We start from the raw sequence: 72,089 nt of genomic DNA on the forward strand, positions 1-72,089 counted from the left end.
AATGTTTATCGGTTGCAAAGCAATGAATTATAAAAATATGGGTTTCTAATGTGAAAGGGATAATACATATCACAAACTTTGGAAAAATCTCTTATTTTGCTAATCAGTCCGGATATCTTTAATCAGTCCGGATATCTTTCCGTTTATTACATACCCTTTTAATCTCACATTCCTAAATCTCACTCCTTGTCTCGAACTATTTTTGCATCTTGGTCTATTCAGTAATAGTTCATTTATAAAATGTTATTTATGGCTATACATTTGAAATTATTGCATGCAATGTTAAAAATGTCTAAAAGCGTTTAAAAATTTAAGAAAATAGTGACGTGGGTTTTGTGGGCATTTTACATTGTCTATCGATGAGAATGCAGTTAGTTGAGGTTGACAACAATATTTTGGACGGAATGATTGAGGATGAGTTTTCAGATGAAATTATTGCGCAGTGACAACAAACATGTCAGTTAGAGTAATTCCAATTACTTTGCCGCTGAAGTCTTGGATTGAAAGATTAAAAATACAGATACGGTAAGAAAGACCCAAGAAGAGATGTCAAGATACAAGACATTGTTCCCCCCCCCCCCCCCGCTCACTCGGAGACAGTTTTACCCTGTTTAATAGGGGGCCATCCATTTAGTACGTACGCAAAAATCTGGCTAAGCTTGACCCCTCTCCCTCGTACTTTTTTTTACACCCCCCAACCTGCGTACCTACGCTTAACGCACCCCCACCCCGATTTATATAGACCAGCCTAGATTTCATCCACGCAGAAACAATAAAGGTTATTAATGATATTAGCGTGTTTAAAAAAAAAAACAGATAGTCCACCGACGCTGAATGTCTGGCTGCATCAAAGAGATAAGCGGCTTAACTTTAAACAGTTTGTCTAGTGTCGGCTAAAATTCAAACGCCGACTGAACCGTTCAGTCAGACAGGCTACGTATTAGACAAATTATTATCGAGGTTTCACGGCCCTCCCCCGTTTCCTATGCGTAAGAACATTATCAGTAGACCTCCTATAATGCAAGCGTATGCATTTGGGTTACCCCCTCCCCTCCATGCGTACGTACTAAATGGACGGCCCCTAAGCCATTTATGTTCGTCCCTACCTGAACACTTTAATGAAACCGGATTGTTTATACAATGATCCACATGCTCCTAATATTTACAAACGGAGCTATAGAGAGATAATTTAGGGATAGTAACTATGGATACAGCAACTGATCTTAAAATGAGTCTGCTACCTGCCGCAAAGTGCTGAATACTTAGCACAAAGACCAAAAGGATTTAAGAAATCGAAGAACAACTTCTAAACCGTGCACCTCTTGATCTCGTTCCCAGTTGCAACACTGATGTCTCAGAGAAGGGATATTCCACAGTGTAATCCTTTAAATTATAAACATCAATATTCCACAATGTAATCACCTAAAATGCAAACAGCAGCCAAACATTAAACGTAGTCTGCAGACTATTGTTTATTTATTTCATTTTATTTTACAATATTTTTTTTTTTTGCTTTTGGAGCAAGTGTAAGTGGGGGAACTTTCACTTTCTCAATTAATATTACCGAGAATTGAAATTCGCTTAGTAAATCTGAGGATACCGTTGATAAACATTTGCAACAGAAAGGTAGATTTATCAAAAAAAGCAGCAGCTCTTTTGATTACGACTAAACCTGAGAAGAATTGTTGCAATGTTAAGATTTTTCATGACCGACCCACAAGCAAAATTTTTTTACAATGTTGCTAAGACTTTTCATGACCGACCCACAAGCAAAGAATTGTTACAATGTTGCTAAGACTTTTCATCACCGACCCACAAGCAAAGAATTGTTACAATGTTGCTTAGACTTTTCATCACCGACCCACAAGCAAAGAATTGTTACAATGTTGCTAAGACTTTTCATCACCGACCCACAAGCAAATGACTGTTACAATGTTCCTAAGACTTTTCATGACCGACCCACAAGCAAAGAATTGTATTTGCGTGTTTTTACATTTTAATTCTTGCGCCTTCTCATGCGGAAAATACAGAAAAGAAAACAGAACTATATCGTTAGAAATATTTGCCTATCCAGTCCAGATATTAGAAAGAGAATCTTCGTTTTGTTAACAATAAATTCTTAAACTATCACCTTAAAGTTAATTGCAAATGCACTTGTTTCTTGTAATGAAAACATAAAAATAGGGAGCCCTAAAGTACTGTAATTAGTGAGCTTTCTGTATAAAACTTAATATATTTAATTACTGTCAGTCTGTAAATTTTATTATGAAATACGCTTGGAAGTAGAATTTGTATTCAGTAAATAGTGTGTAGGAGAAAGGTTCACATTCTGGTCCAAAACCTCTGTTACACACGAGTCTTGAGGAAAAATCTACTCGCCTGTGACTGTGGTTTAAATCCTTCCATTTGCCACATGAACTTATTTAAAACAAAATTCAAAGTGAAAGAATCAATCACTATATCAACAATTCTCAGCTACACAGAATATTTGACAACAAATAATAGTTCTTGAAACATATTATGCTGAAACCTATTTGATTACTGTGGAAAGGCTGTTCTAATCACGAGTTGAAATAATTTTATTTTATTTATTTTCCTCACGATTTTAAAACTTCTACAACTTCGATTTTTAAAATCGAAGTTTATGGTTCAACTTTCTCAAATAGGCCTATTACTGGTGAACAATGTTATCTGTAGACTTTGCTTCTGATATTTGAATTCATTTCGTTAAAGGAAATTCACTTGCTTCTTCTTAGTAAAATTATAGATATTTATCAGGAAATTTATGAAAGTAATCCATATGTATTTACGGTTTTCGCTAGATGGATATAATGAAAAGCTGAAACTTTTAAATATTCGGTGTCAAACGTTCCGGAATGGATAAACAACAAGAAAACGAGGTCAATCATATCCTGGTTATATGTCTTTCTATATGTGGACAAACTGTTTGGAGAAAAACAAGGTTGATTTTACCATATGTGGATCAGGAACTTTTTTAAAAATCAAAGAAGTCAGTCTTGGATACATACTTAACCTCTGCGTGTCCATTTACCGCGGCTGCCACATGTTGGGCTGACTACGTTAGATCTGATGCACTAACCAGCTCTACCACGGACGATTGCATCATGAAAAAAATAAAGTTTGTACTATGGATCCAGTTGCTACAAACAGTGTTTCCATCTTACGCCGATTTAGTAAGTAACCCAGAGTAGAAGTATAACCGAACGTGAAATATGTTCATATAAACACAGAGCTGCCTTGAAAAGAACCCACAAAGCCCCACTATAGATGTATATCTTACCTGAATATTTGTCCACCAGCTAATTCGCCGAAAATGCAAATAGTTGCAATAAGAACAGTGGCTAATTTCAAGCAAGCCATTCCAGGATTCCTCTTGTTCTATAAGGACTATTTGACGGACACGATTCCTTCCCAAATAACCACTGATGAACGTGGTCAACTGCGATCTATTCGAGTTTGTTTGTTTTGTTTTTTAAGTGCTACACGACCTTGGACAGGGTTGACCGACCAGATGTGAAAATATAGGAAATGAACAAATTACTGCTGGGTAGATTAAAAGGTTACACGCCTCTAACCAAAGCGATCATGCGAATCAGTCGATCATAGTTTCTTTATAAAATTCTTATCCTGTATTGTTTTGGGTTAGCAAAAAGTGTACTTTTTAAAATATCGATAAAGACACAAACCCCTTTTCTTCGAAAAAATAATTTAATTTAAAAAATGCCGGTACTGTATCTTTTAAGGGGTGAATGAGATGTATGTATGTGCGTGTGTGAGTGCGGTAGCGGTCATGGACGCCCGTATATAGGAGCAAGGGGTTGGGACACTTGGCCTTCCTCGAACCCCGAGTTCACCTCTAAACATGTGTTTTAGTTTACATTCGTAAAACCTAATAGCTGACCACTACATGTTTGCGCCTCCCTCCCCCCCCCCAAAAAAAAATAAATATGCGAGAAGAGCTGCAACACTCTGAATCTATAAAATAAGGCAGCCCACTTCCTCGTGGTAATGCCCCATCATCTTTTTCTCCCTTCCTCGTGGTAATGCCCCATCATCTTGTTATCCCTTCCTCGTGGTAACACACCATCACAGTTGTAAACCCCTTCCTCAAGGTTATCCCAATCAGTTGTTTACCCGCTCTGATCTAGTCTCCCATTTTCCTCTGTCAATGGGCTGGATGATCGCTTTGTGCATCTGCGAGCTAGAATTCATGCTCAGATGCTGGAAAGTTCAAAAGTTATGTGCCCGCTCATTAATGGCTGCTTGCATTCAACGTAAACAGTCCACATTAAAAGTAATATGTCGGTACTGACATAAACAGTAATCGCCAAACAAGTACTGTCAAATACAGAAATTGTCTAGCAAAAATTACCATACACACTACTTACTGATCAGTACTCATCTAGCAAGAATTGTCATATACACTGCAACTCAAATAAGAACTGTCATACACAGTACTCATCTAGGAAAAAAATTTCATACACACTACAACTCAGATAAGTACTTCATACACAGTACTCATCTAGCAAGAATTAGCATTCACACTACTGATCAACCAAGTACTGTCATACTAGCAAGAAATGTCATAAACACTACTATCAAATAAATACTGTCATACACAGTATTCATCTAGCAAGAATTAGCATCCACACTATTGATCAGGCAAATACTGTCATACTAGCAAGAATTGAAAAAAAAACACTACAACTCAGATACTGTTATACACAGTCCTCATCTAGCAAAAATTAGCATCCACATTATTGATCAAACATGCACTGTCATATTAGCAAGAATTGTCATACACAATACAACTCAAATAAGTACTGTCATATTCAGTACTCCTACAGTCGTATACATTCAAATCCATATTTAAAGATCTGTATATTTGTTCCCTTGTTCCTATCCGTTGATAAGAAAGTCTTGATGTGTTAGTAAACTATATACAATCTCGATAAAACAGGAATCATTGGGATGAAGTGTCGAATAACCGTGGTCCAAAGCCAAAGGCACGGGCTATAATCTGCTACGCACCTCTATCCCTGGATGCGGTGTCTGCTGAACTTTCTCGATTTTCACGAGTACGCATAAACAAATAATACGTCATCAACAACACAATGTAACAATCTCCTACAGACAATAGAAAATGCCCGTTTTTACGACCAATACGCTTTGACTGTCTCATTCAAGCATCTTGCAGGGTCACAATGATGATGAGAATGATGAGTGTGTGTGTGTGTGTGTGTGTGTGTAGTGAATGGGGACGATTCAGGGTCTATGGGACTTATCATTAAAAACACCCCTGGGACCATATAGGGTCTATGTAAATTTAACATGGAGAAAACCTCTGGGACGATATAGGGTCTATGGGAATTAGCATTACAGACCTTCTTGGGACTGTATAGGGTCTATGTAAATTTAACATTAACACCCCTAGGTCTGTATAGGGTCTATGTAAATTTAACATGGAGAAAAATCGTGGGACTGTATAGGGACAATGGGAATTAACATGGGGGAATAGTTCGTGGGACTGTCTGGGGACAAGGGGAATTTAACATGGGGAATAGATCGTGGGACTGTCTAGGGACAATGGGAAATTTAACATGGGGAATAGATCGTGGGACTGTCTAGGGACAATGGGAAATTTAACATTACGGAAACCCCTAGGGGATATGGCCTCAAGGGAATTTAACATATGGAAATTGAACATGGTGGGTCTGTATAGCGTCAAGGGGAATTGAACATGGTGGGATTGTCTAGGGACAATGATGGTAGAGGGTCAAACACAACAGAGACAGAGACATACATACACTAGTACAAGCGTGAGATTTATATATAAAGCATTACCAAGACCTGAAATCTTGCTGGGATGTTCAAAAATTTGCATAATTGTAATGATGCTATAAATAGCTATAATCAAGGAAATGCTCAACGACAAAATGGATGTGACTAAAAGTAACGCTAAAATGACGAAATTGTCCCAGCATTTAAAGGAAAATAAACATATCCCCGAAAATTAAGTAACAATGGTTTAGACTAAAATGGATAAAATTAGTAACTACTTACAATATCAGCTTGTGTGACGATCGTGGATAAACACCCATGTATCTATTTATAGCTATAATCAGCTAAAATTCATATGAAATCCCACTATCTATTTATACTACAACTTGTGGGTTATTCCTTTGGAAAACCCCACTATCTTTTTATAGCCTCAGCTTGAGTGACGTTTCTGTTTATGATCTCTAGTACATATGTATAGCTATAACCTGTGGAAATCCCCAAGTCCATATTTATAGTCTTAAAATTTCCAGCGTCAGTGACGTCGCTGTACTGAACACTAGGGGATAAATGTCAACAGTGTTGCAAGTGGCTGACCTGAATACGCGCTACTGTAGGTAGGTAGATTGAATGTATTTGATAGGGGTAAATGGAGTTTTATAGGGACAAACAGAGACCAATACACACACACACACACACACACACACACACGCACACGCACACCACAGAGGGAAGAAGAAAAAACAAACCCAAAATATACTATTCACACAGGGAAGAGGAAAAAACCCCAAAAATATACTATCCAGACGTTCTTACACACACACACACAACGTCGCTAACGCATACAAACCCCAAATATACTATGCACACAAACGTACGCGAACGCATACAAACCCCAAATATACTATCCACACAACGTCGCTAACGCGTACAAACCCCAAAGAATCTATCCACACAACGTCGCTAACGCATACAAACCCCAAATATACTATCCACACAAACGTACGCGAACGCATACAAACCCCAAATATACTATCCACACAATGTCGCTAACGCATAAAAGCTCAAAATATACTATCCACACGGAAGGGAGGGAAAATTAAACCAAATATACTATCCATGCAAACGTACCCGAACGCATACAATTCCCCAATATACTACCCACACAACGTCGCTAACGCGGACAAACCCCAAATATACCATCTACACTCGGGAGGAAGAAGAAAAAAACAACCAAATATACGATTTACATAACGTACGCGAATACACACACACACACACACACACACAGGGAAGAGGAAAAAAACAAACCCCAAATAAACTATCCACACAGAAGGGAGATAATACTAACCCCAAATATACTATCTACACATGGAAGAGGAAGAATACAAATCCCATACCTACTATCCACACGGAGGTGAGATGTAAAAAAAATAAACCCCATATCTACAATCTACGCAGAGGGAAGAAGAAATAAATAACCCAATATACACTATCCTCAAAGAGGGAAGAGGAAAAAAGCCATAATATACTAACCACACAGAGGGAAGAAGAAAAGCATTATACACGATCCACACGGAGTGAAGAAATAACCCTTTATATATGCTATCAACATAGAATGAAGAAAATAACCCATTATATTCCATTAACACAGAGTGAAGAAGAAAAAGTTTTTTGAAAGCACCTAAACCCTCACCTGCAATGACCAACTCTGCCAAGCACCTACACCCCACTCCACCCCCAACACTACAAAACCCATTTAACCCGTTATTTTATGGCATCAGTGTGTGATTTAGGAAACATCAAGACACAAAATGATGGATGAATAGACTGACTATTGTTTACCGACTTGCATGCCTAAAGAGCGTGCGTGAAGGAAAACATCCTTTCATTTCAATTCTAACTAAAACATGTTCCAGAGGGATAGAGATAGGTGAAAGAGCACAATTTCATAAAGTGTGAGTAAAAAACAAAACACGTCATCCTTATTATAGAATGTCAAGACTAAGAGACACTTACGTTTTCTTTCTGGTCTATTCTCTTTTAGAAGGTAGTGTGAAATTTCACATCAGGGCCAACGCATCGGCTCACATTGTCAATTTTTCCATTTCCATGTCTTTACTGGCACAAGTTCTTCATCATCTTCAATTTCTTCTTCTTCTGAATCCCTCTTCTCTGTTTCGTTTTGTTTCTGTTTCTTCTCTTTACTCGTAGGGTACTCTGAATCCCAGTGTCCTTTCTCCCGACAGCGATATTAGGCATATTGACTTTTGTTTCTCTTTCTTAGACGAAGCAGGTATTCTGGAGACAAATACCCATTTACCTTTGCAGATATAGCAAACTTCATCAGCACTTACACACTTTCGTATGACTCTCATCAAATCAACGACCAAAAGAGTAAGTTTTGTTGCCACTTTCGCCTGTGAATTATCCTTTCGTATGACTTTTAGCAAATATTTGACCAGCAGGTCGATCTGTGCTGACTCTTCCATCTTCTTGATCGTTTGAGAGTGGAATGAATACTCTGACGCTAAGACACTCTCCCTATGTACAGGGACCTGCTGCGTATGAAGCCTAGTCAAATGTAATTTTGCAATAAGATGAAACGATTTCATTGATAAAGTAAAAGGCAATGACGTGCCGTGTCGCCTCACACAAGAGCTGAAGTGTTAGCTCAAATCCGTGTCAGCGATTTCGAAGACGACATAACTGAGCTTTCATCAATGTTCTCCACATATGCCACAAAACCACGAGTCCTGCTTCACGCCAAAAGAAATTTCGTTCAGTCCGTAAAATATAGTATCACATCTGAGAAACGCAAAAACGAACTTCCAGAAAACTGAGAACGACGACTTACACCTACAACGTAAATGTATGAGTTCAAGTAGTGCGTAAAACTTAGTCAAATTAAATTTTTATAGTCAAGACGAAACGATCTCTTTTCGAACAAGAAAGCAGACACCAAGCGACCATGGCGATCCGTGTCACACAACACTTTTCAAAATGTATATTATCAGAGGTTTGTTCTAGCGATCTGCACGGTTAAATTAAATGTTGATGTATTTTGCAATAAGACGGACACAATTTCCATGGGATCGCCCATGGTACGATTGTTCGTGCATTAGTTTAATTTTTAAAAATACTTTTTTATATAAATCGCCTATAGGATAGACTCAGTAAAGCATGGCCATTCTCGTCACTGTCTGAATAGCTACTCAAGTCAATTCGAAGCGAACGCGGTAAGAAAATAAGTATAGCCAATGAAATGGCTTACAACGGGTGATGCATTGTTTTGTTCTAGGACTGTGTGGCATAATAATCCCTATGTTCTTGCGTTGTTACCATTACAGTGCAGACAGACTGAAATGTGAACTTACAAGCCCTCTTTGTGTGTGTTGTACCATTTCTTCTTACCACATCAAAATACTGAGCGTCACAGTATTGGTTCGCGTTTTCAAGCTGACCATTTTTTTATATCTCACTTAAACATTTTAACATAAACACTCGGTTTGTATGAAGTAAAGAACCGAAAGTACGGTGAAACTCAAGGATGATGACCCAATCTGTCTGTCTATTGTATTTACTTAAGAAGAAATATGACCTCTAAAACACAAAGAGATACGGCAAGCATGATTAGATTAAACACAACGATATTTTCCTTCACGCCCGTGTAATTTAGAGTTTCAATCGTCTTTAAAGACAAACTTGGTCTCCTTTATTAGGGCTTGAAATAATAAAAAAAACTGAAAAATCTTAAGCACTTTGCTATAGATAATTTCATCAACAGACTAAACAACATAAATACCGTTACAACAATAAAAAGCCTTAAATCTTCTATCAAAAAGAAATGCATCAAAAAAATTAAAGATTAACGATAACTAACCAATGAAACCGAATTTAAGAAAGGCAATGACATGTGAAGAAATGCCTCTCACTTTGGAAAGGTAGGCGAATGTACTCTGTCATGCACCATCAACTTGAAAAAAAATTATAAACAGAGAGAAACCTGAATTCAAAATTCAGTTGTTTTTTTTTTCTTCAAAATTGTTTCGTTTCTTTTTTCTTCTTTTGGAACAAATCTAAGCACTAATATAGAGTGGAAAAGGGAAAATGCACATACAAGCTTTGATATTTCTGAAAAAATGACGGGATATTCCTAACGTTCATAACGACCTATATAGGCTTGGACTTGTCTGTGACTTATCCACAAAACAAGATGTACATATTTCTGGTCAAGCTGCAAGTGTGTGCGTGTTTTTGAAAATTGTAAAAATTGGATATACAATTTTCTCGTGACACTTATAAAGTGAAGAGTCTGTGCAAGTGTCAAAAGCCAAAGTCATATAAGTTTTGTATTTTGTACGGCTTGTAAAGATTTCCACTTTAGAAAATGTGAAGTATCACAAGTTTTTATCACAAACAGAAGTGGAACATAGGGGTTTGCAAGAAAGAAAATAACCCAGACAGTTGGTGTCATCAAGAGTGCTAGAGACGGTACCCGAACTTGCTTGCTTGCTTACTTGAATTAAAGTGATTTTCGCTCTAATGGAGCATGTACCACTGGTTTAATAACGCACCGCTTGATTTTTAATTACTTCTGGGGAAGGAAAGAGAGCCTCATCCCCCAGGCTTTTATGTACTCACAGACTATTTTTAAATTTAGCCACTTAGGTGTAGGACTAACTAGTCCTTAACAACCTGACTGAAAGGCTTTAAACATGAGTGGGAATTGTCTCACCACACACTCATTTTTCTGTCCGAGCGTGGTAAAGGAGGAAAAAGGTGCTCAGCAAGACAGACGTGGATGTTAAGTACTCACCAAAACGCTAGTCCGTATTTATTTCAAATCATGTCCCGTTTTTGCTAATGGACAATAAAAAGTACCAATAATGTGTTAACCACCTGTGCAATTAGTTCAAATCTAACGAGTCTGTTAAATTTCCTACTTCCTAACATATCTGTCTAATATTAGTACTTAGTGTACATACAAATAGCCATACTGATCTTATTTAAATTATGATGTCAAAGCGACATATAACAGTTTGGTCACTGTTAGGTTTAAAAAGTTAAGTTTGTTGCGGTGTTCCAATAGGTCAAGTTTGTTTCGAGAATAGTTTAGTCAAGGAGGGATACCAAGCCAAATATGGTTCCCTGTTTAATAATAAGCAATCTTTTGGAGCCCCAAAAAATCTGTTTTTTCTGTTAAAAGGTAACACGTCTCTCTTTTGCTTTCACGTTCTTTCCCGCACTCCTAGTCTCATGATTCTTGATATCAGGAAATGCGTAGCCATGATGGGCGGTAATGTAAGCAGCTGCTTCTACCAGTTGACTGAGGGGGTATCCAGTGTAGGCTTGTCTGTAGAATTAGGGAAGAAGTCTGACCCCTAATCCCCATTGAGAAGATCTTGGTTTAAAGGTGTCTAGAGATTTGTAGGCAACGTATTGTATGGCTCTAATAAACTGCCCTGCTTTGTTGACGTCATACAATGCTTGATCTAGCCCCATTTCGGTGTACTTTTCAACGAGGTCCAGCGTCCCCCTCCTCCTCCTCAACCGCCTCAATTTCCTCTTTTGGTTCTGATACTAATTCTTCAGTTGAGGTAGATAGTTTCAAATCCGGTGCTATGGTGTCTGTCGCTGTCATTGTTTTTGTGGTTGTTCTTTCAGCTGAGACTGCCTGTAGTATCGGAGTGAGAAAAGAACGTAGTGCCTCCGATAATTACATTTGAGTTTGCCATACCGTTTGTCTAACATAATTGGCCCTTTGTTTTGCCACCACTCTTTCCGGGGCGGGTTGTGTGTTAGGTATAGTCGGCTGTTGACTAGATGTTATTTGTGTTCTCGAGGTGGGTGGAGTGCTAACTGGCTAGGTCTGTATTTCTTGCTCCCGCTGCTGTTGCGTATATTTCTTCCGTCCACACCAAGTTCTGGGCCTAATTCTTTTAATTTCGTTGTACCCGAACTTACATTATCCATATCATCACCAACAAAAAGAAACGCACAGACCTAAAAGAAACACTCACTCACTTTTTACAGAACATTACTATTTTTAAAATTTTGATAAGCGACGGAAACGAACAACTTAGAGTCACACTTTCTAACCAAGACAAAGAAATCATGTGCTGATAGACTCACTTCTGTATTTTTTCCTCTAACTGAGTAACATGTCATAGGCAATGGAATGTTATTTCTTTTCGAGAGTATGGGGTAGCCCTGAATTTTTTTTTTATTTTTTTGGGAACTTGCAGCTATGGCGATCGCTTAGGTTATAAGATGGCGGCCTCCTCTGACGACGGGCTTTCTCACAGGATAAGGTCTGCTTCTTCGGAAAGAGAAGAAGAACTCTTTGGTGTCGATACAACTGTTGACAAAGCCTCTGTCAGGTTCATGCTGCTGCTGCTGTTGCTGCTCTCTCTGCTGTTTATGAAGTCTGTACTTCTCCGTCCATTCTTCTTTCTCCTTCTTGAATTCCTCCTTGAAGAGCTCTTCTTTCAGGTCTTCAGTGACTTTCAACATTATGATATTGTCTATCTCTTCAGGTCTAGGTATCAGACTTGTCATGACCCTATGCAAATTCACATAGGCTTCGTTCAACTTGGCTAATCTTGAGCACATCTTCGTAGGAAGATGAGTCGACAATGGATGGGCAGACTGGAGACTTCCCCGTTTTTATTTTCAAAGCGCGGACGTGAAGGAAATCATTACTACACGGTTTTTGAGTCGAACCGTTCAAATAGTGTTATGGGAGGGATAGAGAGAAGTCAAAGAGCATGAATCAGGATACCTATAGTTAAACAAACCACAAAGGCATTTTTTTCTTCAAAACACAACATTTTTATTCCAAATTACTTAACACTAACAAACAACTCTAACATTTTTTAACAATAATCCAACAATATAACATCAAACATTTTTTTCTAATCACAATTTTTTTTTCTTCAAATCACACATTATTTTGGACAGGTCTCACAACGTTGTGAATGAAATTGTGATTTTCACTGTTGGAAGTCATTAGGCCATTGATGGACACTACGTTTCCTAGTTAGAGACAAAAGATAAGCATACTGGTCACAAAACCATCGATCTACTTTCTCATCGTTTCTAGAAGAATGACGATCAAAATAAGTCACTATATGTTCTAAAGAATACCCCAGACTACGATGATGCAGAAAATACACACAATATTGTCCACACACCAAGGAATATGTGCCTTGTTATTTCACATTATTGAATCGTGTGGTCTGAGCATTTCTTCTCATAAAGTCAATGATATCGTCTTCCAAAGGGGGCAATCCGTAGGAATCGAAATATTCCACACATCCTTCTTGAGAAAAGTAGACGGCTACCCAGTGGGTTCCTGGGAGATGACTGTCGTCCGTGTTGATCACATAAGCTTGATGGTCTTGAGGTTTGCAATGAGGGAGTTCATCTTTAGCACAGACGACAGGATTCCAAGAAGCAGTGTACGAAGTGTGGTTCAAAAGGTAATAAAGTTCCCAGGTATCCATTTGTGTGTTGTTTTTTTCTTCACAGGTAATAATAAGTCATCAATTCGATCCTGACTTTTTGCTTGAAAATGTCTGAAAAGTAACCGTTTCTTCGCCTTGTCTCCCAACTCTGATCCAAGAGAGATTCGATGCGATGGATCTCTTGAGTTGTTAATGGAGGACAATAATGTTCACGCAAGCCTTTATACCACTGTTGTAACACGTCTTCTTCCGAGATGAGACTCCAAGCTTCGTCCAGATATTCGTCCAATTTTTCTTCTTGACTCAGCATCAGGCATTTATCGTGTTGAATTTGACTGGGATGATCGTTTTGACATCCATAGCAATCTTTCTTGATCAATTCCTTAATTTTTTTCTGTCAAGACTATAGCATAACAGGAAACTAAATGTGATTCTTGTTCTGGCTATCTAGACTTCATCATGATGACTTCTTCGTCTTTGTCTTGGGGTTCTCCTTCCTCAGGATCTTCACATTCCATGTCCAAAGAATCCCTACTATATAAACATTGATAAAAGTCTTCCATGACTTCTAATAGTGTAGAATGACTTCTCTCAAACTGTTGGTTTATATCGTATTGTCAAATTCAGCATATAGGATGACGTTCACCGTATTATCTGCGCGTAGATTTTCTGCAAACTTAAAATCCACACGCATCTGGCCGGATTTTATAGGGTGAAAATGTCCCTCGTCGCTGTCTTGACTTACAATTCGTTAGAGAACCGTTTTCGAAAATGGAGAGTTTCACTGTAACTTTCCGTTTGGAGAATGGAATATTTTGTCCCAGATCTTCTTTTATAGCAACGTTGACAGTGTCTTAATACGACTTACTGACGGGCAAATAGTGAGGATGTACAAATTCACGGTGTACGTGATAGGTGTTTGCACCTTCCTGGTCATTGTTTGTGGTATTATCCACTTTGAAAGGAATGACACGCAGTAACGGCACAGAGGTGTGTCCCACCAGGTTGTACTCCACCACATCGGAATACACAGAGATCAAATTAAGTCCTTGGTTCAGTTCTACCGGGTTTCCAAAAGCTCTGTAAAAATCCATATTACTGTTGATCTTGGGGCTGAAATTGTTTCCGACCATTTCTGCATGTCCACCCAAAATTTCAAACAAACTACCATTGAACCTGAGGGACAATGTGTCCGTATCTTGAAATTTGATCATGAGACGATGAGCCACTTTATGGTACTCAATCTTCACACTTTTTTTGGCTCTGTTCAGTGCTTTGCCAAAGGCTAAGTTGAACCTGTCCACAATAGTGTCCACCAAATGTTCACCACTAAAATAATAACCTGAAGGAATTTCCAAGGTGTAGATAATGAAGGCTGGATTGCTGGCTGGTCTTGTGTCCCCTAAAAACCCGATTTTATTGATTTCTTCCTCCAATTGGGCATTCAGGATTTCCACCTCGAAAGTGTTTTGCTTTTCGGTGATGTTTTTGATTTGTGTTGGGTGAATGATTTCCACTAAAGCCACTTCCCAATGGGCTTCGTGATCTAACTGGATGGTCTGAGGTAATTTGACCGTGTAACAGCACAACGTGTTCTTGGGAAACACCTCCATGGAACTGTCACTGGGTAAAGTTAAGTAAAATTGGTTGTTATTGCTCATAATTCCAGAGCTTTGTGGCTCTGCGAGGTGTTACTGGAAGTCAGAGGAGTGTCTCCGCCCAAAATGGGGTTATCGTTGAAGTGGTGACTGGCACTGACCCTGGACACAAGGTTCCCGTTGTTCCCGTTTGAGGAGAATTTCAGGGAGGGATTGGGAATCAGGTAACCGATGCAACTGCTCAATACAGTGGTCCACAATTGTTTGTCTCCTTGTTGCAAACTCAAATTGGCGATGGCTGCACCGATGACACAATACACCACGAAGGTTTGGCAGAAAAAGACGATTTGCGTTTTAGGCACACGTTCTCCACAACACACCCACAAGGGTTGTTTTCGTAAATCTTGCAGAGAAGAATTGGGTGAAGGAGTGATCGCAGTAGCTGAATCTGTGTGAAAGGGAATGATGGTCACTTCTTTTTATAGTCGATGACGTGCGAAGCGTCGATCCAAGAATGAAAACTGGGCGGATATCCTTTCCAACGTACTTTGACTTCTTTGACACGTCGTTTGCCCACTTTACGGTTTCTGCGTTTGACAATGCCTTTGATGTCGTACACGCCGTCTTTTTTGGTGACACGACTTGATTTGAAATAAGTACGGACTAGCGTTTTGGTGAGTACTTAACATCCACGTCTGTCTTGCTGAGCACCTTTTTCCTCCTTTACCACGCTCGGACAGAAAAATGAGTGTGTGGTGAGACAATTCCCACTCATGTTTAAAGCCTTTCAGTCAGGTTGTTAAGGACTAGTTAGTCCTACACCTAAGTGGCTAAATTTAAAAATAGTCTGTGAGTACATAAAAGCCTGGGGGATGAGGCTCTCTTTCCTTCCCCAGGAGTAATTAAAAATCAAGCGGTGCGTTATTAAACCAGTGGTACATGCTCCATTAGAGCGAAAATCACTTTAATTCAAGTAAGCAAGCAAGCAAGTTCGGGTACCGTCTCTAGCACTCTTGATGACACCAACTGTCTGGGTTATTTTCTTTCTTGCAAACCCCTATGTTCCACTTCTGTTTGTGATAAAAACTTGTGATACTTCACATTTTCTAAAGTGGAAATCTTTACAAGCCGTACAAAATACAAAACTTATATGACTTTGGCTTTTGACACTTGCACAGACTCTTCACTTTATAAGTGTCACGAGAAAATTGTATATCCAATTTTTACCATTTTCAAAAACACGCACACACTTGCAGCTTGACCAGAAATATGTACATCTTGTTTTGTGGATAAGTCACAGACAAGTCCAAGCATATATAGGTCGTTATGAACGTTAGGAATATCCCGTCATTTTTTCAGAAATATCAAAGCTTGTATGTGCATTTTCCCTTTTCCACTCTATATTAGTGCTTAGATTTGTTCCAAAAGAAGAAAAAAGAAACGAAACAATTTTGAAGAAAAAAAAAACAACTGAATTTTGAATTCAGGTTTCTCTCTGTTTATAATTTTTTTTCAAGTTGATGGTGCATGACAGAGTACATTCGCCTACCTTTCCAAAGTGAGAGGCATTTCTTCACATGTCATTGCCTTTCTTAAATTCGGTTTCATTGGTTAGTTATCGTTAATCTTTAATTTTTTTGATGCATTTCTTTTTGATAGAAGATTTAAGGCTTTTTATTGTTGTAACGGTATTTATGTTGTTTAGTCTGTTGATGAAATTATCTATAGCAAAGTGCTTAAGATTTTTCAGTTTTTTTATTATTTCAAGCCCTAATAAAGGAGACCAAGTTTGTCTTTAAAGACGATTGAAACTCTAAATTACACGGGCGTGAAGGAAAATATCGTTGTGTTTAATCTAATCATGCTTGCCGTATCTCTTTGTGTTTTAGAGGTCATATTTCTTCTTAAGTAAATACAATAGACAGACAGATTGGGTCATCATCCTTGAGTTTCACCGTACTTTCGGTTCTTTACTTCATACAAACCGAGTGTTTATGTTAAAATGTTTAAGTGAGATATAAAAAAATGGTCAGCTTGAAAACGCGAACCAATACTGTGACGCTCAGTATTTTGATGTGGTAAGAAGAAATGGTACAACACACACAAAGAGGGCTTGTAAGTTCACATTTCAGTCTGTCTGCACTGTAATGGTAACAACGCAAGAACATAGGGATTATTATGCCACACAGTCCTAGAACAAAACAATGCATCACCCGTTGTAAGCCATTTCATTGGCTATACTTATTTTCTTACCGCGTTCGCTTCGAATTGACTTGAGTAGCTATTCAGACAGTGACGAGAATGGCCATGCTTTACTGAGTCTATCCTATAGGCGATTTATATAAAAAAGTATTTTTAAAAATTAAACTAATGCACGAACAATCGTACCATGGGCGATCCCATGGAAATTGTGTCCGTCTTATTGCAAAATACATCAACATTTAATTTAACCGTGCAGATCGCTAGAACAAACCTCTGATAATATACATTTTGAAAAGTGTTGTGTGACACGGATCGCCATGGTCGCTTGGTGTCTGCTTTCTTGTTCGAAAAGAGATCGTTTCGTCTTGACTATAAAAATTTAATTTGACTAAGTTTTACGCACTACTTGAACTCATACATTTACGTTGTAGGTGTAAGTCGTCGTTCTCAGTTTTCTGGAAGTTCGTTTTTGCGTTTCTCAGATGTGATACTATATTTTACGGACTGAACGAAATTTCTTTTGGCGTGAAGCAGGACTCGTGGTTTTGTGGCATATGTGGAGAACATTGATGAAAGCTCAGTTATGTCGTCTTCGAAATCGCTGACACGGATTTGAGCTAACACTTCAGCTCTTGTGTGAGGCGACACGGCACGTCATTGCCTTTTACTTTATCAATGAAATCGTTTCATCTTATTGCAAAATTACATTTGACTAGGCTTCATACGCAGCAGGTCCCTGTACATAGGGAGAGTGTCTTAGCGTCAGAGTATTCATTCCACTCTCAAACGATCAAGAAGATGGAAGAGTCAGCACAGATCGACCTGCTGGTCAAATATTTGCTAAAAGTCATACGAAAGGATAATTCACAGGCGAAAGTGGCAACAAAACTTACTCTTTTGGTCGTTGATTTGATGAGAGTCATACGAAAGTGTGTAAGTGCTGATGAAGTTTGCTATATCTGCAAAGGTAAATGGGTATTTGTCTCCAGAATACCTGCTTCGTCTAAGAAAGAGAAACAAAAGTCAATATGCCTAATATCGCTGTCGGGAGAAAGGACACTGGGATTCAGAGTACCCTACGAGTAAAGAGAAGAAACAGAAACAAAACGAAACAGAGAAGAGGGATTCAGAAGAAGAAGAAATTGAAGATGATGAAGAACTTGTGCCAGTAAAGACATGGAAATGGAAAAATTGACAATGTGAGCCGATGCGTTGGCCCTGATGTGAAATTTCACACTACCTTCTAAAAGAGAATAGACCAGAAAGAAAACGTAAGTGTCTCTTAGTCTTGACATTCTATAATAAGGATGACGTGTTTTGTTTTTTACTCACACTTTATGAAATTGTGCTCTTTCACCTATCTCTATCCCTCTGGAACATGTTTTAGTTAGAATTGAAATGAAAGGATGTTTTCCTTCACGCACGCTCTTTAGGCATGCAAGTCGGTAAACAATAGTCAGTCTATTCATCCATCATTTTGTGTCTTGATGTTTCCTAAATCACACACTGATGCCATAAAATAACGGGTTAAATGGGTTTTGTAGTGTTGGGGGTGGAGTGGGGTGTAGGTGCTTGGCAGAGTTGGTCATTGCAGGTGAGGGTTTAGGTGCTTTCAAAAAACTTTTTCTTCTTCACTCTGTGTTAATGGAATATAATGGGTTATTTTCTTCATTCTATGTTGATAGCATATATAAAGGGTTATTTCTTCACTCCGTGTGGATCGTGTATAATGCTTTTCTTCTTCCCTCTGTGTGGTTAGTATATTATGGCTTTTTTCCTCTTCCCTCTTTGAGGATAGTGTATATTGGGTTATTTATTTCTTCTTCCCTCTGCGTAGATTGTAGATATGGGGTTTATTTTTTTTACATCTCACCTCCGTGTGGATAGTAGGTATGGGATTTGTATTCTTCCTCTTCCATGTGTAGATAGTATATTTGGGGTTAGTATTATTTCCCTTCTGTGTGGATAGTATATTTGGGGTTTGTTTTTTTCCTCTTCCCTGTGTGTGTGTGTGTGTGTGTGTGTGTGTGTGTGTATTCGCGTACGTTATGTAAATCGTATATTTGGTTGTTTTTTTCTTCTTCCTCCCGAGTGTAGATGGTATATTTGGGGTTTGTCCGCGTTAGCGACGTTGTGTGGATAGTATATTTGGGAATTGTATGCGTTCGGGTACGTTTGCATGGATAGTATATTTGGTTTTATTTTCCCTCCCTTCCGTGTGGATAGTATATTTTGAGTTTTTATGCGTTAGCGACGTTGTGTGGATAGTATATTTGGAGTTTGTATGCGTTCGCGTACGTTTGTGTGGATAGTATATTTGGGGTTTGTATGCGTTAGCGACGTTGTGTGGATAGATTCTTTGGGGTTTGTACGCGTTAGCGACGTTGTGTGGATAGTATATTTGGGGTTTGTATGCGTTCGCGTACGTTTGTGTGGATAGTATATTTGGGGTTTGTATGCGTTAGCGTACGTTTGTATGGATACTATATTTTAATTTTGGTTTATTCTTCGATCTGTTGTGTGTGTGTGTGTGTGTAAGAACGTCTGGATAGTATATTTGTTGGTTTTTTTCCTCTTCCCTCTGTAAATAGTATATTTTGGGTTTATTTTTTCTTCTTCCCTCTGTGGTGTGTGCGCGCGCGGGTGTGTGCGCGTGTGTGTGTGTGTGTGTGTATTGGTCTCTGTTTGTCCCTATAAAACTCCATTTATCCCTATCAAATACGTTCAACCTACCTACCTGCAGTAGCGCGTATTCAGGTCAGCCACTTGCGACACTGTTGACATTTATCCCCTAGTGTTCAGTACAGTGACGTCACTGACGCTGGAAATTTTAAGACTATAAATATGGACTTGGGGATTTCCACAGGTTGTAGCTATACATATGTACTAGAGTTCATAAACAGGAACGTCACTCAAGCTGAGGCTATAAAAAGATAGTGGGGTTTTCCAAAGGAATAACCCACAAGTTGTAGTATAAATAGATAGTGGGATTTCATATGAATTTTAGCTGATTATAGCTATAAATAGATACATGGGTGTTTATCCACGATCGTCACACAAGCTGATATTGTAAGTAGTTACTAATTTTATCCATTTTAGTCTAAACCATTGTTACTTAATTTTCGGGGATATGTTTATTTTCCTTTAAATGCTGGGACAATTTCGTCATTTTAGCGTTACTTTTAGTCACATCCATTTTGTCGTTGAGCATTTCCTTGATTATAGCTATTTATAGCATCATTACAATTATGCAAATTTTTTAACACCCCAGCAAGATTTCAGGTCTTGGTAATGCTTTATATATAAATCTCACGCTTGTACTAGTGTATGTATGTCTCTGTCTCTGTTGTGTTTGACCCTCTACCATCATTGTCCCTAGACAATCCCACCATGTTCAATTCCCCTTGACGCTGTACAGACCCACCATGTTCAATTTCCATATGTTAAATTCCCTTGAGGCCATATCCCCCTGGGGTTTCCGTAATGTTAAATTTCCCATTGTCCCGGGACAGTCCCACGATCTATTCCCCATGTTAAATTCCCCTTGTCCCCAGACAGTCCCACGATTTTTCTCCATGTTAAATTTACATAGACCCTATACAGACCTAGGGGTGTTAATGTTAAATTTACATAGACCCTATACAGTCCCAAGAAGGTCTGTAATGCTAATTCCCATAGACCCTATATCGTCCCAGAGGTTTTCTCCATGTTAAATTTACATAGACCCTATATGGTCCCAGGGGTGTTTTTAATGATAAGTCCCATAGACCCTGAATCGTCCCCATTCACTACTTGTGTGTGTGTGATTTGGATTTTTAACGTAGCTTTAACAATTTTTCAGTCATATCGCTACGATGTCTGCAGTGTGACAGTTTACATTGATGTCTAGAACTGGGGCATCATGCTGCAGACATGTAGCATGATGTCCCACCCAATCACATTATCCTGACACCAGGCCGACCAGATGTCCCGCCCAGCCACATTATCCTGACACCAGGCCGACCAGTCCTAACAGTAACCTCTTAATTCTAATGACCATGTGAGGGGGCTGTTAGTACCATTTTTGTCATTCTTTGGTATGACTCGATCGAGGATGGAACCCATGACCTCCCGCATCGGAGGCGGACGCTCTAACCACTAGGCCACTGTAGGTATGGTAGTTCCAAAGTAATCCAGAAGAACAGAAGCGAATCACTATGAATCGAACATGAGAACATGTAGGGGTAGTTCAATTTCCATGAACAAGGATGTTTTGCAAGGGAATTGTCGTCGCTCCGGAACAGTCCCTGTCACCCAAATGAAGATTTTGGGCCTTTTATGCTGTTTAAGACGGTGCAAATGGAGGCGATGGAGTTAAAAGGGAGGTACATTTTGACACTCGAATAACCACCAACATATACCTTTATTCACATATGACCAAATTGATAATAATACAGCAAAACATATAAAAAGAGTTTTAATTTTGAGTAATGAATTTATTTTTTCCTAAATAAAGAAAGACTGCGCTATATATATATATATATATATATATATATATATATATATATATATATATATATATATATATATATATATAATGTATTTTAAAGATTCAGCGGCTATTGTGCAATATCCAGACGCGACTTGGTCTAAGGAAATGCTATCCACCTTATTTTCTCATTTCATGTGTCCAGGTGGCAGAATTGTCTAGGGCACTCGCTTTACAGATCCCTGAACATTCTCTTCTGTCCACGTGGGTTCGAGTCTCGAGTTCAGCCAATGTGGGTATGTGAGAAAGCTTGCCAATAGCTTTCTGGGGTTCGGTGGTTCATCCTGGATCCTTTCTTCGCCAAATATACTGGCAGCCATTTATAGCCTATCATTTGCTGGCAAATGGTGTTAAACCCATAACAATAACAACAACAACATGTTTTGATGTTTGATTTCCAATGTTTTCTTCTGGTTTACGTTGGAACTACCTTATTTAGTTATGCTGATCTGTTGGATAAATGAGTAGCATTCATTATTTAGGCTCAGGTATGATTTTAAAGAATATTTTTAATGGCGTTGAAAAAATTACGAATTTTTATTTTGCAGCCCTGCAATTCTCGAAAATTGATTGCCATGCTTTTTTTTTAATTAAACATCTCTGTTTAAGCTTTTTTTAAATGGTTATTTTTTTTTCTATGATATATTGGCATTTGTCTATCTACAGTGTTAGAGATTCAACTAGATGGGGTCGAGTCCAGCGACAAATTCAATCCAAACAACAACATTAATTTATAGGGAAGATTAATCCATTTTGGTATATCTAGCTAACCGTTACACTTCACTGGTTTATGTCATATAAAATATACCTTGGTTGTAATTCCAGTCATCTCTGAGTGTAAACTTAAACTATCAAAATTCATTTCCACAATTGCATGTACTAAAACCTACTACTATCTAATTATTTAGAGAGCAATGCGTAACTTACAGTGCGTTAGAGAAAGTAAACAATGTGAACATTTACCTCAGTCTTACACACACAAATTTGAGTGTACTAATATCATGCACAAACGAATCTGGAACAAAGACTGCACTCCACGCAAACATCCGCGACACCATGATCAATGACTGCTCTACCTGTTTTTTAGCATTATACAATATGTAATACCTTTTGCACAGTCAAATCTCCTTCGATTCAAACTGAAAAGAATGAATTGATCGAATGACTGAAAACATTTTCTATATTTACATATTAGTCAGTCTTTTTTATCCCCATCTTCATATTTGTCTTTCTATCCATCTATCCTGCCACCCTACCATTTCTGTGATTAGTAAACATAGCCATGTTTGTACATGTATGTACTAGCGTCATTTTGCAATATATCTCATTTCATTGGTCACGGGAAACGAAACAAGGAATATCACACAGGCGTGATACGTTATCAACAACAGGCTCTTCGCGGTAACAGAGAAGTAATATTAACAAGCAAGATAACGCGTAGCTTACATTTTGTGCTTTTGCACTTATGTTATTGACAGCGAAATATATATTAATTAGATACTATTACTAGGATTTTCCGAAGATGTGAATTCCGAAGAAACGTACACAACATATATACACTACAACATGGAACCCAGTAAGTATTTTGCTTACACACTGCATTACCTGACGCGTATATATCGGATGACGTATACTCTTATCAGCCTGAAATACTAAAAGGACAAGGCAAACTTTAATGGTCTCGTTGTTATCACGAACTTTTGCAAACACTTTGGTTTTAATGGATCTTACTCACCCACCACTCACACCAGCCCACTCCACTCCGTCTATCCCCCTTTCCACTTGGCCTTCTTTATGGGTTTTCTTATGTAGATTGAGTTACCTCAAAATATACGTGGATAAAAAGAAAGAAAAAACCAAAATACGAAATTTTACTGCTCCTACAGCACTATACAAAGAATTATATGGATGTCCACCAGCATGTAGTCGCAGATCTATACAAAGGAACTCAATATCACCAAAATATTTGGATGGGATAAGAAACACTGAGTTGCGCCCCTTTCAAATAAACATGTTTGACCAGTAGTAGGTATATTTTGGAAATTCTTTGAAAAGAGTTGCGGTGACTTTTATCGTACCTATATCAGTACACATCTAACCGTCACTGACTACATTTAGCAACACTAATAAAATGATAACAGCAAGGTATTTGGGAAAGGGCAGGTGCGGGGAGGGTGGTCTGGAAAGTACACGAGTTCTTTTTTTACCGAACGCATCAATATTTATGCAAATGTAACAAATCTGCATGTGTACCAAAACTGTGATGGAGAAAACGTGTTCCTTATGTTCAGTTTACCCAATAAGCAAAATATTATGAAACGGTCACGTTTAAAAATAACATATGCACCAAATGTTTTTCAGTACACATCGAGGTAGTAATTATTTTCATGACGGTTGTTAAAGCTCTCCCTGTACTACCCATGGAAATGCACCATTCAAACAAGAAATCTTACGAGTCTCTGCGGCTAATCCGGTCCACAAACAATACGGAAAGCTTGGATCAGACCAGAGCGCCACCTATAGTCAACTGTTATAATTCTACATGTGTGTTGAATGAAGAATTTTGTAACGAAACTACAAAGAAATGTGAAAAATGTCGCTATGAACATGGTGGATGTACTGCTAATTGGGATTGCTTTGAAGTTTGCATAGGTAAGATAAATACAGAAGTTAAGTGAGTTAATAATTAACGTTCTTTTTGAGACACGATTTTATATCCATTTATGCTTTTCATAGTATACTACATTTTCTCGGACTAGGAACATTTTCTCAAAATGAATTAGAAAAGTAAAGAAAGATCAAAGTTAAGTTAGACTTGGGCTGGAAATGTCTTTGTACCTACTGTAAAATTCTCGCTAGATTTTCCATAAAATTAGGAAGTTTTCTTCTTCAAGTTAGGGCTTATCATGTATATTACTTAATCCTCTGGGGGAAATATACTGGCCTTTCTTATAGGAAACAAAAATGAAGGTGACGTGTCTTCGAATTTGAGATTTCTTTTAAGAGTTTTCTCGTAATTTGGGTAACAGTGATGGGTTCTGTTTAGTCCTTTTTATGTCTAGAGCAATGATAAAAAATGAAATATTATATGGAGTAAGAAAAACATGAATCAAAGAATGAACAAAAGTAAAATTTGCATTTTAACTTAATGTTAGAAAACTGTTAGCATTTATTTAAAGTAAACCTAAATTGAGTACATGCATTCTTGATGCTATTTTTTCGAGAAAAAAAGTGTTTTTTTTTTAGTGTTTCCTTATTTTAAAAAATATACTTTTTTTAACAGAATTAAAGGCACAAGAAATTTGCAGCGGATCAGAAGGTTTGATACTTTTTCTCATTTTTTTGTGAATGTACTAAACCGTGACTCATGTTTTGGTGACGATGTTCCTACCTCTGTCCGTCCTTGCGATGTCACCTTTGTGCAATATTTTGGTTCGATGTTGTGGCGCAACAGATGGTATCATCATTTTTGCTCAGACATTACTAATTGCGACATAATATAATGAATGGGTATTTTCCTTGGCTACAGCTACGTGATATAATTATTGGGTATGTCCTAGACTAGTGGCTACCACTGCAGTGTATAATTATTGGGTATGTCCTAGTCTAGTGGCTACCATGGCATTGTATAAATATTGGGTATGTCCTAGTCTATTAGCTACCATGGCATTGTATAAATATTGGATATGTCCTAGTCTAGTGACTACCACTGCATTGTATAATTATTGGGTATGTCTTAGTCTAGTGGCTACCACTACATTGTATAATTATTGGGTATGTCCTAGTCTATTAGCTACCACTGCATTGTATAAATATTGGGTATGTCTTAGTCTATTAGCTACCACTGCATTGTATAAATATTGGGTATGTCCTATTCTAGTGGCTACAACTGCATTGTATAAATATTGGGTATGTCCTAGTCTATTAGCTACCACTGCATTGTATAAATATTGGGTATGTCCTAGTCTAGTGGCTACAACTGCATTGTATAAATATTGGGTATGTCCTAGTGTAGTGGCTACCACTAAATTTTATAATTATTGGGTATGTCCTAGTCTAGTGGCTACCACTGCCTTGTATAATTATTTAGTATGTCCTAGCGTAGTGGCTACCACTGCATTGTATAATTATTGGGTATGTCTTAGTCTAGTGGCTACCACTGCATTGTATAATTATTGGGTGTGTCTTAGTCTAGTGGCTACCACTGCATTGTATAATTATTGGGTGTGTCCTAGTCTAGTGGCTACCACTGCCTTGTATAATTATTTAGTATGTCCTAGCGTAGTGGCTACCACTGCATTGTATAATTATTGGGTATGTCTTAGTCTAGTGGCTACCACTGCATTGTATAATTATTGGGTATGTCTTAGTCTAGTGGCTACCACTGCATTGTATAATTATTGATTATGTCTTAGTCTAGTGGCTACCACTGCATTGTAAAATTATTGGGTTTGTCTTAGTCAAGTGGCTACCACTGCATTGTATAATTATTGGGTATGTCTTAGTCTAGTGGCTACCACTGCATTGTATAATTATTGGGTATGTCTTAGTCTAGTGGCTACCACTACATTGTATAATTATTGTGCATGTCCTTGGCTACTGTTGCATTGTATAATTATTATGTATGTCCTTGGTTACTGTTGCATTATATAATTATTGTGTGTGTCCTAGGCTACTGTTGCATTATATAATTATTGCGCATGTCCTTAGTCACTGTTGCATTATATAATTATTGCGCATGTCCTTGGCTACATCTACTGAATAATACAAAGTGGCATTGTTTTGAGCCGAAATTTATGTACAAAACTAATATATGATTGTAGTGTACGGCAATGTTTAAGTTTATCCTTATATCCAGAGACAGTATGTTTAAATGTTATTCTACACTTGTCCGTATGACTTCTCACAAGCTGACAGATGCATATTGCATACATGTATACATTATATGTCATGCATGTACCTGTTGAACAAAACCGCTTGGTAGCCTAAGTGGTTACAGCGTCCGCCTCAGATGCTGGAGGTCGCGGGTTCGAACCCCAGTCGAGTCATACTAAAGACTTATAAAACTGGTACTATCAGCGACCTCGCTTGGCGCTGAGCATTAAGAGGTTACTGTTAAGTCTGGTTGGCCTAGTGTCAGGATAATGTGACTGGGTGGGGCATGATGCTACATGTCTGAGGCATGATGCCCCCGTGCTGGACATCACTATAAACTGCCACACAACATATATCATAGCGATCTGAGTAACAAAATGGTATAGTTGCGTTAGAAATCAAAATCACTCACACTCATACATGCTGATCACTATGGTTATGTAAATATATTCATTGTGCATCTTTGTGAGTGTACGTGCGAGTGTACCTTAGTGTGTTGTAACACATAACCTGCTACTACTTTATTATTGTTGTTGTTGTTGTTGTTGTTGTTTGAGGAAGCAAGAGTCTTAAAGCTCCCGGATGAATGCAATACAAGATTTAATCAAAATGTTTTGCTATTGCGGGTATTGGTGCCCATTAATTTATGGTGAAAGAGATTTGATTTCTCTAAATTTCTATGGTGCACAATAGCATTGCCAAAAAACAAGTTGATTTCTCTAAATTTATGTGGCATACAATAACCTTGCCAACAAGAGATTTGACTTCTCTAAATTTCTGTGGTATACAGTAACCTTGTCAATAAGACATTTGATTGCATTAAATTTCTATAGTAGACAATAACCTTATCTGTAATAGATCTGATTCCTCTAAATTTCTATGAGAGACGATCACCTTACCTGTAAGGGCGTTGATTTCTCTAAATGTATATGGGAGACAATGACCTTACCTATAAGAGCTTTGATTTCTCTAAATGTCTATGGGAGACAATGACATTACCTGTAAGGGCTTTGATTTCTCTAAATTTCTATATGAGACAATGACCTTACCTGTAAGAGCTTTGATTTTTCTAAATTTATATGGGTGACAATGTCCTTACTTGTAAGGCCTTTGATTTCTCTAAATGTCTATGGGTGACAATGACCTTTCATGTAAGGGCTTTGATTTCTCTAAATGTCTATGGGAGACAATGACCTTACCTGTAAGGGCTTTGATTTTTCTAAATTTCTATGGGTGACAATGTCTTTACTTGTAAAGGTTTTGATTTCTCTGAATTACTATGGGAGACAATGACTCTTGTCTATAGGAGTAAACAAGGATGGCAATTTTATTGGAAAGCTGGCTACACTCTTGGATTTTTGTTGCTTTTTCAAATGGGTTCATATAGCGCATTTATTGTTGCTATCATTGTTGCTATCATTGATGACTGGACGATCAAAATTTGCGGAATGTCCAATAACACTGGTTCGGTTGACATATTGATGAACAGTCCAACATAATAAAGTCATATCTTCAATATATTGCGAGGCAGTTGCTAGATCATATAAATTGAATATCTGTGTTATAGGATCGAGAACATAATTTAATTTACAACAAAAAAAGTACAATTTAAGTTGATATGTTTCGTTGGATATATTACGTAAACATTTTCTTACTTTGCCAAAAACTGAATTCAGTTGCCTAGAACCTCAACATTTCATTATTCTATTTAGACAATCAATATTCTCATATTTTCGTCCATTAGGCTCTGGGGAAACTACAGGATCTCCTTGGTGGTCATATCTCATTCTTGGGATCTTTATTATCAGCGTTGGCTTCAATATTTTCTTCGTGATAAAAAAACTGCAAAGTCGTAATAGACATGAGATGGTGAAGAGAAAAAAATCTGATAATGAATCGTTGAATAAAGAGGAGACTTCAACCATGTTACCCGAAGCACGTCCAGACGACAATATTGAAACCAGCGCTCAGCCAAAGCCATCCGACCAAACGCCTGCTAACCCCTCGGTGGATCAAACACCGGATCCGGAAATGGAATCTCAGAGAGGCCCAATCCTTCAAGAGACTGGACGACACTAGATAATATACCATTAGTGAAGTTCTATCACCCAAAAACTCCGAAAATAAGTTTCATCTGTTTAGTTATCGCCACCATACGGTGTATGTTGAGCAAATATAGTTTCAGAGATGTGTAAGGCCTTTTCTAAATTAAATGCAATTTGTAAGCATGTATTTTAGGTTTGTATGGTTATCTTTGTCAATCGTTATTGTGTTATGATAATTTTTTGTAAAATTAAAATAAGTAATATGCAATTTTATATACATATAGTGCAAACATGAAAGCAGCAAATATCTGGGCATCTTCCTATACCCCATTTTCTAGTTATGGGACTTACACTAAAGGCAATTTCCAATACCCCATTTCCTGTATTAGATATTCCACTGAAGGCATTTTCCAGTACCCCATTACCTGTAATAGGTATTCCATTGAAGACACTTTCCAATACCTCGTTTCTGTGTTATAGGTATTCCAGTGACGTCATTTCCAAATACCCTGTTTCTGTGTCAGATGTATTCCAATGAAGACATTTTCCAATAACCCGTTTCTGTGTTATAGGTATTTCATTGAAGACGTTTTCCAATACCCATTTTCTGTGTTATGGGTATTCCAATGAAGACATTTTCCAATAACCAGTTTCTGTGTTATAGGTATTACATTGAAGACATTTTCCAATACCCTTTTTCTGTGTTATGGGTATTCAAATGAATACACTTTCCAATACCCCGTTTCCCAGTAATATATATTTCCATAAGGGACTTTTCCTTTCTCATTGAGGATTAGACAGTATAATTTATCTAATTTTTTTCAAACGCCTTGCTTATCACAATTGTTTCCTTTGTATATGTTTTGCTATTACATACATTTTCTGTAAAATATTTTAAAAAAATTGTGCATGGATTGAAAGCAGGAAATATAATCACAATCCATTGTTATTCAATATATACAGCAGTACGCAACAAAAACTAAAGTGACGAGCAAGCATGGGTTTTGGACTTTTCAGCACAAATTAAAGCAAACACAGAAGTTGAAAAATTGCTAGACCACACGGTAGTCGAAATATTACGTACGATATATGTGTTACATAACCATTTTATACAATGTATCTACTAAATATTACTTTTGCAGAATGTTTCTATTACATATTAATTTTGTACAATGAATGTATTTCATATACATTTTGTACAACATATGTCTTAAATAATTATTTTGTACAATGTGCGTATTACATAATCATTTTGTAATCAGCTAACTATTTTCATACATTTATGTTCATTTATCATGTTACATTTAACATCTTTAAAATAGGAAACTGCACATACCCATCCTCAACTCATCTCCGCTAACCAAAGGTTTGTCAATTCATGTTTTCGATTCGTATGTGAAGTAAACGTATCAACTACATTGATCTAACGACATCTTCAACACTTTACGAAGATAATTTTTAAATTTTTTTAAATAAAACTTGCAGTTATAGTTGTTTAACTGTTTATCTTTGACTCTATGATAATTGTGAGTTCTTTGTATTCATATGGTACGTTGACAGTGATTTATATATATATATATATATATATATATATATATATATATATATATATATATATATATATACAAATGCCCTTGTCGAGTTTTAAACTGACATTGTCTGTTGATCTATCTTTCTCACCCATGCTACAGAGAAATCTACCTATCTTGCTAACCTTACTTTTCTTGTCTCAGTTGAGTCATCTCAGACCTGTCGTCTCAGTCAAGGTGTCCACGCGCTCAGAACTACTTTAAAAAAAGAAACCATTGTCTTCTGCTGTGCCTGACGTAGTTGTACTAAATCAAACAACAACAGCAATAAATATATAACAAAAACATAGTAACTTAAGTTAAATCCATCTTTGAGAACACACCATACAAAACAATTCGAGAGAGACAAAGACAAACGCATATGATGTCGAGCTTTTTTGGTATTATGCTCGTTCGTTCCACACAGCATGGTAAATTTTATCCTATATGCAGGCCTAGCTCAATACATTTTTAAATCAGCGTCATGAAATGTAGCTAAATACTTCGTGTGAAACAAATTATATACTGTTAGCTACATTTAATGACGCTGACCTGAAAATAACTGTGCTACAGATAGGATACAATTCTCAATGCTGTGTGAAATGAACAATATAATAGGAAACACTGCTCCATGTATATAGACTATAGACCTATACACTTCATAGCCTCCCAACTCTCTTAACAACTAGGAAAACTTGGTAACAGCCAGAAAAGTGTTATATAAAACATGCTTTTTTCTAATTTTGTTAAGTATCTCTATTGTGCCCCGGTTGAATTAAAAATATACCTACAATATTTAATGACAAATAATACACTTACCAGCCAGAAGGAATCATTTATCCGTCAGCACATTAATCCATAAGCAAATTTCACTGTAGCACTTGCCATATTTCCAGGACAGAAAAATAAATGTTCAAAGAATCCGTGAACTCGAAAGTTTAGCACATGGTTATCCGCTATAGTCCGTTTTTGGAGGGTCTATTATACACGGGGGTAATTTTACAATCAATATTAAGGACAATACAAGTATGTTACACACAGTTTCACCTCCTCCAAAGAAAAGAATAGTTATATACGATAGTGACACAGATCTCTCATTACCCTTGACTAATCTAAAGAAAGATTTTACACTTCGTTACAGCTTGTACTAAGTATAACTACAGTACAGTAGAGCTGAGTAGCCAATATCGTTTTATTATTTGCAATATAACTTTTCAAAATTGGAACTGATGAAAATAAAACAGTTTCTTGTAATAAATATTAATTATTTATTGTCAATTTCATATAACGTCCATATATTAAATGTGATAATACCTCATTATTGTGCGACGTTTTATGTTGTTACTTTTCTTTGCTCACGCGTATAAACTGTGTACTTCGGACGTAACGGGCACACCACAGCCTCATTGACATATTTATATTATTGCGCCTCATGTAAACATTGGACGTGAACACTAGTGAAGAATTCTTTTTACTTTAAAGGAAAATATTGGGTGAGAAAAATAATCTACTTTGGGGTTTGGACCGAGACAAGGAAATCCCAGTCATAGGTTTATATTATATGGTGAGACAAATAATATAAACCATTGACTGGGATTTCTTTGTCTCGACCCAAACCCCAAAGTAGAATCTATCTATCTATCTATCTATCTATCTATCTATCTATCTATCTATCTGTCTGTCTGTCTGTCTGTCTGTCGGTCTATCTCTCTGTCTCTCTGTCCACCCACCCACCCATCCACACATCCATCCATCCATCCACCCATCCATCCTCCATCCATTCATGCATTCCGTATTTTCAATAGTTGTTTTATGTGTTCGTACAAGCCTATACTGCCATTCCAAATAGTTATGCACGTAAGTCAGTTGGGTTAGACATGAGTTTCTTAATGAGTTATCTTTTTCTGAAACTCTTCGCAAATGCGTCCTTTACGTCAAAACGATGGTGAGCAAAGACCGAAACGATGAGGCTCAGCTCAAATATTTAATAATTTCTTCAAAGTAAGAGAAATTTAAATTCTTTTTTAATGTCGAATGTAATGAAAGCAAACTTATTTGGGACCACTTTGCATGCTAGTTCATGATTTAAAACTGTTTATATAAGGTAAAAGAGTGACAAGAAAACGATGATCTCTGAGAGAAATAAAAGTCTTCAAATTTTATTACCTGCCGCTCCGTGGCCCTCTCAACAAAGAGGAAATGTTTTTAAAAATGCATAAAAAGCTAGAAGAACTAATTAGGGTGATTAAAGCGGTTTTACGATTTTTTAAATAACATTTACTTGTTTACGTTCCAACTCGTGGAGTCCCTTTTTAGATAATTTTTTGGGTCGACTTTGATAAAATGCACTTGGCGTCCGTAAATATGGTATACTATTGAAAAGTATTACTAGTTTTACAAATGTTATGTCAAATTACAAGCTAGAGTAATACAATGGGAATATAAATACTATGCTCCATCGATTTCTCTCCCCATCTGAATGATTTAGAAAAATATCTTGTTAGAAAATCAGTGTATTAGTGTAAATTTGCCATTTTCTGACTTCTCTGTGTCTTTTTGCCTCTATGGGAGGTACAATACTATCTTTAAGGCAATATTTAAATATATAGTTACCCATGAATCCGTATGTACGTTTGTTAAAGCGTAGGACACTTCTGCTAACAAACTTCCTCTGGAAGCAGATTGTAAAGACAAAACACTTTTTGATGAAAGAAGTTGTAGTCGTTGTGATACAAATGACATCGGGGGCGAAATTTTTTATTTTTATTTATTTGCCCTAACTTTTAAAAAATGAAGGCTTTTAAGTTGGTAAATCCTTTTTATTTATTCAAACCTTGTATTGCAAAATAACAGAATTATTTCCCACCAATAATTAAGTTCAGTTCTATGAAATCTTGCCAAATTTATTACTATAAAAAGGGCTACATGCTATCTGTTGTATGCCATTAGTTGAATTGGACATTTCTCATACCTCATAATGAGGTGTTATTTATTCTCCTTCTTAACTTTGTACACTGAATCTTAGTTATCATATCCGTCCCTCTCTTGTATCGTTTTAAATTCATTCCTATATATTATATATGTTATCTAAATGTTCTCACATTTTCTCTGAATGTTCAATTATCGTACTCCGATCGTAAACGCTGACCAGTGGCGTTATGAATTTTAAAATAGGTTTGTGATATCATGTATTTCAAAATTAGTTTGTGATATCATGCGTTTCAAAATTAGTTTGTGATGTCATGCGTTTCACCATAGGCTTGTGATGTCATGCGTTTTACTATAGGTTTGTGACTTAATGTGTTTCACCATAGCTTTGTGATGTCATGCATTTCACCATAGGCTTGTGGTGTCATGCGTTTAACCATAGATTTGTGACGTCATGCGTTTTGGCATAGGTTTTCGACGTCATGCGTTTTACAATAGATTTGTGGTGTTTTCGTTTCACTGTAGGTTTGTGATGCCACTATATAAAATTGTATTATTTGTGGTACTCAAGCATACAACTTGTGTATGGCCCAGGAGTTACTTTCATTAATACAAATTTTGTTCTATTCTGGTCCGTTCCTTGTAAAATTTCATTCGTTGCCTTGAGACATCTCAGTATAGCTTCTGTAGTTCTCGCATGCGACAGGCAATAGGTGGAGATATAGGTGCATTGGAATTAAATTAGGTCAAGTGTTGGATTTATTAACTGTCACGGTCTGTAGGCTTGCACAAAAACACAACATGTTCGCTGATCCATTAATTATAAAGTAATACGCTGTAAACTGGTCGTATGAAGTTTAGAGTAGCATCCTTATTAGTTACAGTCTGTAGACGGTCACACAAATATAACATTTTAACTGATAAATTAAATACGAACAAAAATGCTTTTATTCCCCTCCCCTGCTATAGAGGAAGATGATCCTTCTGGTCTCGGGCTTGGACTAGTGTACTAACAATGGACATAGACATTGGAAAAGAGATTTAAATGCCCTCCCGCTTTTTCTGTCACTGTTAACTGATCGGAACTGTTTAGCTTTCTTCCAGAATTGATTTCTTCAGTGCCTTCCTGTTTGCACACACTCGTTCCCTTCCATTTATTAACTCATCGCTCCTCAGTATTCTTTTACCATAGTTATTACTCACAGGGTATTTTCAATGCAGTCCCAAAATGATTTTAACAAGTTAGGCTCATATGTCCGTCTGTTTGTTTTCCTTATAGTGATGAAGGGACGCAACATTTTATTTAGTTTGCGGGGATGTATTCTACTAATGACCCTGAATTCAAGTAGCAGACGGGTAAGTTTTATTGCATGAGAAGTAAGTCTTAAAAAATCCAATATTGTTAGACTACAACATTTATCTCCCTTACATCAAATTTGAGTCTTCAGCGTATGAATCGATGCTTTAGGTGCTCAACATATTATATCCATGCCAGAGATAATTGCAGAATGTACTATACAGAAGAGAGAGAGAGGCCTTTGTAAACTAATAATCGTATATATATATATATATATATATATATATATATATATATATATATATATATATATATATATAATTCAGGGTCATTACTAGAATACATCCCCGCAAACTAAATAAAGACAAGATGGCCGCTATCGCTTAACCGGCTTGAAGCAGCTGTTCCGTATTTTAGTGCCGTTTTCATGATATTTGTGCTTGTTGCCTGTTTTCATCTTCGTTATTGTGTTCATTATGTATTGGCTGTTAAATTCGTATGTGTTTCTTCATCTCCTTGTTTTGGAAATGAGAACAATTAGACTTTTTCTCAGCTGTCTTGCTCCACTGTTTTTGAACAAACCGCCATCACGTGATACTCACCAGTCAACCCCTTTATGCTACGATGGACCCTCATTAATTGCTTTAAATGATCACATCTTGGCTCTCCACACTACATTGTGCTCTAGACTAAACGAACTGGGACTACAGTCATCATTACCTAAATGTAAACAGAAGCGAAAAATTAACGTTGTTTCAAAACTGGCCATCGTAGAACAGGAAGAAGAATTCCAGTTATCTCCCTTATTTCAGCTCAACAATTTAAAACAAATTCGACCGTTAATTTAGATAACCTAATTCAAATCCCTATTAATTCGTCAACCTTTGTGTCAACTATCAAAGAAATACCTCTGCGCATTGCCCTTATTCAATGCCCAGTCAGTAGGACCACCGCAAAAGCGCACAGAAATAGTTAATTTTATCAACGACCAGAATATTGACGTATTTTTCCTGATGGAAACATGGCTAAAAACATCAGGCGATGAGCCCAAGTGTGCGGATCTAACACCCACTGGTTACTCCATCAAGTCGTTCTCCCGTAATTCTTGCGGAGGTGGAATTTCTGTCATCAAAAAGAACTCCATAATACAACGTCTTAACCACACCACAACATTCAGTTTCGACCACACATCGTTTGAACTAGTCCAAACCACACTCACACTGGAGCAAAGGTCAGTCCATTTTTTCTGCCTATACCGCCCTCCTCCTAGTAGAAAAAACAAGATGGCTGAATCTCTCTTTATGGAGCAGTTTCCGAATCTCCTGGACTATGGAAATTCGATAGGTGGCAACCTGATTATTCTTGGAGATTTCAACTTTCACTTTGAATGTCCCGGAAACTCAGATACATCAAAACTCATAGATTCCATTAATGTTTTCAACCTCAAACAGTCAGTTAACCAACCTCCCCATAAACATGGTCCCATTTTAGACTGGGTTCTTCACAGACCTGATGATAACATTCTACGGTCCTCCCTAGTATCCAATGACCTTGTATCAGATCACCTCTGCATTATATGACATCTTGACTTATCAGTCCCTAACCCTCCACCTTTATCTGTTACTAAGAGAAACCTCCGTATGATAAATAGAACCAAACTAATGCACGACATCCAAACTAACCTAACAACTTGCTTACCTCCTACCGCAGAACAACTCGATAACTGCCTGCGTTCATTGCTTGACAAACATGCCCCAGCTACCAAATACAGAGTATCAATTCAAAACTGTTCTCTTTGGTATAGCAGTGTTAGGGACCAGCTTCGCACTGCTAAAAGAAACCGCCGTAAAGCTGATAGGCTCTGGCTTTCCACCAGACTCACTATTCATAAGCAAATCTATGAAGCCGCTTAGAAGAATGTCACACATATAGTCCATGCAGCGAAATCAGCCAACTATACTACTAAGATCATGGAAAGTTCCAGCTGCAAAGAGCTCTTCGAGATTACTAACAAGCTAATGTCAAGGAATAAATATACCCCACTTCCAACTACCTTCTCTCCAGTCGACCTTCCCAACATGTTTGCAAATTTCTTCCGTGACAAAGTACAAACCATTAGAGATAAGCTTGACACTACAATTTCAATTGACTCGTCGTCACCATACAGTTGGGATACAGAATTTGAGCGGCAACCATTATCAGCATTTGAACCTGTCTCTATTTATTTCGTACGTACAATCCTGATGAAGAGTGCACCAAAGTAATGTGAACTTGATCAAATTCCAACATCACTGCTGCTTGAGTACTTAGATCTAGTATTGCCATCACTTAACTGACGTTATTAATATCTCTCTCTCATCCGCGGAATTCCCATCATTTTTCAAAACTGCCATTGCAAAGCCTCTGCTGAATAAACCAACACTAGACCATAACGATTTAAAGAACTACCGCCCAGTTTCTAATCTCCCATTCATATAAAAAATCTTACAAAAGGTTGTTCTATCCCAGCTTGAATCTCATCTAAATTCAAACAGTCTTTTTAGCAATGTACAGTCTGCATATCGCCCTTTCCACAGTACTGAAACTACTCTTCTAAAAGTAGTTAATGACATTATCTCTGCGTTGGATAGCGGAAAGATTACAGTCCTCATCCTCATTGATTTGTCTGCAGCATTTGACACAATATACCATGATATATTACTCCACCGTCTCCAGCATGTATTTGGCATTCACGATACAGCCTTACTGTTGTTCAAGTCCTACTTGGTCAACAGGACACAAATTGTATCTGCAAATGGAATATACTCCAGCCCAGTTGATCTATGTTGTGGTGTTCCACAGGGGTCTGTTCTTGGACTTGTTCTCTTCATTCTGTACACTCAGTCGCTCTCAAGTGTCATAGATCATCATCCAGCGTTTCACCAATTGTACGCTGATGACACCCAAATATACAAATCTAGCCACCCAATTGAAGTTGATGCTACCATCCAAGGTGTAGAGAGGTGCATTTCTGATGTGAAATCATGGATGACATGTAACAAGCTGCAGATGAATGGTGGCCATTCTGATCACAAACAAAGACTTTCTCATTCACATCCTTTACCTCAAACAATAAATATCAGCAACACCAACATTAAATTAACACAATCAGTACGAAACCTAGGTGTTACTTTGGACAGTACTCTCACATTGCACCAACATGTCATGAACATATGCAAGGCTGCATATCTTGAGCTGAGACGCATCAGCTCTAGTCGCAAATATCTTTCAGTTGATGCCACTAAAACACTTGTGTGTTAATTAGTACTTTCAAGACTGGACTATTGTAACTCAGTTCTGTCTGGTTCATCTCAATATCTGCTCCAGAAACTTCAAAAAGTTCAAAACACAGCTGCTCGGATCACAGAGTACCACCATCATAGCACTTCCCCGCTGATCTGTACCCTACACTGGCTATCCATTCGATCCAGAATCAAACACAAAATTTGTTCTCTGTGCTACGTTTCACTGTCGGACTCTAGTCCAACATACCTATCCGACCTCACTCATGTATACACACCAGCAAGATACTTACGCTCCTTTTCTGACAATCGTATACTCATTATTCCCACTATGAAAACAAAGTCATATGGACAGCGTTCTTTTGCATACCAGGGCCCAGCAACGTGGAATGAATTGCCCAATGAACTTAAACACAAAGACACAATGATCACATTCAAGAGGGCTCTCAAAATTCACTTATTTCAACTGCAAGAACAAACTTAAAGACCTAATAATGTTTCCTACCTTAAATATTCTCAGCATGTTTTTTTTAATTACTTTCTAATTTCATGGTGTTTCTTTTTGTAATCATACCATTATATGTTTTTATTATCTTATAGGTGTTATCTAATGTTGTAAAGCGCTTAGAGCTTCTAAAGATTAGGCGCTATACAAAGTCCTCATTATTATTATTATTATTATTATATATAAATGCAACAAACTGACATCGAACAGTGCGAAACTAGCATCTAATTAGCCCGAGCGCTTGCAACTCTTTAATGACTCTTTTTCAATGGCAAATACAAAACATAGACAGAACAAACAAATAAATGAGAAAATCGGTTATTTTTTCGAACTTTACATGGATGTTTCCACAGGAATTAAACCTTTTAAATTTATTGTTTTAATGAGTTTGTTTCAGCTTGTTGCTGATACTGGAAGATAAATGTATTGACCTAGAAATTGATGAGCCATAACGACATCTGTTATTTTATGTAGATTTAGGTGAGCGCAAATTATATCACGGATATTGTATTATTATAGTAGTCATAGACTATTAAGCAGCACATACAAGCAAACAAATGAAACAGAAAAACGGTTATGTTCGCAAAACTTTACATGACTGTTTCTACAGGAATTAAACCTTTAACATTATTATGTTTCAACTAGTTTATTTCAACTTGTTGCTGATACTGGAAAATATGTATGTGTGTGTGTGTGTGTTTGTGCAAAAATGTGTAATTCGAGTCACTAAATAATGTCATAAGATTGCTAAGAATTAACAACAAGAGTTAAGTTTTAATCCCCTCCTACCCCCACGTAATCTACCTTCCCAAAAACTCATTGATAATCTCTCTCTCTCTCTCTCTCTCTCTCTCTCTCTCTCTCTATATATATATATATATATATATATATATATATATATATATATATATATATATATATATATATGTATGTGTATATATATATATATATATATATATATATATATATATATATATATATATATATATATATATATATATATATGTATGTGTATATATATATATATATATATATATATATATATATATATATATATATATATATATATATATATATATATATATATATATATATTAGTATTTTTGATACGATTCTTAATTACAAAGACCTAAAATGTTTTGTAAGGTCAATTTCTTCGACGCCTCCATGAGGAGGAATTCTGTTAAACATAAAATGTAATTGTCCGAGATGCCAAAACTTCTGATCCGTGTTTCATTCAGATGAAACTAATTTACACAGTGTCCACTGCTGTCATAGAAATATACTTATTTTTACTTATTATATTCTTGAAAACAGGACATTTATGAATCAAGGGGTATCAGATTGTTCGCTGCCAATTCTGATTCCTCTTTGATATCCCCTTTTAGGATTAATTTTAGTCTTGTATGAATTCACTTTCATAACAGACTCGAAGGAACATGTTTTAAGAAATAAGTAAAAATAAGCAATAAGGATGTTTGAAAAAAACGAGAAATGATAGGTAATAAATAAATAAGTGTTTAGCTAGTTTGTGACCAGAACAATTGGAGAAAGAAAGGTACGAAGGTAATAAATACATACATAACTTCCCTAATTTCATCAGAATCATGCCTTCCTGTTTTGGGGTAATTATATTAATACATGGAGAATAGTGCATGTTTACAGTCAAAACAATTACCTGAACATCAACGAATTCCACGCGGTTGAGGTAATTTTGGATAGCTTATACAATTCGACAGCCATAATTTCCAAGTTTATTCTTTAGGTCAGAAGTCACACGGAATTGGACAACCTATATTCAGAAGCTCTTTCTGCTATTAAATGCTGAAACAAGGACAAATTCAGATATGTTTTGCAAACTATGTTTACTGCGAAATGAGACTGAATTCTATATTTTCTACATTTATACTATTTCTAACAAGTGTTGAAAGACATCTTTGCTTTCTTCTGCAGTGATATTTCCTGGTTACTATTGGTAACTAATAACTTTCAGTTTTGACGATAGAAGATCAAATAATTGAATAAAATGATGGTAAATCATTCTTGATTAAATGCCTTTATTGAAATAGCTTGCTCGAATATACATCCAATAACAATGACGTTTAGTGTTTACTCTTCAAAGACAGATTTAAAAAAAAAATCGTGCGTAATTAGTTTGTTGCCAAAATTACCATCGTTTCTTCAGGTAGTATCCTGGCCGTAGTGAAATTAATTGTTTTAGTTTTTATATAGATTCCTTTGTACCCCATGTATCTAAAAGTGACTAAAAGCACCACGTGTACGTACGACAGAATTTGCGTTCTTTTTATATGTTACATTAATTTCCTTACAAATTCTTGCAAAGAATGACTCTAGAATTTGGAGAATAACACAATTTATTGATATGATTGGAGAGAAATCGGGACCTGAAGCGCGAAATAAAAAAAAAAGAGAATTATGTATGCGTGTGTGCGTGTCACCGGGTTGAGAAGGGGCATCGATGGGCACGATAGGTGCGTGAAAATTCTGCTGCTTTTGATCCGAATTCTGAATCATATCACTGCATGAGGTCTCATTAGTTCCAAATTACGATTTCGATCATTTCTTTAGGTCCTGTTTTAGTTCCAAATTCTGTTTGCAATCAGTCTCGAAGGTTACGTGAAATCTTTCATAAAAAATGGAAACCTATATCTTTAAGTACGTTAATTTAAATATGTTTTTATTTATTAAATCCCCGTGCATTCGATGTTAATATAACGATTTTGAAGAGAATGTGCAAATCATACATGTCAATGTGAAAAAAACTGTTAAAAAACCCAAACAACATTGGGTATGTAATTTTATTACTGGTCTAGGCATTGCTTAGACATATTGAAAGCTACTGATCTGAAGAGAAAAAAGGAGCACCCACCACGACGTTAATTTTAAAATCTAATCCTTAATGCATACTTCATACTTAATTAGATCTGACCGGTAATTCATACAACTCGGAGTCTGAGTCCGATATCAGAGTTTTGACTATCATTCAAATTAAACTCTACCTTGGAAGAAAAAAAACGTCATTTGCGATTGGTCGAAACAAATGTTCGTACTATAAATCAAGCTCTGGAGTTTTATGATTTACAGATCTGGTGCCTTTCAGTTTTAGAGGTAAGCGGGGCATGCCAGATAATGATTTTTTTTATATATAAAAAGTCGTTTTTATAATTATTCCTTAACTATGTGTTACTGTTTGGGGTCAGTAAATTGTTTCACAATGTTAGCAGTATATTTAAATATAGAATCTCTTGACAGTTCCAGCACTCAGTAAATGTCGACTTCATAGTCTTGTTCTTCCTAGAAATACCAACTAAAAACATGTTTTTCTTAAGACCTTCATTTCACTGAGAACTGAAAACAAATTCATTTAAACTCGACTTCAGTTGATTTAAGGCTTAGTACTTGGAACTATCAGTTACCAAAGACGTTTTGGGGATTTCCAGATTTTTAATTTATCTGTCGCCTAGAGTACCTTGTAACCGTACTTGCATGTACATCATTTAACTGGCACTAGAAAGCAAGTAAGATCCTGATTGTTAGGTTAATTATTACCCCAAGACATTGATACATTTTTCGCGGGTTGCGTTAAGGTAGTAACTACCATACACCTATCATGCTGCATGCTTTCAGATCACAAAATGGCGGAGAGAAAGGACGTTGAGTGAACGAGCCCATCAATTACATCAGCATATGTATTTAGATCATGTATATCAACATCTGCAAGTGTTTATCATTGAAATGACGCAAGCAACACAAGATGCAAAACGGCTAGCACGTAGATTGTGTATACAGATAAAAAGAATCGATGCTGACACATTATATGAGGCACATCACACACTAAAGCTGTTCTTTCTTTCAAAACACACATTCAAACGCACATGTCTCTCAGTCTGTCTGTCTATCTAGCTAATCTATCTACTATCTCTCTATCTATCTATCTATCTTCCCGTCCGTCCGTCCGTCCGTCAATCCATCCATCCACCCACCCATCCATCCATCCACTCTGTGTATATATATATATATATATATATATATATATATATATATATATATATATATATATATATATATATATATATATGATTATTAAAAATAACATGGCTTTTAAAGTTTTAAAGTGTTGTTATAAGGCAATTTGATATACCAATACTATTGGTTTATCAAATTGTGATCTACCCATTGCGCAATAAACGTATATATAAACATTCTTGCAACTGTGTGTTCTTGATTCTAGATCAGTAATGAATTTCCACTCATTAATCAGCAGTAACGTATGACACTAACAATTAAAATTATTGATAATCCCCGTTTTCAAATGTATTTAATATGGCACACAATTACATCGCAATCCTTTCTGCTTTCAGCTCCCCCTCCCCTCACATGCATTCGTGCATTAGAGACAAAATATGCAGGAATCTGGAGTGAGAGAGAATTTTTTTGGGACTGGATGAAAACAATGAAACTGAACTTATACCAAGTAATATACAGGAATATGGTTCGTCGTAACGGTTTGTGTAGACTTTCCTTGAAATTTATTTACAGTGTTTATGTAATGAATTGTACAAAGTTGCAACAGCCTGTCAATAATATACGGAAAATTTCTCGGTTACAAGACACACATACTGTAATGTGTTTTCTTATTGTTGTTGTTGCTGTTGTTTCTTAAACCTAAAATAACATTCTAAAAATCGATTAATAATTAAACACGAAAATGTCCAAAGGCTACCCCCCCCCCCCCGCGGACCATCGTAGCAAGATACGAGCGAAATCCATGAAATGACATGCGTAAAGGATTTTTGCTTGTGAAATATATTTAATGTTTTAATTACCTCTTGTTGGTTCATCATTTTGCTTAGTTTCTACGCCTTATTTATTTCCATGCGGCGTTAGGTGAATGACTGAACGTTCAGTGTTTGCAGTGCTCTACTTTCTTCATTAAAATCATCTTTCATATTTAAATCATAAGGGCATCTTATACTGATTTAATCAATGTGAATAAAGATGTAAAGATGGAAACTAAAAGAGAACACAACCAACTTATCAATATGCAAAGGTGATTATGAATAGCCACAAAAGTCACAGAAGTACATTTTGTAGCGGACAAACTCGGCAGGGGATGTGAGTTCATTCACTTGGTCAATACACTGTTGCCTATAGTTAATCTTAACTCCGTTCAAAGGGCAAACATGTGCATTTTGACGTGATATAAATAAAATATATTTATAGTTTGTACGATGTATCCATAATTTAATGCTTGTTGAGTAAATTTTTCATTAAAGGAAACACGACATGCCTCATTTCCTTTTAATAAAAAATGTATACATCTCGTGGTGTATTATTGATACAACGTACATACTATACTACATACGTGTGTGTGTGTGTGTGTGTGTGTGTACACACATAAGGTAGTGATCAGACACGGATTGTGGGTTATTAAAGAACTGACCTGGGAGTGGTGTTATTAAATACAATACCTGCAAAGAGACGTCTTTTCCAATTATGCAACGCATTCCATCCATTTATCTCGACCTCATTAACCTCACCAACACATGGAGTACGGATGAGAATTGTAGACGTCATCACAACTACCTGAGCTTAGGTTTTGAATTGTTTTTTCTTCTTTCCTTTTTTTAAGGTGTAAGACGGAATGCAAGACAGGACACATGCTATTATTTCAAGTACACATAATTATAAATTTTAGCACTTGTACCAACGTCCCACCCCCACCCACCTGCAAAAAATATACAGCTTGATTCTGATCTTTAGTTTAGGCGACGTTCATTAAAGCTGTAAAGAGTTAATTGGTCTATTTTTCAATATTCCACTTGTCCGTCTTTCAATCAATATGGTTTCATACCTTCTTGCAAACAATTACATGTACCATGCTGTATACTACTTTCCGTGATGCAAATATGTAAGTGAAAGCTAACATTTACCGTAGGTTAAAATAAGGAGATGTTATTAAGGGGACAAAAGTTTCTAGGAACAAGGGGAATTTAACATGCGGGGATGGGGGAGAGAGTCAGTAGTGTTGATAAGTAGAGTTTCTCAGCCTAAATCATGTTTTGTATTAGGACGACAGCATGATTCCTACCCCCTACTCCTCCCCCCGTGTTAGTCCTAACAAATACGAAAGCAATTTTGTTTGGGCAACAGCGTCGATTTCATTATCAATTACTTAACTCGAGGACCTATCAAGGAAATCGTCATCGTCTTCAGACTAGATAGTGTTGGCTCAGAAACATCCACTTATCATGACTACTGCGATTTTTACATGAAATCGCAAGCAATTTATATTTAATTTTCACACAAAATTTTACTATACCTAACATTCACGCAAAATTTTACACAACCACTTGTCGAGATATTTTTAACGTCTCAGCTTTTGCTATTATATAACTCTCATCATCATGACAGAAAAAGTACCAGATAATCTTACAATTGACGAGAGAGGCAGGTTCTAGCATCTTGGTACAATTTTGCATGTGAGACTATTGATTTATCGACATAACACCTTTTTTTTAAGTTCATCATCAACTGTAATCTTTGTGCATTTGTAGTGTGATATTGGATTGTAAAGATTATCAATAACATCAGAAAGTGAGTCTGTAATCAAATTAATCTTACTAAAATAATCTGAATCCCCCTTGCGAACAAGAGACAACTTTATCTTATTTCTGTTCTTGAAATACGTGCTGTACTTTACATTGTCATATGCCTTCCTCAGACAAGAATTCCTTTCATCTTTATAGTAGTGTCCTCTACTGTAACATCTTTTGTATTACGTATTTCACACAACATTTATTGAGTATCTTTCTTCGTGTATCAAAAATCTATTCGGTATCATATCAACAAGCAAATCGTCTTTGACTCGCAGTTCCTGTATCGGATGTGACATAATAATTTTTTCACGACGAAGATAAGCTCGAAGTTGAATAAGAATTTTGTTGTAGGTAGCTATTCCTATTTTACACGAGGTATTTTTGTTCTCATATTTTGGTCCGATCGTTTTGTTCACCGCTGAAAATATAATACCTGCCCCTGATACTATCAACAATAATGGATGTGCTGTTCTGCCCTCTGACGCAGTCACTGATGTTGTTAGTAGCATTGGATTTATCAATAATATATCAATCTTTTATCGTTGTTCATCACAGTCACTAGCAGGACAGTATTTGCTAATTATATCAAGGTTTCTGATCGCGTATTTCAGTTGAGGAACTCTCAGTTTTGCAACTCTAGCAAAATTATTGCTATTCGCATTTAAACCAGGTGAACGAAAAGCTAATACTTTTCATTCGAGCAATTATATTTATCACACTTCCTTCCTCAACACTTTCTGGGTCTAACTGATCAACATCAGCTACTTCGATGTCCGTTTTCGCGTTAAGTATAAAATTATAAAACTTTTGCGACTCTGATCGATAGAAAATCAATAGATATTATATATTACAATCACATAAATCGTCAAGTGTATATATCTGAAACATTGACAAACCTGGTTATTACCTTTAGCTTCTGAAATATAAATCCGGAAATACGAGTACATGTATGTGGTTACTGCCGGATCAAGTGTAATTTGCCGATAAATATTAACATTAGTACGCTATGTTATATACAGCGTAGCCCATGTTGTATTATTGTTAGATCCTTCTAATCTCTAGTTATAAATTTCTCCGGTATTATAATCGCTTCGACTTCGTAATTGAAATTTCCAAATCGCAACAGGTTCTGGACACTTTATTTTAATTCAAAGTTACTTATTCTCCGTCTTTAACCCAATATAACCCTTCAGATGAAGGGCTGTGGAACGCAAACACATAACCTGGATTATTCTCCGAATAATAACTTGATGCAGATGCAGCAAAATCCCAGACGATTAAAAGAAGCATCAGCGAGATGTGGAATGTGACCGACACTATTTTAACTCGTTTTGTTCTATCACCTATCGCAAACGATAGGGCAACACTATCCACGTACTGTTTATTGACAAAATCAAATGCAGAAACAGACACACAAGTAGACGTTATTTTGTTGGCAGCCACATCGATCGCACCTGCAACTAAGCCTCCAAATTTTAAAAAAAGATAATTGACATTATCCTCAACAATAATTGTACTTGCTGATGCTGCTCTTATCTCAGCGTCCACGTACATTTTCTTTTTGTAAGATCAAATGGGGCGACTGGATTATAAGTCGTTGTTATTTTATTCGAGACCATATTTAACGTACCTGTCATCGTATCACCGGATTTTAACACAAAGTTGTCCTTGAAAAACTTAACATTTGTTATAAAATCGTTATTAGTCAAAATTGTGATATCAAGTTGAGTATTAAATATTAATTTTCCTTTCATGTCGATTGGGCCAGTCATAATTTCACCAGTTATTGACAACTTGTTGTTATCGACCGCGCTAAGTAGTGCATAACTGACTGCTTGTGATTATTCATGTTAGAAGGAGGATATTAACTTTGCAGATTTATTATTTTTCTTTCGCACATATTGACATTTCCGGTCATCTTTCCATCTGTTAATTATAACTTAATATTACTGACCGCGCGAAGATGAGCAAAGCTTACATCTTGCGAGTTATCGGCGTTGATAGGTGGATATGTTGTTTTAAGGTCTAGCACTCGCTGACCTGACATACGTAAGTTACCTATCATTGTATCTCCATATATTTGTAGATAGTTTGTTAAGTCTGCACTATCCGTAGTTATTTTTGTTTCTTCTTCTGTTGAGCTTTCGATGAACGTACCAACTTTGTGCAATAGCTCTTTCTTATTATTACTGCGAGATACATTTCTGAATAACTGGTATAGAATGAACATAACCAACTTTGACATGGAGTGCTAAATCAAACATCAACATAACCACGACCTACCGGACCCTAATTATCTGATAATAGGATGAACTGGATCAGGCGAAACTAATCTATTTATGAATCTGTTACTTAACGACCTCTTCAACTTCGATCGAGTTTATATCTACACGATCAATCCACAGCAAAATAAATACCAACTGCTTTGCGAGTACAATGATAAGCTAAATAAAATGAACTTGGCGCAAGCGATGATACAATCTGAAGCTATAATTGCAGTTGCCGAGCTAAAATAATTGTGTTTGATGATCCGCTCAGTAATACCGAGATGGATAAGATAAAATCCTATTTTTCATTATCGCGAAATAGAAAATGTAATGCAGTCTATCTGGCACAAGGATTTTATAACGTCGATCGATTTATCAGACGAAATACATGTTGTTTTATACTATTTGCTGGACTCGACAACGTCGATATACAAAATATATCCCGAGAGCAATGCGGAAGTGTATCAAAATATAAATTTCTGAGCTTTATCATGACACTACTGGCAGGGTGCCAGTCAGAACAGTCTGCTGATCAGAGAAATCGCAATTTCTTTTTATTTAATACGCTAGCACGAGATCGAAATCGTATGTTCAGATGTATAACATATTAGTTTATTGACTTTGAAAATTAATCAAACAAATATTTATAAAAATGGATGCGAAACGAATAGAAGTTCTAAAGAAATATGTTGCAGAAAGAGCCGCATTCAAGAAGAAGGTTGAGCAGTAACGAAGGGGACTACATCAAACGGCACAAGAAACTGCTAGACGTTTCGACCAGAACTGAACCTGTACTTAGCAAACAACCAGATATTATGTGGTATCACATGATGGTATCAAAAAGTTAAAGAAAAAGGATTACTTGGTATAATTGAAGAAGAACAAAAGTAAGTTATTGGAAAAATAGGAGACCCTAGTGCGCTACAAAAAGAAGTAACAAATTTATTTTCTGAATTGAATACGTCAGGAAGTATTATGAGTGAAACAAAAAGCTCTTACCGACATCATAGTCACAAAATGTCAAATTAGGTTTTATAATAAGTCTGCGAGAGAACCAATATTAGAAGACGATTACAACAATTTTTTGAAAGATTATATTTCTAGAGAACAACATAACCTTTTTCGAATTCGCAGATGGCCAGCAGATAAATACAATAATTGTATTGATAAGCTGACATATATTTTAAATATTGTATTATAAGTTGAAAAAATATCGATGAAACAGAAATTGAAGAGGAATGTTTAACTTCGTATTTAAAAAAATGCGTGATGGTATTATCGCTGGTGATATGTCGTATACTGCTGACAAGTATAGAACTAGAAAATTTCCATCTATTTGAGAATGCCAATAGAAAGCGTGATAAATGTTTTCAAAAAGAGAAAGTAGCTCATGATCTGAAGATCTATAAGAGCTGAAATAGTTGACCGGATGATGCTATTAATATCATCAAAGGAAGCCAGAAATGCAAGCACATAAATTGTTAATGAATTTATTGAAATTTTAGATAATCTCAGATCAAACGGTTATCTAGCATCCGACGAATATTATATTGTACATAGTGATTTGATTCGCTAACAACAAATCACAAACTGCTAGCAGTTCAGTTTTATGCAATAAGTAAAATAAAAATGTTATGAACTACATTAATACTTATCGCAGACTAAGGCGGATCGTGCAAACTTTTCTGTATTATATAATCCACGAATCGAGCTTGACTCAAGGACGTAATACAAAATAGGTTCAGTTTCAGTTACTGCTTGGCACGCTATGGCAAATTTAAGAACTAACATGAATGACGATTTAACATTTCAATCGATCAAGCCAGCTGGCCCGGCTTGGACTTCTGTTAAGATACCACAAGGAGCTTATAACGTTACAGATCTAAATAAAGCAATAAAGTTATTGATTACAACTAAAATTGAATCTGCATGAGGCAGATTTGAGGCCATTCGAAACTATAACACACTGCGTTCCAAAATCACATTAAAAAACAACTTTCTTGTTGATTTTAGTACCGCCAACAGCAATGTATCGTCGTTAGGTTTTGCTCGAAAACAGAACAGTTTTGAATCGAGGGCGAGTCATCACTGGCTATAACCAAAAAAATCAATTTTAGTAATCTGCTTGATTGTCAGCGGGTCGTATACGGTACGTAGTAGTCAAGAACGAACAATGTATTCTGTTAGTATTGATGTTCCACCAGGTTCGCTTATGTTAGTGACCCCACATCAAATAACCTACTATCCTGTTAGTGTTGAAAATCAAATGTCTTCTAACAAGATGGCACTTAATGATCAATCCAGCTTTCAGCTAAATCTCAATAACGAAATCGTAACATATTATATGCACTTGAGGTCAGTCGGTTAACCGATCGCGCAGTGAGCTATCTCACAACAACTATGTTCACCAAAGTTAACTTTATCAGACAGTTTTATATAATAATATAAAACAACGAAACCTTTATTGTTGACAAATGTAGGAGGACGCTTTGGAATATATTCTCTAAAATAATTGAAAATGTACCCGGAATTGCAAATAAAGTAGCACCTATCTCGTTAGACGCTTCTAAATCTTTTGCTGTAGGAGCCTCGTCTGCAGCGGGTGCTGTTGGAAAAAAGATTGCTGATAAAATTAAGGGTGGACCACAAAGCGATCTCGCACCCATCGCAAGCGACAGGGATAAAAAGGAAACATGCATACAAAATTTTAAAACACGAGATGATGGCGTGTCTCTGTTACCACATAAAGCCGTACTTGATGTATGAGAAAGTGTACGAACAGCAACAGCTGGTGATTTTATAGATGTTGGTACACAATTAATACTTGTTAATAACGGCTGGAGCTTGTTTAGAAGTACTAGATATCAGCTAGCTAATCAAACCGTAGAAGTTATTTCAATGCACTTGCTAGGAGGAATTAATATTCTTAACGTAGATTCATTCAGCGACGACTACTCACGATCTGTTGCACAAATATATGATGTGATTAAAAATACTGTAACATGAGCCGGTGTTTCAAATTAGTTTGTTTATTTTAATGAACTTGGTGGTTGAGATGCTGCTGCTGAGAGAGTAGATATAGTAAGAGGTTTTCTTATCGCAAATGCCGACAATTTTAGAATTGCTGCAACAGCTGCAGATGCAAATGCTGATGTTACAAGAGTTCGCTGATAGCAGCTTGTAATTTTCTTGAAATTACTGCGCTAGCTAATGACGCTGATCGAACTGCAATTTTGGCAGCAGCAAATTATATAACAAATGCTACTGTTAGAAATCGATCATCTAATGAACATTATGCTGAACGAAAAAAATTAACAAATAACTCAGATCAAATAACTATGATGCTGCCGCTTAGCACAATAGTCTGATTTTGCAGAGACCATAATAATGTATTTCGTGGTATAAAACATACACTTACACTTAGCCGAGCTGATCAAAGCTATTGTCTGATGAGAACCATTGCTGCTAGTGGTCCTGTTGTTGCTGCAGGTCCTGCGCCTGGTGATGCTTTTAATAATTTTTATTTTGTAATTTCACAGCTGGCGTTTTGGATGCCACGTGTCATTCCATAGAGAGACAAATCAATAAAACTTGACACAATGTTATCTGCATTCACAAAATAGTATATTTAATGCAGAACAAAGTTCATCAAACCTCAATTCAAAATTCGATCAATGACACAAGGCGAATAACAACAGTGCCAAGCGAACAGTTACCAAGGCATATATTTACTGTGTTTCGCCGACAGAATATACGTAATAATCAGTTTCAAACAAATCCGTATTTGATAGTCCAGATGTCAGACGAATATTGTTTAGAATAAATTCTAAGCAGTATCCAGGACGAGCGATAAAATGTAATTTTGCAGGTAATGCTGCATCATTAGCCAACAGAGATGCCTCTCGAGCTTACATGTATCTTACGGAAATTGTGCGAAAATATCAGGAAGATGATGGTGGATCTCAAATTTCAATCGAAGAGTTTAAAACACTTTACTCAATATTTCACTTTGACGTCAGTAAGCATAGCGAACGGGCTATTGGATCAACGTCAGATATAGAAGTTATATGGACACTTGGACAGATTCCAGCTGATGTGTATTATGCATACGCGCTTATTGTGTCTGATAGATTCTTAACGATAGATTATACCAAAGGGGAGAATGGATGTTCATGTGTAAACTGGTGTGAACAGTGCAACTTTATCAGACAGACGGTGGAATGTATTGATTTTCTAGCAAGAACGACTACCACGTGTTAAGTGTTCTGCACTTAAAGTGATTTGCACTTTTACAGAAAAGCGGCGGAATGAATCGATCCCCTAACAAGCGGTGGAATGATTGGGAAAGGAAAATAAAATACGATGAAATATATTCTACACGAGATAAGTTTGTCGCCGTGACAAGTTAAAAAAGATTAACACAAGCTATTATTAAACGACAAACTGTTTCGCGGAAGATAGATTTCGGATTAAGATCGCAGAGCAATCCATCAGCAGCAAAACCGTCGCTAACACAACGGCAACTCAATAAAATACGACTGCAAAAACCTTTTATTTTGAATTTATCAGCAGCACAGATAACTGCTATGGCCAGATCGTCAGCGATCCATCACGTTTGTTGGGACCTTCACTATCAACGATTTCAAAAACGATACTACCGAAATTATTGCAAGTACTAGTAACACTAGGAATAACTGATGCTACAGGGCAATATTTGAAGCGACACAAAAATCTGCGTCTGGTAACGGAATCTCCGGCGAAGGAATCAAACATATACTAATCTAGTGATTTTGTCTAACGATTTTAATATAAAATGCATGGAAAACCTAAAACAGCAACGAAACGTAAAACAATTAAACAAAAGAGAACCGCAAAAACGAACCGGAAAGCGGTCCAAAGTAGATTCATAGGGCCGCTGCAAGCAGGAATAGCTGGAAGTCTACTTCCCAATGCGAGAGGACTAATGCTACCCGGTATCTGCATTTAAACAACTTTGAAATTAATTATAAACTTTAAGATATCAACGGATTTGAAGGTGTATTTTCAAAAGACGAACTTGAGATTCGAAGATTCCTACGTTAGCGATGCAATCACAACCAGGAGAGCGAAGCTTTCTACCAGCAGCTGCAACTAGCTGTATAATAAATATCACAAAATGTCAACCACGTATCTGGAATGCATTGAGTAGCGCTTTACAACAACAAAATTTTTGATTCGTTTGGGCTGCCATCAAATGATATAATCAAACAGTGCGTGCTATTGTCCAAGTACAAAAAAATCAATTCTCTTTTTATCAACTTCAACCAGTTTTAACTGCACATTGTGTATATTACTGTATTATGTTTGTCAAACAAACGGCTCAGTCCACTGGTGATTTTCTCAATTTTGTATTACAAAAGTTACACCTAAACCAAGCTTGGAAAACGACAGAATTGCAATTTTATCTAACGAGCAAATATAAAAATGAACTACGTATTGCCTCAAGTGCAGAACTAAAACGGAAAATACAGATGAAACCACGGAAACAACTAACAATAGCAGACTAAAGCTGAAACGTATCTGCGCTAGCTGTGGCAGGAAAAATATCATGTTTCTTAAACGTGACTGTTATCTGGAGATCAAGGAATGCAAATAATTCCTGATGCTATTTTAGTCGATGACTAAATTGCAACAAAAATGCAAAGCAAATCGTGTGAATGTAAACCTGACTACATTCTCTGCACATTGCAAGATAGAAGAATAACTTACTGTTTGTGTTTGTGCTCAGCGAGCTGTAATTGTATCCGGCTTAGATATTCACAAGTTAATTGGCAAATTACTGAACCCCAGTAAAGGATGGACATTGCTTCATCATCAGTTTACAGGACCGTAGAATCCGCTCGATAGACAACTTGATGAAAATGACATTCTAATTCCTTGTCAAGAGCCTCATAACCAGGTAGATGAAATTCCAATGCGTCATAACATATTTTACCGTGACAATGAAAATGATAAATCTGGTTGCAACCGTATTATGCTTGACCAGCTAAAAATATGCAACCTAGTGGAATAAGAGAGCGAATTGATTGTAAGCTAGTACAAGGTATCAATGGAATGTAACATAAACTTGGGCTTGGTAAAATGTACTTTATGACAATGGAATGCAGAGCCCTCTAACACATGAACTTCACAGACTTATACAAACAATTTCCTCGACGAAGAGTTATCGCAAATGCAGTTGATGACATTTGGGCAATAGATCTATCTGATATGTGGAATATTTCATAGTACAATTACAACAAAAGGCACCTGATGAACGTAGTTGCTATTTGGAGTAAATGCGCGTTTAATGTACCTGTTACATATAAAACAGGAAAAACTATAACTAATGCAATCCAAGGTATTGCAATAACAACAGAAATAAAGCCTAATAAAATTTGGACCGATTACGGAGTGGAAAATTTCAATACGCAATTAGAGCAGTTTCTGGAACAAAATAACATTATAATATATATCCCCGGGAATTAGGAAAAAAGTATCGACGTCGAGAAATTTAATCGTACGTTAAAAGAAGAGATCTACAAACAACTCACAGCCAAATACACTAACAGATATGATGATGATCTGAAGAAGATTGTGTTGGATTACAAAAACACTAAACATAAAACACTTGGAATGTAACCCAGTGATGCTGTTAATATTCCAGTGCTAGGGAACGATAATATGTACCGAAGACACAAATGTAAATTTGGTGATAGTGTTAGAATTTCGTTTGTGAAAAAGTTATTTGAAAAAATATTCATTCCGAATCGGTCCGAGGAGGTATTGGCTGTGGATAAATTTTAACAACAATACCAGTAACTTACAAACTAAAAGATTCTTCAGGAGAAGAAATGATTTGAAGTTTCTACAAACAGGAGTGACAGCGGACAAAGCAGGGTATATTCGTCATCCAGTGAGTAATAGCAAGAAAAGGTAAGCAAAGTTTGGTTATGGTGATAGTTTTAATAGTTCGATGCCAATTAGTGAAATAAAACATATTTGATTAAATCGTTAACGATCAGAGCGCGTGGTTCATAACATCCAGCGATCTTATCACAGTAAATCTTTTCGTATTTAAAAAGGACAGACTTATACTTCACTGGCCTGCACAATGATTTCAAATGTTGTCTTCGCGTTTGTGTTTGCGCAGAGCACTCGCACTCTCCCATCAGGTTAAGACTGTTAACGACCAGAAAATTACGTTTTGTATTTTGTCGACCACCATAAACTTCTAACTGCCCAAGATTCATAAAAGGCTCTAACAACTCACAGAATATCTGACGTGCAGAGGCAGTAAAATTAAACTTTGTAATTTTTTAGCGAGGTGATATTTTACATTATACCGTGATTTTGCAGCTTTATGAACTGGTTTATCTTCTTGTACTATATCTGGCTCATCTGCAAATTTATCCTCAACGACAGGAAATAAACACGTTCTAGATCAAATACAGAGTGTTAAATCTCTTAGTCTTTGTATCCTGATGCATTGCAGTATTGGTATTGCTTGCAAATAAAAGGTTGATTTGCATGATAATCCACTCTATCACAATCGATTCCAAAGTAAAGATCTGACAATCGTTTCGCGAACAAAAGAGTTGTTTGAGATATCTTACACATAAGATCTTTATCTAATTACTGTAATAAAATACCGGACGAAAAAAGAAGAATTGTAAAGGTTAAAATCTTAAATATGACCTTCTTATTCGACGCTGTCAAGCTGTTTATTAGCAATGAAAACATAAAAAGTACGTGATTTTTATCGTTGAGTACGATATGTACTCCTCGTTTAGCGTGTTAATGACATATACTGAGGTATCAGAATTTAAAAAATAAAAACAATTATTAGTTAGATATGATAGAAATACTGTTATGAAGTGGGCCTACTGTTGTTTGACACGGGAAGATCTAAACTTATTTTAAAAATTGATCTGTGAATAAACTACAATTTTGTATTAATTACCAAATACGGATAGATTTATTAATCGAGCTTATGTTGTAAATCCCTATCAGCTGGAAGTTGGTGCAAGAAATATGTTCCACGGTGACAACAACGTTGCAGCACGCTTTGAAGTAGAACGAGAAAAAATCTGATCTTGCTCAGCAATCCTGAAGATTTTAAACAGCAGTGATTCGTAACGAAAGACAATGTTATGTCCTTTTCGTTTTTACGTGGCAGATTTAGTGATACCATCTGCAGCACATTTTATTGATGCTGAGCAAATGTTAACATATTTTGCCGCTGACGAGATTAATAAAATTGCTGTTTCGTCACCGGTGATAGAGTTAGTTGCTATAACAGGCTTAGTAGGTTGATTAAAATTAACACCACCTTTTCTACCTCGACAAACATTTTCTTTCTGTGAGACAAGATCAATATTCTGGAGTCGGTTATAAGTTTTAATTCCATGTATGTGGTCTACAACTAAGCCACTAGGAATCAAACCATGAAATACCTCAAATACAAGACGGTTTTAGTAATATATAACATAATCACTGCTATTTCCACGGATCATTACATTTAAGTAACCTTGATTTTCAAGACTTCCAACAACTTTTTTGTTTTAATAATTCTGACAATTCTTCGACGAATACACAGTATCAGGATCGGGTTAGAGATTTGATAAGGTCAGAAATAGTGACAACAAATGTTTTCAATGGGCCACATTCTCTGTGTTATTTCCAGCACAAGATCATCCTTATCGAGTGTCCAATTACATTAGCCATGTTGATAATTTAAACTTTAGCGGGATTGATTTTCCTGTTGCAGAAAATCGAATTCCAAAATTTCAAAACAAAACAAACTCCTGTTATCAGAGGGTATTAACGTCTTTTGAGTCGATGATGAAAATAAAATATCCAAGATACATCAGCGATTGAACATTACAAACAGCAATAAATTTATTGTTTTATTAAAATCTTTAAGGGTTGATTAAAAACTATAACGGGCTAGTCGGATAGCAATAAAAAAGCATAAGGAAAATAAATATTTGTTTCAGATGTTTGTATGGCTATAAGTCTCAACAAATACTTGATCAAAATCTAACGTACTGCTGATATCTATGCCTGGCGAAGATGAAAAAGATTACAATTTAAATTACAGATATAAGATGGAAGTGACTTTGATAATATATGCAGATTTTGAGTCTTTTTTACTTCTAGTGCTAGGAGCAGGAAATAACCCTGATAAATCTTCACAAAAAATTAAGAATGTATTCCTTGTGGAGTAGCGTGTAAAGTCGTCTGTGCTGCTTATAAACGTTTATCTAAATCAATACAAATTTATCGTGGCTCAAATCCTGCTGTCTGACTTCTAAAACACCTTATCGAAGAAACTAATTTTATTCTGATGTTACTCTCTAAGACAGTAGAAATGAAACTGCTTACAATAAAAATAGAAGCTGAATTTGCTTCACAGAAATATGTCATATTTGTGAGCAGTCGCGTTTGCCTCAATATCGTATAAAAGATCACTGTCATATTACTGGAATGTACCGAGGTCCAGCCCATAATAAATGCCATTTAAAATATACCGCACCAGATTATATTCCTATTGTCTTTCACAATTTCAGAGGATATTATTCTTATATTATAGTTGAGGCGTTTGGCAATAAAAATATAATAAACCGCCTGAAAATTAATAACAACGATAAAATAAAATGCATTCCTAATAACACTGAAAAGTACATGTCTGTGACACTCGGCAAGATAAGATGCATTGATGGTCTGCAGCTTATGGCTGCATAGCAAGACGAGCTTGTAAAAGGCTCAAGCTTATTGGCACAAAAAGGTCTCTTTACCTACGAATATCTTGATGATTGGAGCAGATTTGATGAAACGTGTCTACCTGACAAAGATAAGTTTTAATCTCGGTTAAGTCTTGAAAGTGTTAATGATGATGATTATGATTATGCTAAATGAATATGGGATTCGTTCGGCTGTAAAACCTTCGGTGATTATCATGACTTGTATCTTATCACAGATGTACAGTTGCTCGTAGATATATTTGAAAATTTTAGAAATGTCAGAGCTGATAACTACGGACTCAACCCAGCTTGGTATTATTCGGCACCCGCATTAAGCTGAGACACATTGCTGAAACATAGCAAAATCAAACTGGAGTTAATAACAAATCCAGATATGTTAATATTTATAGAACGTGGAATCCGAAGTGGAATAAGCATCATAAAAAAATGCTCAGGCTAATGATACATATTTACCCGACTATTATAAGACATAACCATCAATATTTATAACCTATCTTGAAAAAAACAACCTCTGCGGGTACGGGATGTCCGAGTCTATGCAATTTGCTGGTTTTAGATGGATCAGTGAAAAACGGTTTTATGATGAAACTGATAAAATTGTAAAAGCGGGATGTGAGATTCCTGATGTTTGTTATTTTGCTGAAGTTGATCTTGACTATCCTGTTGAGCTTCATGATAAGCGTAATGATTATCCACTTTGTCCAGAATAATTGCTAATCGTCTAGTTTATTATCTGATGAAAAGAGACATTATTCGCAGGGTAAAGCTGTCGTTGAAAAGTTAGTTCCTAATCTGCTTGACAATAACAATAATGATTTTGTGTAGCGCCTAATCTTTAGAAGCTCTAAACGCTTTATAACATTAGATAACACCTATAAGATAAAAAAAAACAAACATATAATGATATGATTACAAAAACAAACACCATGAAATTAGAAAACACTAAAAAAAACATGCTGAGAATATTTAAGGTAGGAAACATTACTAGGTCTTTAAATTTGTTCTTGCAGTCGAAATAAGTGAGTTTTGAGAGCCCTCTTGAATGTGATCACTGTGTCTTTGTGTCTAAGTTCAGTGGGCAATTCATTACACGTTGCTGGGCCCTGGTATGCAAAAGAACGTTGTCCAGATGACTTTGTTTTCATAGTGGGAATAATGAGTATACGATTGTCAGAAGAGGAGCGTAAGTATCTTGCTGGTGCGTACACATGTGTGAGGTCGAATAGGTATGTTGGAATAGAGTCCAACAGTGAAACGAAGATACATTTTACACGGTTAAAATCTTAGGCAAGCAGGTGATAACGGACTTATCCTAAGAAAGGTTCATCGCGTGTTAAAACTGAATCATTCGAGATGGATGTAGGTTTATATTAACTCAAACACAGCACGACAAGCAGTTGCAAAAACAGAATTTGAAAAATATTTTTTCAAGCTTATGAACAACAGCGTCATTGGCAAGACTATGGAAAATAACATAGATGGAATCAATATTGAGATCGTCAGTAACGTCCAGCGTCGTAATAAATTTGTAGCATCCTATGATTTTGTTAGCATGAAAATATTTAATGAAAATATAGTATTCATTTAACGAAGAAAGACAAACTTAAAGTTAAACAAGCCTGTTTATGTCGTTATAGCAGTACTTAATACATCAAAGTGGTTAATGTACTAGTTTCATTATTACATTGTTAAGGTTAAGTGGCCTGATGCAGAGCTGTTATTTACAGATACTGACTTGCTAATGTACAAGATAAAATCTGATGATATTTATCAAGAGTTTTATGATAACCGAGAGCTGTTTGATCTTTCAGATTATCAAAAAAACAGCGTATTTCATTGCGACATTAATAAAAAAGTAATAGGAAAATTTAAGGATGAGACAAATTTTTTTCCTATCGCTGAGTTCATCGGATTGCATAGTAAACTAGCTGATAATAAAATTAAAAAACGATCTAATGAAATCAGAAGAAATGTGGTCGGTAAGGTGTTAGGATTCGATAATTATAAAGCTGCGTTAGATGAATTTTCTATTTATTTTGAGATAATGTCAATACGATAAAATTGTCATAAAAATGAGACTGATGTTATCATAAAATCAGGTCTGTGTAATATTGATGATAAAAGATACTGCTCTGATGGGATCAATACATTTGCGTTAGGACATAAAATGTCTGATGTTGACTTTAGCAAGGTGGAGTTTTAAGATTCGTTAGTACAGTAAATTTTGTGAGAATGTTTGGTATAGTAAAAGTTTGTGTGAAATATAAAATAAAACTCGCATTAGTCTTAAAAAGTGTGTTACAGCACTTGCCTTCTACTCACTGAATAGACGATACAAGTCCAGTATTTGTTATTATTGGGTTTTATTGTGCATTGAGGTTGATAAGTGGAGAATGATACATTTATTCTGCTTTGCTACATCCTTCTCATATTGGACAATGGTCAAGTCACATTTTCCTTCAAGCAAAGGAATCATCAGAAAATTGTCTTAATGCAATGCCTTGACCAGCACACTTCAGGAGCTCCAATGGAATGATCACCACTAATATGATGTTCATACTATGTTGTTTATACAGACAAGTAGCAAACTAACCAATCAGAAAGTTACTTACCACTTGTCATACAATAGAACAATTCAGCATGAACAGTAATCACGGTAGCTTCTTGCTCAGTGAACACAACTCGAACAGGTAATCCAAGTTCAAGGTTACCTAACTGGCTAAATATGTGTAAAATGAGAATAACACAACAATTGCAACTGATGACGTTATTTCACTCATTAATAAACATTAACTACATAAAATAATAAAATACCTACTTCTGCCTAGTTACAACATGGATATATAAAATTATAAAATATATACTCCTGCTACACACTTCCCTCCACACATTTAAATGACGTCCTCATCATTTAGGGGTATCCACCATGATGGAAAATATGGCTTTGGAAATGGTATCAGGCATACTGTTAAAAACTCAGTTTGTGTGCAATGACTGGAGAATACGGACTTTTGTTAGCAAGTCTGGCTCATTAACGGCTTGGGAGATAACATAGTCTCCAGAGGTCATCCATGAAGGTGGTTTCGTCACTCGACTTTAAAAGTCGTAGTGTTGGAACAGGCAAGCAATCTTTCTCTGTTCGTAACTGATCAGTAACTACTATATTATTGGGGCTCTCAACCCTGGTGTGACCTGGTACTGCATAGTCATTATCAATGTTGATCACAGTGTCTTCTGGATTCATAGCCCACTGGTTGATAGGGTGTCGTGCGAGACTTCTTTATTCCAGTAATTTGACATAATTCCAAGATGACCTTACTCTCAAGGTTTGCATGCTGGTCTGAATATAAATGCTGGGGCATACCATAATGCACAATGAAACTATTAAACAGCGCCTCAGCTGTAGTCCTGGCTGTCTGGTTTCTTGTCGGAATGGCCAGTGCATACCTGGTAAAGTGATCTGTAATAATCAGTATGTTTTGTTAGCCTCCTTTGGACATCTCAAGAGTCAGAAAATAAATTCAAACGAGTTCCAATGGCTGTGTGGTCACTTTGTTGACGAGTGGTGCTCGAACATCCGTTAACGATTTTCTAAGCATGCAAGGACGGCATCTTTGGATCCATATTTCCACATGTATTGCCATAAGCGGCCAATATAATCAATCCCTTAGGAGAGAAAGTGTCTTGTCTCAGCCTAAACACCCAGAAGGAACGCAGGAAATGGTTACTTCAGCCATCCCACCTGAACGTAAGCCCTCAATGGCGGAACTTCTAGTAGTACTAACCATAAGAATAACAATTTGGTAAACCTGACATAGGCTTCCAATAGTAGTGGAAAAATGAATACCCTTCACGACCTAAATGAAACATTCATAATTAGAGAACCGTCACCAGTAATGAGGAAGATTAAAAAGAAGACCGAAGAACTATTTATTATGGACTTAACCAAACGAGACCCCCCTGGAATCCACAATATTAAGGATTCAACAAAAATTTAAAATCAAACCATACAGTGCCAAAATGGAGACATACAAAGGATGAGATAAAGAACGAGGTAAGGATTATAGGCATAAATAAAGAAGAGATTAAATAAAAAAACGAAACCAGTATTCTTCTGTTGCGAGTCTATGCTTTTAAAATAAATAAGTAACAACAAAGAATGAAAGACAGCAGCTTTGTAAAATTTAACAAATAATTTATTTCCATATAATACAAAGTGAAAATGAGAAAAGATAATGTAACGGTCTTGCAAATTAAATCCCAAAATAATCCAAGAATTACAGACACAAGTCATAATAATTAAAGACCTAAATACAACACAGTACAAATCCCGAAGAAATCCGTTTCTGTTATAGCTAATGGAGTCCTGTTGTGTCAACAATCTTTTGTTGAATCACAATAATATAATTCCAGGTTTGAATTCAGTATAAATTCCAGTGAATGTCTTTTTCCAAGAATTTTATCAGAGAAAATAATCACTTGATTTTAATAAAAGAAAAAAGATTCCATCCCGAAATAAATAAAATACTGGTCACAACATATAATACAACTTGAAAGTGCTAGGTGTTAAAGCACAAATGACCAAGTTCTCACAATTACAAGATTATATAGTTCTCTACTTGACCTCAGGTCACAATTAGTATTTTCTAAGAAAAACATTACCAAATGGAATATAACCTACAAAATCAAAACCACAACTTGTAAAATTCACTTAGGAAATTCCGAAACTCTGATCCAAATAAACATATTTAATTTTTCTATTAAAAATAACTCTGATATTAAGCTCATAAACATAGAGAATAATTTAGCTATGTATTAGTTGTTGATAAAAAAATGAAATAAAAAAATAAAAAAGTCAATCAGGTCAAGCCGATTTCAACTCTATTTTTTGACAAAGTTATGTCCAGCATACAATGTTACATTTCAATAGCATGTAATGAAATAAAACATTTTTAAAAACTAACCAACAAACAATGAAATAAAATATACAAAACACTTCTTACAAGGATTTTACATCAGAATGGGGCATTTTTCACCGGAAACGTAACGATTGTGGAAATACAGGTCACACACCAAACAAACGCTAGAACCAAAATGAATAAGAAAAAGAGAAATAAGAAACGACATGAGAGAAAAGACAAGAAAAATCCATATATATGCAAATGAACGGGATGATTGGTTTTCTGTAAATCAGACCCCAACAACAAACAAGTAAAGTGAATATGAAGGACATAAGTACAACCCCGGCCACGCCCCAGACTAGAAATTAAATAAAAACAGGGACTGCGGCGGGTGAGGAACACAAAGAACAAAGGGAACCCGAGAGTCCCAAATTAACATCTAGAATTAAAAATAACACAAAAAGCATCAAAGAAAATAAAGCACGACCGAATGAAATAGAAACGGAAAGAGAGTGAAGGAAAAAGGAAGGAAGAAAGGAGGAAAAACCGAGTCTAAAGTATATAAGCTTCTTTTTGACGAGGAACTAGAGGTGATGTAATACTATAACTATGTAAAAATAGAGACGTAGAAAACAGAGACCACAAAAAGGGAAAAACTGAAAGAAAGTGGATTATATATATATATATATATATATATATATATATATATATATATATATATATATATATATATATATATATATATATATATAATCAATCAATCAATCAATCCTCTCTGCGCCGTCTGGTGCTAGAGGCGACAGCAAGGGAGCACCATTTTGGTCTGTCGGTTGCTGTTATGGGGGCGGTCTGCAGGGTGAGGCCTCTGGTCTTGAGTTCTAGCTCCACGGTTCAGCGCCAGGTCTCTTTGGGTCTGCCACGGTTCCTTTTCCCCTCTGGAGTCCATCTCGGTGCCACCCTTGGTAGTGAGTCGGGGGCATTCTGCAGACGTGGCCGAGCCATCTCTATCGACGAGTTGCAATGGTCTCAGCGATGGTGCTTGCGTCCGCTCTGTGCCGAAGTTTCTCGTTCGAGATCATGTTTGGCCAGAAGATCCTCATGATCCATCGCAGGTACTTGGTCTGGAAGACTTCGAGCTTGCGTTCTATGTTAGCAGTGGTCTTCCAACACTCTGATCCGTACAAAAGGACGCTCAGCACGTTGCTCTTGAAGATACGGATCTTCGTGTGAGCGCTGAGGTTTGTTGTCCTCCAGATGGGCTTCAGCATTGCGAAGGCCTGGTTGGCCTTGCTGATTCTTGTGGTGACTTCCCTTGTACAATCTCCATCCGTGGCGACCTTGCTGCCCAGGTACGTGAATTCGTCTACTTCTTGCAGAGGCTGGTCGTTGATGGTGATTGGGTCGCCCACTCTAGTGTTTTTCCTCAAGACTTGTGTCTTCCCTATGTTGGCTCGAAGACCTATGGTGCTTGCTGTCTGTACAACTGTTGTGTCTTCTGTTTGATATCCTGGTGTCTGCTTGCCAGCAACCCGACGTCGTCGGCATAATCCAGGTCATCCAGCATTGAGGTCAGCGTCCACTGTATTCCTTGCCTCCTGCCCTCTGTGGTGCGGCGCATGATCCAGTCAATGGCCAGTGAGAAGAGGATCGGCGAGAGAATGCAACCTTGCTTCACTCCGGTTTCCACCTTGAATGGTTCAGTGAGTAGGTTGTTGTGGATCACTCTGCACTCAAAGTTCTCGTACAGGGGCCTGATGACGTTGACAAGTTTCTGGGGGGATGAGATAGTGTCGTAGGATCTTCCACAGAGAGGCTCGGTGCAGACTGTCGAAGGCCTTCTCAAAGTCCACAAAGACCACATAAAGGGATCAATTCCACTCATGGGGCTGCTCAAGGATCTGTCTCAGAACGAAGATGTGGTCGATGCAGGATTTGCCCTTCCTAAAACCTGCCTGTTTCTGGCGTAGGATGCCGTCCACAGCTGCTGTGGTGCGTTGGATAATGATGCGACTGAAAATCTTACTGGAGATGGGTAGTAAGGTGATTCCTCGCCAGTTGTTGTAGTTCCCCAGATCTGCTTTCTTGGGAAGTTTGACGATGATTCCTGTTTTCCAGTCATTCGGTGCTTCTTCACTATCCCAGATCTTTCGGAGACTCTGGCAAAGCAGCTGCGGTGTCTTTGTGTCTTCTGCCTTCAGCATCTCGGGGCATACCCCATCATCGCCAGGTGCCTTCCCATTCTTCAGCTTGTGGATGGCCTGCTTGACCTCCTCAACAGTAATGTCGTCGCAGTTGATGTCAAGGTCCTCCTCTGCTTCAGGAATGTCAGCGAATACTGGTGGGTCTGGGCGATTCAGTATGGACTCAAAGTGTTGCTTCCATCTCTTCAGCTTCTCCTCCTCCACTGTGACATGAGTTCCATCTTCATCTCTCACTGGAAGGTCGTGGTGCTGGCCGTAGTCGCCTTTCAGCTTCTTGGTGTTCTGATACACCGTCTTCATGTCTTTCTGCTCTGCTGCTGCCTCCGCCTCCTTTGCCAGTCTCTCTGTGTATTCTCTCCTGTCTCTCCTTGCTGATTTCTTCACCTCCTTGTCTTTTCCTCTATACTCCTTCGAAATTCTCTCTTTCAGTCTTGGTGACTTGGCGTCCAAAAGTCTCTTCTTAATCTGTCTTCTCTCGTCTATGCGAGTCCACGTCTCTCCTGATATCCACTCTGTCTTCTTACTATTCCTATAACCTAAAGCTACTTCTCCTGCTTCCTTCATTGCTCTGTTGAAAGTGTGGATGGTCAGCGCTGTCTCATCTTCTAGAACACTAAACCTATTCCTTAGGGCCAGCCTAAACTCTTCCTTCACTTTTGGATCTCTCAGCTTGGCCACATCGAAGCGCTGATTCCTGGAGACCCCTATCCTAACTTTCCTAAGCTTCATAGTCACCTTGGCCACCAGAAGACTATGGTCGCTGCCGATGTCAGCGTGCCGCATCACTCGCACATCCTGCAGGGAGTGTTTCCATCGGCCGTTGATAATGATGTGGTCGATCTGGTTCTGAGTTCTGCCGTCTGGTGACGTCCATGTGAGCTTGTGGATGTCCTTGTGCTCGAACAAGGTTGCTCCTTTGACCAAGTCATTCTCTTCACAAAAGTTGACCAGTCTTTCCCCGTTGTCGGTCATCACACCTACTCCATGGCGCCCCATGGTCCTCTCTCTGTCTTTATTGTCGCAGCCGACCCTAGCGTTGAAGTCGCCAAGTAGCAACAGCACGTCATGTCGAGGGACGTCCTCTAAAACGGCTTGAAGAGCGTCGTAGAAGGTGTCTTTGTCCTCTTCTTCCGCGTCGTCTATTGGTGCATAGGCCACAACAACAGACAGCTTGGCGTACTTGGAGTTCATCCTGGTCTGCTTCGCTCTCAGCGCCGGTTGTCGTTTGTTCAATTGTTGTCGTTTCCGTAGGAAGAGTTGTTTTAACTTGGTGGGGTTGCTAGCCCCACGCCCAACTATATATATATATATATATATATATATATATATATATATATATATATATATATATATATATATATATATATATATATATATATATGCTAAAAGCTTCTGTCGCGTATACTGCTGAAAAATACGTATCCTGATGTGTGCATTTCCACGAAATGTGCATGTAACTCAATTATTATTTTTGTTTTGAAGCGACGTATAATTTATGTGTATATTTCCATTTGGTTGTGTTGATACCTCCTACACCTATTTTCATTTAAAAAGTTTCACGCAACTAGCTTAGCGCTGAATTGCTCCCAGAATCTTGCAACAATTGCTGCAGAAAAATAATATGTCTTTACAACGTTTTCACAGAAATGAAGTGCATGGACTTTTTACATGAATATCAACCGAATGTTGATAACGTGTACAGAGAAAAATTAAAAATGTTCAAAACGTCAGCGACTGAAGTAGTTTATCTTATTAATAACTCGAGAAAAATTCGTTTAATGATTACTGATCTTAAAAGTTTATACATTTCTATCAATGTATAATTGTATAAGGCGTTCGGGGGAGGAGGGAGAGTACAATAGCTGTAAACTCTACAGTGAGTGAGGTACTTGCTAACTTCAGAAGGACTGGTATTTTTGTTTAAAACCAATCACTTCTATTTGACATTGTGGGATCGCGAACTACAAGCAAGATTTAGTTACCTCCGAAATTAAAGAGCTTCACAATGTGCAAAGCTTAGCACTTGAGAAAATGAAGATTTGACTACGGAAGTCCTCCAATAAGCATCTGCAATTTTAAGCCTTGCAAACACGCACATTTAGACACTTTTTATTAAGAAGTGTGCTTAGTTTACAATTACTTCCAAGAGATATATATTAGATTGATTTCAGTAAGTCATGAAAATTAACAAAGTAATACGGCCAAGTGTTTGGAACTAACAGGTCCGGCGCTACTATATAGGCAAACTAGGCAGCCGCCTAGGGCGCTGATTTCAGAGGGCGCGTTTTAAAAAAAAAACATTGTTTATAAATTTTGAAACTGATATTTTCCGGGGGTGGGGTGGGGTGGGGGGCGCCAGAATCTAACCTTGCCTAGGGCGCCAGATAGTCTGGCCGGGTCTGGCGCCGGCCCTGGGAACTAATTTGATGTTTTTACCACACAAAAGTTACCCCTGCGTTGATCCGCATACGGGTATTTGTCCAAAACTTGGACTGTAAATCGCCAAGATAGCAGAGTCGCTTATTTTTGGGGCTATGGCGCAGATTGTCATACTTGTTCAACTTGTAGAACACAGTTTGGTTATTTCACAGACTGAGAATGTCAGCTGTGATTCATTTATTGTCAAGGCGATGACTGAACGGGCGCTGGTTCCTCTTTATATATCTAATGAGTCTCCAGAATGGAATAAAAGTTACAGTGAAACAGATTGCTACAAATTTATTTTTTGAAATGCTCAGTGCTCTCGCTAACCATGATCTCATCATCGACATCATTACCAGTTAGAATTCAACATCATCACTGTTATTTCATCTTTTTAAAATCCATGACATTTACCATTTAAGCTTCGATATATTAAGCGGTTAAAATAATCGGGGAACTGCTCTTATTTGGTTTTTGAGAAAATCGTACCAAACTATTGCATTATTTTCTCGAGTTTCTAAGTTTATTTTAAATGGCAGTCCATTTTAAATATCCATATATAGACCATATTCTTTTCTCTGTTTGTTTAGTTTGTATTCCCGAACATGTGTACTTCAAATTAAAACAAATCATATGGTATTGACTTTCAAGCTGACATGGCAATATTTGTCTTCTTTTAAGGATGTAAAAATAGAATTAAACTTTGAAAGATATACACCACTTTTAAAATTAACAATTACACATGAAAATCAACCAAATTGCTGGTGTGAGAGAAAGCCAAAATGTTTCCCACGTGCATCTATATGGACTTCATGCATAAGAAGAATTTATACACATTCACGCGTGCGTGTATCCAGCTGAAGCATGCACACACGCACGCACACAAAGACACGCACACACACACATGTACACACATACAACTAGAGGTTTCGAGGGAGCCTATTTACTTAAGAATAAGGAGACTAATATATCAATAGTGAGGTCCGCAATCGACCTGTTTATAATTGGATTTTTTAAAAATGGAGCAGCTATGGTCGACAGGAGAAAGAAAGACAAAAAATATAGTGCAAGAGGAACTAACTTAAATCATTGAAGGAGATTCTAACTAAGATCCGTTGGTAAATGTAACCATCGCCTTTCTGTATGCACCAGTTCATATGACATTACTACTAAGCGTGCATCATCAAAACATGATGCTACAAGATCGGCGGTATATGCACTGGCAGACACACCCGCATGTCGACCTAGTAGTTAGTTAATTTTGTTCAATGCTGATTTCAGTACAATCATAGTTCAATACTGCGAATTTATACAAGGATTAAATATAGTCTACAAAACGCATTAAAACAAGAAATGCTGTTTAAAATGATCGTAGTAAGGAATAAATGCGCTGTATTCATTAATTCTCTCATCTTTCCTTATCTTTTAGACTCCGTTAGTAAAATAAATCCGTAACCTGGCTTTTGTTTTTGTTAGTTGACTGACTGCATGCGCCTCTTTTATATTTTACTACCCTCATTCCAATATCCAGAATGTCCTAAAATGCAATCAGAATAAAGACGAATATAATACAAGTGTCAGGCGATATTTGAATGTAAGTAATGAGTTTGATTTTTAAAGAAGGGGGAGAAAAAGGCATTTTGTGATACTTTATACTTGGATTGTATGGCCCATATGGTGAAATATGGGGTGAACAAAGAACACGGTTGATCTTCATTTTTTTCGGTCATGATGAAATTAAACAATAATACATTTGAAGCCTGCATATGTCTTGCATGATTTTAAATAATGTGCCTTCTGTGAAAAAAAAAAAATAAAGCATAATCTCAATTGCGCTGGTTGATTTTAAGGTCTTTGAAGATGCTATAATATATATGGCGAAATTTACGGTTTTGGAAGAACATACTCCCATTTACTAAGGAACAAAATTAAATTTTTATCTCATAGGGTTTCACTATACCCATATGTATACATGTTACAATGGAGATAGAGTCATTGTGGCATATGTCAGAATCAATTCATGCGTTAAATGTAGTAGAACGTCATTTTAGACGAAGTAACACTTGTTTTTGTTATAGAGACGCAAGGAACCAATGATCACAGACGGACTTAAAGTTTCTGTTTCCACATGGTCGACCTTTAACTACAAAAATTATATTTTAGTCAAAGGTTATTCAAACATACCTTTTGATTCTGTAAAAATAGAACTTTGGTTAAAACAAGTGGACCCTTTTAATTGTTTTAAAAATAACACTGCTTTAACACAGCTGATGTTTTATTGCAAAATCTGATGACATGAGCACGTTTCATTGACGTTATACGAAATAAGTTTTAAAAAATCAATTTCAGTGTAAAGTTTTCCAAATGTTGATAAATTCTTTGCAATTTGTATTATTAGATCAACTACTTTTGTGTAACTTTTTTAATCTTTGGATCAAAATGAGGCATTTTAGAAAGCAATCTTTTTAATAAAAATAATCTTTTTAGAGCTTATCATAGTTGCAACGGAAGAAAAATAGATACAATGTTTAACTGGTAGAATTTCAGTTCTTTTGCAGACTTGAGTTTGGAAAACCCATTCTTGAAATTAGCACTAGAGTGTTTGGTGAGGAATTGAAAACATGTTTCGAACACATATAAATCCAAAACTGTTCGGTTGATATGGTTTTCTCTTCACATAAGCTTGTATGAAGAATTTGTCTAACTGAAAATATTGGTTTGATTATGAGCGAACAGAAATTTAAAATTATTTAAATTTGTAATGTCGTGTTTTTTGTTTAGGTTTACTAAAGGAGCTGAAGTAGTACCGTGAGTCATATGGAAAACATATACATGTACAGTTAGCCTTACTATAAATAAATGCACATTGGATGATATTTATGCAATCAAAAATATAAAGTTCAGATAATGTACCATTTATAAAGTAATTATTGTCAGCAAATTTGATATTCCCTACTTGTGTTTTGAAACAATATGCTTCAGATATGATCACTTAGGTCTCTACCACCATGTTTAATGGAGATGACCGCACACGACGTCGTGTCCCACCAATACTATTGAGTGGATAATCACTTAGGTCTCTACCACCATGTTTAATGGTGATGACCCCACACGACGTCGTGTCCCACCAATACTAATGAGTGGATAATCACTTAGGTCTCTACCACCATGTTTAATGGAGATGACCCCACACGACGTCGTGTCCCACCAATACTATTGAGTGGATAATCACTTAGGTCTCTACCACCATGTTTAAAGGTGATGACCCCACACGAATTCGTGTCCCACCAATACTACTGAGTGGAAAGGCTTTGAAACTTCATACTTTGTATTTTATTTAGCTCATGCCTATCATTCTTTAGTTTAAATCATATGTATTTTAGGGGAATTTTAAGTATTTTCTGTCCATTCAATCTTTTTTTCTTCTCTGAAGTAATATAGCCACATATATAATATGTCTCATTTGCCTCTTACTCATATACTGCATACTTTGACAAGGCTAATAATATATTTCAACCTTAAAATGAAGTGAGATAATTGGTGATAGCAAACAGGGTAACTCTAGACAGATTTAGTTTAATATTGTTTTTGATTCTCTGAAACGAAGGTCAACTAAATGAATGTTGTCTGGAATGCATCATAGCTATTTTCGGTAAGTACGAACTTGGAATATGATTAAAAAGTCACTAATGCAATCTTTGACAAGCAGAGCTCTGGGCGCTGTGTACTTACGCTACTACAGTATACTTGGTCTGTCAAATAAATCAAGGGTGGAGATAGGACTCACACTACAAATGATATTGAAGAACTGGAACCAGTCTAGATACGGATGAACATAAACTAGAGTGAAGTAGTAACGTGAGTCGCTAACCACATTCTTGGCTTGAGTGGCGTACTTGATTTCTGCAAAAGCTACTTCCGTGGACCGATTGTACGTCTTGAGGTAATTTGACTTTGTTGTTTAAAAACACGTCCATAGAACTGCGTAATATAATATATATATATATATATATATATATATATATATATATATATATATATATATATATATATACAATTTTTTGTTATGGACACGATCTGCACACCATTCTAACAATGGCAATTGGTGTTGTTGCTGTGTTTGTCGTTTTTGGAGAGAGGAAATCTGAAAGGAGAAGTAGCTGCTGTGTTTAGCGACAAGGTGGTCATTTTTAATTCATTTTACAGCCAGCTTGTGAAGCGGCAACCCAAGAATCGAAACTAAATTAATAATCCTTTCCAACGAACATTCGATTCTCTGAGTAGGAGATTTCCACATTTATATGTTCTTCGATCACGAATGCTTGAGACATCGTGCACATATTATTCTTTCTTAGTCTCGTGTTGTAACTCAGGCAAGTAAAAAGCGCCTTTAAACGCTTCACCGTTCATATCCTCTAATGCATGACTGACTGATTAATGCGAACCAAATCGTCTGTGTTTAATGATGCTTACACACGTTACCCACAAATATGCTTATGCAAAATCACAAACGAAGGTTATTTCAATGGAGGGTTTTGATACTGTTTCCTTGGGCAGTCTTCTGAACAGTATCTCTTTTCCAAGTGATCTAAGCGACCGTGGAAAGGGCTGTGTTGTGGTTTATTTCTGTTATGCGGTTATCGATGCATAGAGGATGATCGACCACGGTGCTATAGCCCAGATTGAGAGAATATTATAATATAAAATTAATGGATGGAATAAATGGAAATCTGAGCAGATATGTAGAATAGAACAACAGGACCACCCGCATACAGAATATAACAATTTAATTAATTAGATAAACAAATGAAAATTGTATAAGACCAGTTGCAAGATGCACATATTTCTGAAAATAAATTGATACAAAGTTTTACAATTTCATTCCGAAATCAAGTGAGTGATTTGAACTTTAAATTTTTGGCATGTCTGCAAAACTTTATAACTGCTTGCGGGTCACACACAGGATCACTCTTGTTCCCTATGGCTTTCTCGCTGGCTTTAGTGGTCTCTAATGCGTCCAGGCTCTTACTTGTCGTCAACTCTTATGTTCACTCTTATACCAGTCATGGAAGCTATTTCTTTCTGATTTGAAGTTTGTTCTCTTTTCCCTTTAACAGAACTGACTTCTTACATCCCTGGTTACGTGTTTCTCATAGAATACCAAATACACTTCCCTTGGACAATCATTACGAGGGCTTACGCCTCGCGCAAAACTTTGCATGCTGGGCGATGCAATTCAGTTTCAAAACACAGCCTGGGACTCATCCCCACCCCCACAAACCGTTAGTTTACCCAAACAGAATTAAGATTTATCTAACCGCTATTATTAACATACGCCTCTCCAAAGTTTGTAATAGCTTTCATTCATATACCGATCTCTGCAAAACTTCAACTTTTGACAACTATTTCACCAAGTACGACTGCTGTTTCTGTAACATTTCAGCCCTTGACATTTCGATGAAGAAAACCCTACCTTTAACCCTTGTCAACTTTCTATTGACACGGTTATCAAACGGAACCTCGTTCAGTATTAACCAAGTCCCTAAGAGATGTATTAAGGTACTATCATCCTTAGATATGCCACGGATTTAATTCCGTTCAAAATCACATGCATCAATTTAAACATTACTGCATGATACGATGATATCTGCAGTGTTCACTCTGTTATGGGTTACAATGACATCTGCGAAATTCACACTCTTACGGGCTGTATTTATTTGTCTCTCACAAAATACTTAACTTTCAAACCTACGTGTGTGTTATTCGGAATTTTAACGTAGCTTTAACAATTTTTCAGTA

General features: G+C 36.7%; 2 protein-coding genes across 2 annotated transcripts; one reads left to right on the forward strand and one right to left on the reverse strand.

The window, feature by feature from the left end:
- The first annotated feature begins 22,941 nt into the window (after positions 1–22,941).
- Positions 22,942–30,006, forward strand: LOC149776000 (uncharacterized). The gene is made up of 4 exons (XM_089941439.1): positions 22,942–23,172; positions 23,958–24,248; positions 24,880–24,915; positions 28,216–30,006. Exons 1-4 carry the CDS (start codon positions 23,163–23,165, stop codon positions 28,548–28,550), a joined length of 672 nt encoding a protein of 223 aa, XP_089797565.1. The 5' UTR covers positions 22,942–23,162; the 3' UTR covers positions 28,551–30,006.
- Positions 30,007–63,536: 33,530 nt separating this feature from the next.
- LOC149776001 (uncharacterized) lies at positions 63,537–65,060 on the reverse strand. The gene is made up of 2 exons (XM_089942568.1): positions 64,104–65,060; positions 63,537–63,908 (listed from the first exon to the last, which is right to left on the reverse strand). The coding sequence occupies exons 1-2, from the start codon at positions 65,058–65,060 to the stop codon at positions 63,537–63,539; spliced, it is 1,329 nt and encodes a 442-aa protein (XP_089798694.1).
- Positions 65,061–72,089: the final 7,029 nt, after the last annotated feature.

This window comes from Sinohyriopsis cumingii, chromosome 18, assembly GCF_028554795.1.
Source record: "Sinohyriopsis cumingii isolate HCF-2022 chromosome 18, ASM2855479v2, whole genome shotgun sequence".
Lineage (NCBI taxonomy): Eukaryota > Metazoa > Mollusca > Bivalvia > Unionida > Unionidae > Sinohyriopsis > Sinohyriopsis cumingii.

Excerpts from the sequence above, each read along its gene's own strand:
- LOC149776000 (XM_089941439.1), top strand. Across the intron at positions 24,249-24,879 it reads TTGCTTTGAAGTTTGCATAG|AATTAAAGGCACAAGAAATT; the intron begins GTAAGATAAATA and ends TTTTTTTAACAG. Across the intron at positions 24,916-28,215 it reads AATTTGCAGCGGATCAGAAG|GCTCTGGGGAAACTACAGGA; the intron begins GTTTGATACTTT and ends TTCGTCCATTAG.
- LOC149776001 (XM_089942568.1), bottom strand. The coding sequence starts at position 65,060 with ATGAACTCCAAGTACGCCAAGCTGTCTGTTGTTGTGGCCTATGCACCA. Across the intron at positions 63,909-64,103 it reads GCCAGCACCACGACCTTCCA|AATGGGAAGGCACCTGGCGA; the intron begins GTGAGAGATGAA and ends CACAAGCTGAAG.